Raw genomic sequence first — 72,089 nt, 5'->3', positions numbered from 1 at the left:
GTTGGGCTATCAAAATAAAGGAAAGCATAAAGGTAACATATGTGATGGGCCAAGGCAATAAAAAGATTGACAACTTCATCCCTAGCGCTCTATGCCTGTACAGGTATTGATGATATCCCTGGTGGGCTGTGGCATGAAAGGGGCTATTGATAACATCCATGAGCTATGACAGTAAAGGAAAGGTTAACAATCTCATCTGTGATGGGCCAAGGCAGTGAAAAGGTTCACAATATATTCTTGGTGGTCTCGGGTAATACAGTTGTTAATAACCTCCCTTGTGGGCTTGGGCAGGAAAGGGGTAAGTGATAAAAATCCTTGCTGGGCTAGGGGGAGGGGGGGTTAAAGATAGCATCTCTGATGGGCCAAGGCAGTAAAAAAGTTACAATGATAAAGTTGTGTTATTGTAAGGTAAGTTTTGTTCTCACCCTGTATGTTTTTTTTTTTTTATAGTATATTTCCAGCAATGGTTGTTCTCCATCCCACACAGAAATGGTGTCATCTATGAAGCGATACCAGAGGACCAGGCCCAAGGGATGGAAAATTTTTTAAAAATGCTCACCTTTAGTTGCCTCTCTTGGGCCTCCTTGCGGCGTCTGACGGCATCTGGCACTTTTCTATGACTTTATCGGCCTGGCATGTGATTGGGCCTCAGCAGTGGCCGACTATGGAAGAGAAATGTATATACTCACATATCAGTAAGAGCTAGAGCATCTCGAAATACGTAAGTGGCATGGACGCCGCCGTACTTGATTTTATACATCATTAGAATTTACATTTTATATTGGATCCAACTTTGGTGATGGATTCACTTTCAGTTTTGATAGTCTTGCAGCCTGCGCTTATCTAAAAAAAAAAACTCTGTTATTTAAGGATATTTTTGCTCACCCTGCAAGGCTGTAGTGCTAGCCACCGTGTTGCCCCCATGCTTATTTTCTGTAGCCTCAACCATGTCCTCTTATACAGATCCTATTCTCTAGTAGTCATGTGGCATCTGCTCAGAGAGATATTCCTCAATTCCTCCCTTGATGTTCCTCTTCTTGATGAGATGGAGCTGATAGACATGAGTGTTGGAGGTGGTAGAGGCAGGGGGTGTAGAATACTCTCTGGGCTCCTAGGAACCTATCTATAAAACATAGTGTAGAATACTCTTAGGGCTCCTAGGAACCTATCTATAAAACATAGTGTAGAATACTCTTAGGGCTCCTAGGAACCTATCTATAAAACATAGTGTAGAATACTCTTAGGGCTCCTAGGAACCTATCTATAAAACATAGTGTAGAATACTCTCTGGGCTCCTAGGAACCTATCTATAAAACATAGTGTAGAATACTCTTAGGGCTCCTAGGAACCTATCTATAAAACATAGTGTAGAATACTCTTAGGACTCCTAGGAACCTATCTATAAAACATAGTGTAGAATACTCTCTGGGCTCCTAGGAACCTATCTATAAAACATAGTATAGAATACTCTTAGGACTCCTAGGAACCTATCTATAAAACATAGTGTAGAATACTCTTACGGCTTCTAGGAACCTATCTATAAAACATAGTGTAGAATACTCTTAGGACTCCTAGGAACCTATCTATAAAACATAGTGTAGAATACTCTTAGGACTCCTAGGAACCTATCTATAAAACATAGTGTAGAATACTCTTACGGCTTCTAGGAACATATCTATAAAACATAGTGTAGAATACTCTTAGGACTCCTAGGAACCTATCTATAACACATAGTGTAGAACACTGTCAGGGCTCCTGGGAACCTATCTATAAAACATAGTGTAGAATACTCTTAGGACTCCTAGGAACCCATCTATAAAACATAGTGTAGAATACTGTCAGGGCTCCTAGGAACCTATCTATAAAACATAGTGTAGAATACTCTTAAGGCTTCTAGGAACCTATCTATAAAATATTGTTTTAGGTTTCATGTACACAACCAAATGCACATGCCAAGAGCTTTCTGATTTTTAGTACAAGGTATTTGGATGACATTGTAGTGCCTTCTATATTGTACTTGCTATATAATCCTCAGAATGGAGCATCAGAACCCTCCTTAGACCAAATACTGTGCATGAGGCCTTAACCTGTTATAATGCCCATTGAGCATTTTGTAAAAACGGATTGATCTATCCTGCCTCCTTTACATACAGGGTATGTGTGAATTGTGGCGGAGCTGAGCCCTCTCCATATACAGCTGTTGGTACACCACTTACATGTGGCAGTCACTTGCAACCATGACACCTAAAAGTCCATTTGCAGAAGCCTCCTTTATAACTCACACCAGAAAACTCCACACCCGGCTCATCCCACATGTGCAAAATATGACGAGCGAGGTGCAGAGAGGAGTTTCTTGTGCCAAATCTGCACCACAATATCACTCCTCTATAGCAGAATATTGGTGGGGAGGGATTAATGAATAACCCCCCGCCCCCCCATAGTGTTCAAATATTATTTGTACATATTATCTGGATTATACAAGACTTGCATAATGGTCTCCTATAGTGGTCAAATAGTGCCATACACCTGCCCACATCAAAACGCCAACATATAGCAGTGCGCTGTATGACAGCCCCAAATAAAAAAACACAACATTAATAAGTATAATCCTCTGTAACTTGTGGATTAGCAAGGTTATATTACATGTGTGTGCACAGTGTCAGTGAGTTGCTATGCATACATGTGCCATGTTACTTCCTGGCTAGGTTTGCAAGTACATAATTAATTTCAATCATATTATTGTTCTTTTTAGGCTTTGATCCAACAGCTCTGCCCAAAACCGGTTTGTTTAGCTAGAACAGAAAAGTGATACCTAAATCTTGGATCCTTTAGGTCGCCTATTACACCTGCGATAGCTAGGCTACTGCACTGAGCATTCCTTAGGAAAGACACAAAGACCTAGACTTAGGATAGCTTCTAAATATCAGAGCGGTCCGAAGCCTGGTACCCCCACCGATCAGCCTTTTTGAGACACCGCCGTGCTTCCCTTTCACTGACTTTGTTGGTCACATGGTCTTTTATTGACTCAGTTTCATTCCAATGGATGAGACTGAACTGCAGTACCAAGCATGGCCACAATGTAATGTGTGGCACTGTGCTTGGCATGTAGTAAATCTCAGCTTCAGTGCCCCCCTGGGTAATTTCTCCTCACAACCATCGTTTGTGTCCCTTTTGTACACTTTAGCAGCTTTTACATGTCTCTTTCCTTCTCTATCTAGCCCACACCACCATGACCACTTTTTCACAACATATCTGTACACACAAGCTTATCATCATTTCCATTCACTATCTGTGCCCCCCACTCAGTAACTGTGCCCCTTATGTCTCAGCTTCCCACACAGAATCCCTCTGCTAGGAACCTGATGCAACAGATAACTCAGTAAGTCCGGGGCTACTAGAATCCCCAAGCGTTGAGGCAAAAACAGTCCTGGGTGTGCTACGTTCTCCTAACCAAGCGGAACCAGGCCTGGAATTCTTCACCAGAACTCCTGATGGTGGAGTTGGACTTGGTAATAGTCCGAGGCCCGGACCCGAAACTACCAAGAGAGCGACGCACACCCAACAAACCCCAAGTAGGAGGACCCAGAAGGACCCAGACACTAACTGTAGAGTGAAGTCCAAGAAGGCAAGAAGGAATGGAGTAGTAGATGAGCAGGAGGGTTATCCAGGGAATACACACAGATACCCGAGGAGCAAATCCGTGGTCAAGCAAGCCGGGGTGGATAACTGGAGGTCACGAGGTAGTAGAAGGCAGAGGCAGAAGCGAAGTCAGGGAAGCCGGGTCATGCACAGGAGGTCAACGGAAAAGCCAAATCAAGATCCAAAAGGGAGGTCAGGTGGAAGCCAAAGGTCATACACAGGAGGTCAGGAAGGTGCCAAATCAGGATCATGGAGGAGAGTTCTGTAAAGCAAGCCGGGTCAAACAATCCAGGAATCCAAGAGCAGAGACAGCTGACAGGGAAGCAGGAGAGGCTTGTCACTAGGGAGCTGATACCGCGGGGGAAAACGAATAAGCAGAGGCGGGCCAGAGCCAGAATGAGACCTAAATAGCCTCTGGCCCACCGCTGACCCCTGAACCTGGAAGTGCCAGCCGCGGCGCTAGGGAGAAACCGGAACCTCCACACACTCAAGCAAATATTGATGTCTTATTATATTGTAGAATGACCATTGGGCCCCCTCAGCCTCCGGAGCCCAGTAGCTATAGCTACCTCCGCACCCGCTATAGCTATGCCACTAATATCAAACACTTTAACATTCATAGGTTGGCATCTGGGAGAACAGCACATGGCGTGGAGACTGGGCGAGGTCTTCAATAGGCTGGGCCGAGAACCCTTTTAATGACAAAGAGACAAAATGGGGTGGTCCCTTTTAATCTAAAAACTTCAACTACAAACTGAAAATCCCTTTAGGGTATGTTCACACAGAGTATTTTGCAGGCGGATTTTGACGCGGAATCCACCTCAAAATCTGCCTGCAAAAATGGCGCCCATTGACTTCAATGGGAGCTCCTTACTCCCCCCCCCCCTTCCCGCTAGCTAGTAGCGGAAAAAAGAAGCGACCTGACCTATCTTGCCACAGATTCGGCAGCTGAGTCAGCTGTGGTGGCCGTGGCTTGAGACACGCTCCTGTTTAGTCCCATTCATTCGAGCCTAATCAGGAGCGGGATGCCGCGATGGAATGCCGGTGCACTGAATCAGCAACCCGTCGCGGTTTGCCACGCAAAAGTACTCACGACGGAATTTGGTTTCCGCTGTGTAAATATATCCTTTAGGAGCATTATATTCTGGGTGGAGGCACTAATGTCTCCTTACTTCCCATACACAGATGAATGCGCCATAAGTGGTTTCCACATATAATACCGACGTATGTATACTTCCTTGCAATATGTTCTTTGATGCCCCCCGCGAACACACATTGTGTAGTTCCCATTAGCGCCTCCACAAACAATTCGCATTGGCAGTGGCCGATAGAAACCTTCATCTCCTGCCTGCTGTCCCCAAACCCTGACACCTTATAATGGTGGCAGCAAGGATCATCAATGGTCCCTGATGCCTGCACAAGAGCGCTTCATTTGACACAATCTGTCAAATTAATTTTCTGTTTACAGAACCAATTTTTGTGGTCACAAAAACACATTCTGTGCTTCGAGAATGAATTGTGTGCCCCCCTATATATGATATACTTACTATGTCCCCTGCTTATCCATTCTTACAAAGCTTCCGGTGACCTTAGAGTCTCCTCAGGACAAGTTCCTCCAGCAACTACTCCTGGATACAGATGGAAAGACAGTAGTATACTTTGTTGTTTCTCCTCTTTCCTTCCTCCTGCCTCCTTTGACACAGCTTCCAGATTGTGATGCCGGACTCCACCTCCCGTAGTGCTCACCCCGCAGGAGGTCCATCATTGTGTGATACTGTCACCTACAGGACAAAATTATTATATCGCCTCTAAAACAGAGAAGACATAAATATTACATGTCTCACGCTGATGGTCCCATAGACCACCACCTTTCTAGGGGCCCCTGTGCAGCTTGGGGCACAGACGGTTTATTGTGCATGTCCTGTACCTGCTACTGGTGTTCCCTCATCCAATTCTAGTGTGTTCACTTCTTATTCTCTTCGTTTATCGGCATCATCATGCTCAGGGGGTTCCTTCCAGTTTTCCCAAACATCGTCATGGAATGGGAGAACCTGGTGGTTGAGTGTATGGTGTTATTATATACCCTCATGGTCAGGCTACCGATTCCTCTTCGGTTCTTCCACCATTCTCAGTAACAGAGTCTTCCATATCTGGTAGAGCCGACACAATTCTTCAGTCATTTTTCCCTCAAAATACACTCACCGGCCACTTTATTAGGTACACCATGCTAGTAACGGGTTGGACCCCCTTTTGCCTTCAGAACTGCCTCAATTCTTCGTGGCATAGATTCAACAAGGTGCTGGAAGCATTCCTCAGAGATTTTGGTCCATATTGACATGATGGCATCACACAGTTGCCGCAGATTTGTCGGCTGCACATCCATGATGCGAATCTCCCGTTCCACCACATCCCAAAGATGCTCCTCTATTGGATTGAGATCTGGTGACTGTGGAGGCCATTGGAGTACAGTGAACTCATTGTCATGTTCAAGAAACCAGTCTGAGATGATTCCAGCTTTATGACATGGCATTGCATTATCCTGCTGAAAGTAGCCATCAGATGTTGGGTACATTGTGGTCATAAAGGGATGGACATGGTCAGCAACAATACTCAGGTAGGCTTTGGAGTTGCAACGATGCTCAATTGGTACCAAGGGGCCCAAAGAGTGCCAAGAAAATATTCCCCACACCATGACACCACCACCACCAGCCTGAACCGTTGATACAAGGCAGGATGGATCCATGCTTTCATGTTGTTGACGCCAAATTCTGACCCTACCATCCGAATGTCGCAGCAGAATTCGAGACTCATCAGACCAGGCAACGTTTTTCCAATCTTCAATTGTCCAATTTCGATGAGCTTGTGCAAATTGTAGCCTCAGTTTCCTGTTCTTAGCTGAAAGGAGTGGCACCCGGTGTGGTCTTCTGCTGCTGTAGCCCATCTGTAGCCTCAAAGTTCGACGTACTGTGCATTCAGAGATGCTCTTCTGGCTACCTTGGTTGTAACGGGTGGCTATTTGAGTCACTGTTGCCTTTCTATCAGCTCGAACCAGTCTGGCCATTCTCCTCTGACCTCTGGCATCAACAACGCATTTCCGCCCACAGAACTGCCGCTCACTGGATGTTTTTTCTTTTTCGGACCATTCTCTGTAAACCCTAGAGATGGTTGTGCGTGAAAATCCCAATAGATCAGCAGTTTCTGAAATACTCAGACCAGCCCTTCTGGCACCAACAACTATGCCACGTTCAAAGGCACTCAAATCACCTTTCTTCCCCATACTGATGCTCGGTTTGAACTGCAGGAGATTGTCTTGACCATGTCTACATGCCTAAATGCACTGAGTTGCCGCCATGTGATTGGCTGATTAGAAATTAAGTGTTAAGGAGCAGTTGGACAGGTGTACCTAATAAAGTGGCCGGTGAGTGTAGGTTCCCTGGTTGTAGTGTAGCGGTGTAGGTCACCCATGTGACAAGATCACCGTTTCCACCATCTGATCCTGAGAGTAAACCTCACTGTGAACTTGGTGAAATGATCCATTATGACCAGTAAGTACAGAGTCACTTACTCTTACAGACTCTTTTACTGTGAGATAATACATCATCCCTTTCAGTTCAGGCAACCCATGTAAATCCTAAGCACCATCTTTTGAAGGTCCTAGAGGTAGTAGAACCTTTGGACTACTTTGAGATCCCAATAAAGATCTCAGTTCCCGACAGCATTTTTAAAAGCAGATCGATCCGAATCTCTGAGGGCTATCATGGTATTCTTAGCATCATTTTAAAGATGAGATTCTCATCTTTGAAATGAATCCAAGCTCATCTTGATAGCCCTAACGGATCCAGATATAAGGGTCTCTATAATGTCCTCCACCCTACTGCCTCAGTCAGCATCCTAGGAGCTGCCAGAAGAGTAAGACCGGGTTCACACGAGGTTTGTTGGTCTGGAACCTGAGGTGGAGGCCGCTTCAGGTTCTGGACCAAAAAACGGGTAGCCGCGACTGGATGCTGGTGCAGTGCACTAGCATCCAGTCGCGCACTCCGCTCCGGATTAGGCCCTATGAATGGGCCTAATCGAGAGGAGGGAGTGTCTTCAGGCTGAATCGGCGAATCGGCCTGAAGCATGTCGCTTCTTTTTTCCGGGAGCCGGAGGAAAGAAGCTCCTGGAGCTCCCAGAAAAAAGAACTGACCGACTCCAGTTGATTTCAGTGGGAGCTGTCTTTTTGGTCAGGATTCTGTGCTTAACCTGTATGTGACTCCAAGGGGAGGGGTAGCAAGTTCTTCTGTCCATGTTATCCCCTCTCCTATCAATCCGAGAGCATACTATACTTTTACGCTCTGAATATCATAGAGAAATAATGTAATACCCCTCTGAGCCTAATCACAGGGGTATTCTTCTGTAATACCCCTCTAAACATAACCAGGAAGTTTATTGGGGCTGTGACCCAGACATTTACCATTGTCCAGGATGCAGCACCAAAAGAGTCGCACCAAACATTTACACAACACATACACAAAGTCATCAGTGAAATTTACATTTATCCCGGTCTATATTATAATAATAATAATAAATTTTATTTCTATTTCTAGTTAAAAGTTGCACACTATCTCTCTTCCATTGTTAATTTCCACTGTATTAGTATTTAATAATAAATAATAATAATAAATGTTATTTCTATAGCGCCAACATATTCCGCAGCTCTGTACAATTTGTAGGGTTCAAATACAGACAGATACATAACAAAGAAAGTCATTTCACACAATGGGACTGAGGGCCCTGCTCGCAAGAGCTTACAATCTATGAGGTAGAGGGGGTGACACAAGAGGTAGCAGGGGCGGCATTACTTATACAGAGGTCAGACACTTTTGTAATAGAGGTGACTGTCATTACACAAACATAAGACTTTATGAGCCGTCACTAGTGGTGTCCTGTAACATGTGGATGGAGCTTGGACATATAAAGTTAGCATGAGATAACATCATATCATGTGGGGAAATGTGGGAGCGGGGACAGAGGAGGGTTAAGGGTTTACGTTACAAATTGTGATCGGCCTGTCTGATAAGATGTGTCTTTAGTTTGCGTTTGAAGCTGTAGAAATTGGGAGTTAATCTGATTGTCCGGGGTAGAGCATTCCAGAGAAGTGGTGCAGCTCGGGAGAAGTCTTGTATACGAGCGTGGGAGGTTCTGATAATAGAGGATGTAAGTGTTAGGTCATTGAGTGAGCAGAGAGCACGGGTTGGGCGGTAGACAGAGATGAGGGAGGAAATGTAGGGAGGTGTGGCATTATGGAGAGCCTTGTGGGGGAGGGGGATAACTTTATATTTTATTCTATAATGAATAGGCAGCCAATGTAGCGACTGGCACAGACCCGAGGCATCGCTGTAGCGTCTAGCCTGATAGATGAGCCTGGCCGGTGCATTCAGAATAGATTGTAGAGGGGAGAGTTTAGTGAGGGGAAGACCGATTAGTAAGGAGTTACAGTAGTCAAGGCGAGAATGAATCAGAGAGACAATAAGTGTCTTTAGTGTATCTCTGGTAAGGAAAGGGCGTATTCTGGAGATGATTTTGAGGTGGAGGTGGCATGAACGTGCGAGTGATTCAATATGAGAGGTGAAGGAAAGGTCTGCGTCAAACACAACCCCGAGGCAGCGGGCATACTGCCTAGGAGTTATAGTAAGGCCTGAGACTGCAATGGATATATCAGGGACAGATCTGTTAGATGGTGGAAACAGTAGTAGTTCAGTCTTGGAGAGATTTAGTTTCAGATAGAGCGAGGACATGATATTAGAGACAGCAGAAAGACAGTCACTGGTGTTCTGTATGAGTGCAGGGGTGATGTCCCGGGAAGATGTGTATAATTGGGTGTCATCAGCATAAAGATGGTACCTGAAGCCAAATCTGGCAATGGTTTGTCCAATGGGGGCTGTGTAGAGAGAAAAGAGCAGGGGGCCTAGGACCGAGCCCTGAGGAACCCCAACAGCAAGGGAAAGAGGGGAGGAAACAGAGCCCGCAAATGATACACTGAAAGTGCGGTCTGAGAGATAAGAGGAGAACCAGGAGAGCGCAGTGTCATTGAGGCCAACTGAGCGGAGCATAGTGAGGAGGAGATGATGGTCAACAGTGTCAAAAGCTGCAGAGAGGTCCAGAAGAATAAGAAGAGAGAAGTCACCGTTGGATTTAGCCATTAGGAGATCATTGGAGACTTTTGTGAGAGCCGTTTCAGTGGAGTGCAGAGCGCGGAAACCAGATTGTAAGGGGTCAAGCAGAGAGTTAGCAGAGAGATAGCGGATTAAACGAGAATAGACCAGGCGTTCCAAGAGTTTAGAGATGAAGGGGAGGTTAGAGGTTGGTAGTTAGCAGCACAGGATGGGTCCAAGGAGGGTTTTTTCAATAGCGGAGTTATAACAGCATGCTTGAAGGAGGATGGGAAGATTCCAGAAGAGAGAGAGAGGTTAAATATTTTAGTAAGGTAAGTAGTGACAGCAGGTGACAGAGATTGGAGGTGTGAGGGGAAGGGGTCACTACTGCAGGTTGTAGGGCGAGATGAAGAAAGTAGTTGGAAGACTTCCTCTTCTGTAACAGGTTCAAAAGATGAGAATGGACAGTCTGAAGTGCGGTTGGTGAGGGGATCAATGCCACCTGGGGCTTGGGCAGTAATTTCCTGACGGATCTTATTTCCTGATGGATCTTATACCTGACGGTCTATACCTTATCTTTAGGGAATAAAAGACACCGCCCCCTCTCTAGCGATATCCGTTACACGCTAATATTATAGTAATAATGGTTACTAGAGATGAGCGAACAGTAAAATGTTTGAGATTCGATATTCGTTTCGAGTAGCCCCTCAATATTCGACTACTCGAATTGAATATCGAACCCTATTACAGTCTATGGGGGGAAAATGCTCGTTTCAGGGGTAGGCAACATTCGATCAAATTATACTTACCAAGTCCACGAGTGAGGGTCGGGCTGGATCCTCCGAGAAGTCTTCTCCTTGCAGCGTCCCCGTGGCATCTTCCGGCTCTGAATTCACTCTGCCAGGCATCGGGCCTGGGCAGAGCCGACTGCGCATGCCTGCACTACAAGCGAACATGCGCAGTCGGCTCTACCCAGGCCCGATGCCTGGCAGAGTGAATGAAGAGCTGGAAGACACCGCGGGGAAGCTGCACGGGGAAGACTTCTAAAGGCAGGAGAAGAACCAGTGTTGATTGGCCGATTGTATAGCATTCAGACAATCAATGCTGGTTCTGCATCAAACTTTTCCATTCGAATAGCAAGTGGTACTCGATCGAATACTACTCGCTCATCTCTTATGATTACTACTAGCGATGAACGTATACGTTGCCCCCAATTTTTATAGGGGGATATTATATAGATATAGATATATGTGTTTTGTTTAGTGCATATTTTCAAAAAAATATTTGTGTTTGTTACAAAGTTACATGAAGGTAAACCTGGCTATTGAAAACTCATTAGGACACATATAATCTTCACGTAGTCTATACTTTCAAGAAATATATAGGGTTTAGGGGTTCACTTGCTTTTCATGGTGTCTAATCCCTATATTTCATAGGATAATACTTTTTTAGTATTTCTAGCTTGAAAACAGATTTCTGTTCCTTCCAGTTCTGGTGATTTTCTGAAGACGTGATTGGTGATAGGAATGAACTCTGCGCATGTTGAATCCTTCAACTTTTAGCAACTAATATACATTTATTTGCATTTTTTTTTTTTATTATAAAACATTCACTTTTATCCCCTTAACCGCTTCCTGCTGCAGGCATTTTTTGATTTTGTTTTTTTGTGTTTGACTCCCACCCCCTCCCCCTTCCAAACCCCATAACTTTTTGGATTTCTCCGCTCTCTGAGCCATATGAGGTTTTAATGTTTGCGGGACAAATTTTTCTCCATGATGCCGCCGTTAATTATTCTGTACAATGTACTGGGAAGCTGGAAAAAATTCAGAATGGGGTGGATTTGAGGAAAAACAAAATGCATGTATTACAAAGGGGGATGATTTGAACATTTAATATTTAATTATTTTTTTCTTGTTAGACCCCCCAGGGGTCTGATCACTAATGCGATGCATTACGAAATACTGGGGTTTCTATTGCAGGCTACATAGAGAAGCCTGTAATAGAAGCCAATGAATGACAGGCCGGGAGCCTTCACAAGGCAGCAGCACGAAACGATCGTCGCTCCTTTCTACTCAGGCGTGCCTCCTCCCATCGTTTTACTATGCACAAAGTTTAAAATAAAGTTTGAACTGTTTTTATTCAACGCTTTATGGTGAGTGCCCAGTTCTTTCTATTATTTTTGTTGAAATGAAATATTCTCATTGAATACTTTGTTCTTTACAAAGCTGAATGTGATGACAACAAAATCACACAAAAATCATCAATGGAAATCAAATTTATTAACCTATGTAGGCCTGGATTTGGAGTCCCCCCCCCTCCCAAAAAAAAAAAAAAATTAAAGTGGAAAAACACACTACAGGCTGATCCAACTTTGAGGCTGAGTAGTGTGTGTGTCCTCCACGTGCCTGTATGACCTCCCTACAATGCCTGGACATGCTCCTGATGAGGTTGCGGATGGTCTCCTGAGGGATCTCCTCCCAGACCTGGACTAAAGCATCTGCCAACTCCTGGACAGTCTGTGGTGCAATGTGACATTGGTGGATGGAATGAGACATGATGTCCCAGATGTGCTCAATCGGATTCAGGTCTGGGGAACGGGCGGGCCAGTCCATAGCTTCAATGCCTTCATCTTGCAGGAACTGCTGACAAACTCCAGCCACATGAGGTCTGGCATTGTCCTGCATTAGGAGAAGCCCAGGGCCAACCGCACCAGCATATGGTCTCACAAGGGGTCTGAGGATCTCATCTTGGTACCTAATGGCAGTCAGGCTACCTCTGATGAGCTGTGTGGCCCTCCGGAGAAATGCCACCCCACACCATTACTGACCCAGTGCCAAACCGGTCATGCTGAAGGATGTTGCAGGCAGCAGATCGCTCTCCATGGTATCTCCAGACTCATGTGTTCAGTGTGAACCTGCTTTTATCTGTGAAGAGCAAAGAGCACCAGTGGCGAAGTTGCCAATCCTGGTGTTCTGTGGCAAATGCCAAATGTCCTGCACGGTGTTGGGCTGTGAGCACGACCCCCATCTGTGGATGTTGGACCCTCATATCATCCCCATAGAGTCGGTTTCTAACCATTTGTGCAGACACATGCACATTTGTGGTCTGCCTGAGGTCATTTTGCAGGGCTCTGGCAGTGCTTCTCCTGTTCCTCCTTGCACAAAGGCAGAGGTAGCGGTCCTACTGCTGGGTTGTTGCCCTTCTACAACCTCCACCACGTCTCCTGGTGTACTGGCCTATCTCCTGGTAGTGCCTCCAGCCTCTGGACACTACCCTGACAGCTACAACAAACCTTTTTGCCACAGCTCGCATTGATGTGCCATCCTGGATGAGCTGCACTACCTGAGCCACTTGTGTGGGTTGTAGAGTCCGTCTCATGCGACCACGAGTGTGAAAGCACAAACAACATTCAAAGTGACCAAAACATCAGCCAGAAAGCATTGGTACTGAGATGTGGTCTGTGGTCCCCACCTGCAGACCCCTCCTTTTATTGAGTGTGTCCCGGTAATTGCCAATAATTTCCATCTGTTGTCTATTCCATTTGCACAACATGTGAAATTGATCATCAATCAGTGTTGCTTGGAGTTACATTGTGTTGCTTAAGTGTTCCCTTTATTTTTTTGAGCAGTGTGTGTATATATATATATATATATATATATATATATATATATATATATAATCCATGTATCTTTGGCTTAGCTAGCCTAAACTCCCTTTGACCTTTTGTTTCACTATGGGGGTTGTAAGTCATTTGATTTGCTGTCTTTTTTCTGCTAATGTTTGATGTTTCTTTTGTCTGAGGATGTCCTCGGCCTCGGCCTCGGTGTATTTATCGTCCTTGGGCCATTGAAATGTATATTTATTAGTCCATTGAGTTTTTTTATTTACTTTCTTTGGTACAACATGAAATTCACCTTTACAATTGAAGTGTTTGTGCATCTTTCTTGGCACCAAACACCTCAAAGTCTATTGTGTTTGGTTGATGGGAGACGAATGTATCAAACTAGTTGGAATGAGACCACTGGCTTCCCCATCTAACCATGGATATAAGAGCTGCCATGAGCGTATGAGAGAGAGCTTCCATATTGGAACAGACCTATCTATGCTGTCTTCATATGGCTGATTCCATATCTGGAATGGCTAGCAGTCTCTCTTGGAAGTCTCAGGTATTGCTTATCTATCTGTGAGCCATTGGCCTGTCCATAGAGGCCTCGATAAATCTCACAATACACAGATATCATGCCTCAAAGCTGCTGACAAAATAGGTCTTCAGACCAACAGAAGTCATTCCACCAGACAAGTCTCAAAATTTGACACTTTCTTTAAAGACAACGAACTGAGAATTTGAGATTTGTTGAGATGGGAGTAACCCCTTAAACATACATTTATAACATTTGTTGTATCGTGTTATAAATTTTCATGATATTGACGCCTTGTATTCTTTAGACAACCCTACCACCCAGTATGGCCACAAATCGGTGAACCACGTATCACTTTTGTACTGATGTACTGTTGTGGGTAGCGTAGCCCAAACCAGTTAATCTAGGCCCATTATTTATCTAGTCTCAGTACTATATTACTAATATGACGTAGCAGTCGCGGGCAGTGTATTACCTAAATTCAAGCTAATCCAGTCTACAAAAGATTCCCATTCACTCAAAAGCAATCATTTTGGTTCCTTGTTCTATTTAAGATCTTCTCAGAGTCCCATCAGACTCTGCCTATGATCCCTACAGGAGTTGGTGCTACAACAGAGTCATTAGATGCCCCCAATGAAAACTGATGAGTATCAAGGAGATCTTTGTATTGGTGCTCTGGAGTTACCATTCGAGTACAACTTATCCGAACCTCGTGAAGGAGATCTTCCCGAACAACCCAGCCTAGGATCTTCTCAGTTTCGGGTTGGTAGGGTTTAAGGGCTTTCTCTTTAATTTGCTCTGCCATTACTGGTCCTGAACCCTCAAGACAAAGTTTAGCCAATTGTTGTCTTATTTCCTTCAACTTTTTGACTTCATAGTCCATTCTTGCCCTCCCAAAACGTTCTACCTTATCCCAGAACGTGTGGTTAAAGTAGGAGTAGAGGTTCCAGTCTAGTTTATTCCATTCCCTCAGTTTTTCGATGTCTTCACGGTCTAGTGTTTTTGAGGTCTCACGACTGTTCAGTTTAAAAGTCACTACATTGTTGAGGTCCCAACACAACTCCTCTTTTAGGAGAATCATGGATTCATCAAAGTATTCTGCTAGAAGAACCAAGTTAAATATGTTCTCCACGGCTCGGATTCCAGATTTTGCATAGGTTTCCGTAAACGGAGCATCAGAGTCAAATCCAAGATCAAACCATACTGGGTTGAGGGCGTGGTTATTGTTTATGTCACCTGGTTTATAGTAACGTGATGGGTGAGAAATAAAGGCTTTGAGATTCGGGGCCTTCTTGAACGCCATCGTCCAATAACGATAGTAGGAAAAAGATGACTCGGCCACGTTGGCTGGATCCCGAAGAATGGTGAAGTAGAACGTGTCTGGAGGCATCACCTTCCGAACCTGGGAAATTAATGGATAGTGTTAAATAAAATCTGAAAAATGGGGGTAACAAAAAGTTGCCGGGCATTTACGTGTTCTATGTGATAGGTTGAGTTGTTGAAAATATACAGCTATGTGTATAGGCCATTGATCATACCGAGAATAACCCCTTAACAAAAATCCAAAACTTTGCAAAAAAAAAAGAAAAAATTCTTAAAATTCTTAAAAATTCTTTTTATTCCCCTACAAGATTCACTGTTTGTAGACCGGGCGTTTTTTGGACAAGGGATACATAATGTGTACGTGCTTCATAGTAAATTTTTATTTAAAGGGTGCATTCACACGATGTAACGTGCAGCGTGATCTGGCACGTATCTGGTGTGTCATAATTTGCGCGCCGTAAAAGCTCCCATTCATTTCAATGGGAGTTAGGATCGTATACGCCGCGTTATTTTGTGGCCGTGATTCAATTTGGTTTGAAAAGGGTTAAAATTTAGAAAAACTATATAAATTCCCCATAACTGAACCAGCCCATAGACTACAGATAACAGGTTATTTCGCACAAGGAACCCTGTAAAAAACAAAGCCCACAGTTTTTCTCTAATTCTACCCCATTCTGAATATTTTCACAACTTCTCAGTACATTGTATGGAATATCAAATGGGACCATTGCAAAATACAAATTGTCTTACAAAAATTAAGCCCTTGTACACCACTGTGAATGGAAAAAAAAGTTATGAAGAAAAATGTATTTTTCCTGGAATGACAAGAGTTCTGGTAATGACGGTTCACCGCAAGACTTAGCTATTACCTCGGAATAATTGAAGCGCATATGATGGCACATGATGTCGTAGTGCGGCGGAGAGGACGCATTGTATCCCTTCACATCATGAGATTGGAAGGAATATGGATAGTTGAATTCATATTCATAAGGCAGAGCGAAAACCAAACCATTCCGTTCACCGTATCGTTGCAATAGGTTTAGTATGGTGCTCCCAGCTGTCTTGTGCGTCTTCAGAAACATGAGGTGCTGTTTAGGTTGGCATGTCCTGTAGGAAGGCAAAGGATCCTCAGTTACAAGGTGTAGTGGAAGTATCTTGGGAAACCTGACCATACAGAAAGTCTACTTTACATGGCGGTATAGCTTATTAACCAGAAGAGCTTGTAAAGGTGACACAAGTACTTGTCCAAGTATATCAGCTGTACAGTATATGTCTCTACTGTCTCTAAGGTAATCCATGTGTCCCATGTCTCCTCTGTCTTCCCTGCCACCTTTGTCTCTTATGCCTTTTATGTGCCTCATATCTTAGGGGTCTTCCTGTCTACTGTGTCTTCCCTGCTTCCTATGTCTCTCCTGTCTTCTGTGTCTCCTCTGCCTCCTGTGTCTTCTCTGCCTCCTGTGTCTTCTCTGCCTCCTGTCTCCTATGTCTTCCCTGCCTCCTGTGTCTCTTTCCTGCTTCCTATGTCCCTCCTGCCTCCTGTGTCTTCCCTGCTTCCTATGTATCCCCTGCCTCCTATGTCATTCTTGTCTCCTGTGTCTCCTCTAACTCCTGTGTCTCCCATGCTTCCTATGTCTCCCCTGCCTCCTGTATCTCTCCTGCCTACTGTCCCTTCCCTGCTTCCTATGTATCTCCTGCCTCCTGTGTCTCCTCTTGCTCCTGTGTCTCCTTTGTCTTCTGTGTCTTCCCTACATTGTATGTTTCTTAATCCTTTAATTGTCTCCCTTCCTTGTCTCATGTGTCTCTTCTGCCTTCTGTTACCCCTGCCTCCTGAGTCTTCCCTGCTTCCTATGTATCCCCTGCCTCCTATGTCATTCTTGTCTCCTGTGTCTCCTCTAACTCCTGTGTCTCCTTTAACCCCTTCCCGCCGATGGCATTTTTTGATTTTCGTTTTTCGTTTTTGACTCCCCTCCTTCTAAACCCCATAACTTTTTTATTTCTCCGCTCCCAGAGCCATATGAGGTCTTAATTTTTGCGGGACAAATTTTTCTTCATGATGCCATCATTAATTATTCTATATAATGTACTGGGAAGCAGGAAAAAAATTCAGAATGGGGTGGATTTGAAGAAAAAATGAATTTCTGCGACTTTCTTACGGGCTTTGGTTTTACGGCGTTCACTGTGCAGCCAAAATGACATGTCCCCTATATTCTGTGTTTCGGTACGGTTCCAGGGATACCAAATTTATATGGTTTTATTTACATTTTGACCCCTAAAAAAAATTCCAAAACTGTGTTAAACATTTTTTTTTCTAAAAATCGCCATATTCCGACGGCCGTAACTTTTTTATACGTAAGTGTACGGGGATGCATAGGGCGTCTTTTTTTGCGGGGCCGGGTGTACTTTGTAGTTCTACCATTTTCGGGAAATGTTATTGCTTTGATCACTTTTTATTCAAATTTTTATCAGAATCAAAACAGTGAAAAAACGGCGGTTTGGCACTTTCGACAATTTTTCCCGCTACGGCGTTTACCGAACAGGAAAAATATTTTTATAGATTTGTAGAGCGGGCGATTTTGGACACGGGGATACCTAACATGTATATGTTTCACAGTTTTTAACTACTTTTATATGTGTTCTAGGGAAAGGGGGGTGATTTGAACTTTTAATTCTTTTTATATTTTTTTATATTTTTTTTAACTTTTTTTTTTTTTTTTTGCATTTATTAGACCCCCTAGGGGTGTTGAACCCCAGGGGGTCTGATCACTAATGCAATGCATTACAATGCTAATGCATTGCAATGCATTGCAAAAAAATCATCCTTTCTTTTGCAGGCTGCATAGACCAGCCTGCAAAAGAGAGGATTTGCAGACAAGCCTGGGAGTCTGTACAAGGCTCCCGGCTGTCATGGCAATGGGACGTCAGCCCTGGAGCATGCTCCAGGAGCCGGCGATCCCGGCCAAAATGGCGGCGCCCATGCGCCGCCGGGAAAATGGCGCCTTCGGCGCCTTTGCAGTAGACACCCGGTGGCTATGGCGGCCGCCCGGCTCCCGGGCGGTTGCCATAGTTACAGACCCGACATGCGCCGTACTATTACGGCGCATGTCGGGAAGGGGTTAACTCCTATGTCTCCCCTGCTTCCTATGTCTCCACTGCCTCCTGTGTCTCTTCCCTGCTTCCTATGTCTCCCCTGCCTCCTGTGTCTCTTCTATGTCTCCTCTTCCTCCTGTGACTCTTTTGTCTCTTGTGTCTTCCCTGTATCCTGTTTCTTCCTATGTTTTATGTTTCTTCATCTTTTAATGTCTTCCTCTCTTGTCTCATGTGTCTCTTCTGCCTTCTTTTTTACCACTGCCTCCTGTGTCTCCCCTACCTCCTGTGTCTTCCCTGCCTCCTGTGTCTCCCCTACCTCCTGTGTCTTCCCTGCCTCCTGTGTCTCCCCTACCTCCTGTGTCTCCCCTACCTCCTGTGTCTTCCCTGCCTCCTGTGTCTCCCCTACCTCCTGTGTCTCCCCTACCTCCTGTGTCTCCCCTACCTCCTGTGTCTCCCCTACCTCCTGTGTCTTCCCTGCCTCCGATGTCTCCACTGCCTCCTGTGTCCTACCTGCCTCCTATGTCTCCCCTACCTCCTGTGTCTTCCCTGCTTCCTATGTCTGCCCTGCCTCCGATGTCTCCACTGCCTCCTATCTGTGAAGATCTTTCACCAACTCCTTCCCTATATCCGCCGTAATAGAAGGACTTCCCGCAAATTGCCGTAGTACTACACAGAAAATGTGTGTGTACTCTACCATGTGGGTGCAGCTGTATGTTATGGCTGACACTGTCCTGTAATGCCCACGGGCGGAACCAGGTCCGATGGCAGGTGTTAACTCCTAAGATGCTGCATCAAACATGGCCGTGGCATCTCAGGTGTTTCTGTGTGTGCTGGGGTCCCAATCGGCACCCCCCGCGATGGTATTGAGGGGTGCCGTTGTTGTTAATGGGCAGCCCGGGGTCTGATCAGTGACCTCAGGTCTGTTCTCCATCTGTCCCTCCATGTACCTGGTTGATGATGCCAAGATGGAGGTTGCAAGCCCATGCATCTGCACAGGCTGACAGCCTCCTATATGCTGCAATACAGTGGAGGAGCGCCTTGTATGCAAAGAACTAGACCTGGTGGAGGTGGTGGAAGGTACATTTTATAGAAGTTTACTAAAATTAGCCACAGGACTGGCACTGATCTGTCATTCACTCACCTCTTCGGGAAGTAGATCCCCAGAATCTGTAGAGTAAATCCAATAACCATAAGGACACCAAGGCCATAATATAGGACTTTTATCCTGCAGACTTGACTTAACCTCATTCTCCTGTAGGGAACATCAGTGAAGATCAAAACCGATATTGGAAGGTAAGGACTCAGCTCAGTACATGTATAGCAGATTGCACTAACTACTTGGTATGGTATGGCACCATATGGTATGGACCCTGATAATGTCACAGGGATTTTCTGAGAAACAATCCTGGGGCAGTTCCTTCAGTCTGTACCTTGATCTCTGCTGTTAGAGCGGGATTTCAGCTATGCATTATACCCAGTGCCCCAATTGTCATAGGCAGAGTGGCCATGCCCGGGTGACCAGCGCTATCTGTGCTTCAGTTCCTTAGCAGATCTCTACTCTGTGGTGTACTGTATATGTAGGACGTGCACTGGTCACTACCGAGCCCTGGAACTTGAGAGGTCCCAAAGGTTCCTCACATAAAATACATCACTATTCCAGGTAGGAGTAGTTATACACTCACCGGCCACTTTATTAGGTACACCATGCTAGTAACGGGTTGGACCCCCTTTTGCCTTCAGAACTGCCTCAATTCTTCGTGGCATAGATACAACAAGGTGCTGGAAGCATTCCTCAGAGATTTTGGTCCATATTGACATGATGGCATCACACAGTTGCCGCAGATTTGTCGGCTGCACATCCATGATGCGAATCTCCCGTTCCACCACATCCTAAAGATGCTCCTCTATTGGATTGAGATCTGGTGACTGTGGAGGCCATTGGAGTACAGTGAACTCATTGTCATGTTCAAGAAACCAGTCTGAGATGATTCCAGCTTTATGACATGGCATTGCATTATCCTGCTGAAAGTAGCCATCAGATGTTGGGTACATTGTGGTCATAAAGGGATGGACATGGTCAGCAACAATACTCAGGTAGGCTTTGGCGTTGCAACGATGCTCAATTGGTACCAAGGGGCCCAAAGAGTGCCAAGAAAATATTCCCCACACCATGACACCACCACCACCAGCCTGAACCGTTACCGATACAAGGCAGGATGGATCCATGCTTTCATGTTGTTGACGCCAAATTCTGACCCTACCATCCGAATGTCGCAGCAGAAATCGAGACTCATCAGACCAGGCAACGTTTTTCCAATCTTCAATTGTCCAATTTCGATGAGCTTGTGCAAATTGTAGCCTCAGTTTCCTGTTCTTAGCTGAAAGGAGTGGCACCCGGTGTGGTCTTCTGCTGCTGTAGCCCATCTGTAGCCTCAAAGTTCGTCGTACTGTGCGGCGTTCAGAGATGCTCTTCTGGCTACCTTGGTTGTAACGGGTGGCTATTTGAGTCACTGTTGCCTTTCTATCAGCTGGAACCAGTCTGGCCATTCTCCTCTGACCTCTGGCATCAACAACGCATTTCCGCCCACAGAACTGCCGCTCACTGGATGTTTTTTCTTTTTCGGACCATTCTCTGTAAACCCTAGAGATGGTTGTGCGTGAAAATCCCAGTAGATCAGCAGTTTCTGAAATACTCAGACCAGCCCTTCTGGCACCAACAACCATGCCACGTTCAAAGGCACTCAAATCACCTTTCTTCCCCATACTGATGCTCGGTTTGAACTGCAGGAGATTGTCTTGACCATGTCTACATGCCTAAATGCACTGAGTTGCCGCCATGTGATTGGCTGATTAGAAATTAAGTGTTAACGAGCAGTTGGACAGGTGTACCTAATAAAGTGGCCGGTGAGTGTATATCTATCTACAGTAGGTAGGGGCCCCAGTATAATTTCTGCGTTGCGGCCCAGGAACTTCAAGCTTCTATCTCTACTTGCTGTAACTAATGGAAACTGAAAACTCCTACAGACCAAATACTTCATATTACTGAGAATAAGCGGAGATCTGGTGGAAAACGGAAAGAAATTACCCCAATCTCTCTACATCTCCTTCCATCTATTCATCAACATCCATTCCTCTCACCTCCTCCTACTTCCAATTCACACTTACAGTGTTGGCCAAAAGTATTGGCCCCCCTGCAGTTCTGTCAGATAATCCTCGGTGTCCCCCAGATAATGATTACAAGCACAAACTCTTTGGTAATATCTTCATTTATTTTGCTTACAATGAAAAAACACAAAAGAGAATGAAAAAAAAAGTCACATCATTGATCATTTTACACAAAACTCCAGAACTGGGCCGGACAGAAGTATTGGCGCCCTCAGCCTAATACTTGGTAGCACAACCTTTAGACACAATAACTGCGCACAACCGCTTCCGCTAACCAGCAATGAGTTTCTTACAAGGCTCTGCTGGAATCTTAGACCCTTCTTCTTTGGCAAACTGCTCGCGGTCCCCCCTGAGATGTGAAGGGGCCTTCTCCAAACTGCCACCAAGAGATCTCTCCCCCTCCCCCACAGGTGTTCTATGGGATTCAGGGCTGGACTCATTGCTGCCACTTTACAAGTCTCCAGGGCTTTCTCTCACCACCATTTTCTAGTGCTGACCTGAAGTGTGTTTTGGGTCATTGTCCTGCTGGAAGAGCCCTGACCTCTGAGGGAGACCCCGCTTTCTCACACTGGGCCCTACATTATGCTGCACAATGTGTTGGTCGTCTTCAGACTTCATAATGCCATGCACACGGTCAAGCAGTCCAGTGTCAGAGGCAGCAAAGCAACCCCAAAACATCAGGGAACCTCCGCCATGTCTGACTGTAGGGGGCGTCTTCTTCTCTTTGAAGGCCTCTTTTTTTCCTGTAATCTCTATGTTGATGCCTTTTCCTACTTTTGTCTCATCTGGCCAGAGAACATTCTTCCAGAACGGTTTTGGCTTTCTCAGGTAAGTTTTGGCAAACTCCAGCCTGGCTTTTTTATGTCTCTGGGTAAGAAGTGGGGTCTTCCTGGGTCTCCTACCATACAGTCCCCTCTCATTCAGACGCTGACACTGGATAGTACGGAGTGACACTGTTGTACCCTCGGACTGCAGGGCAGCTTGGACTTGTTTGGATGTTAGTCGAGGTTCTTTATCCACCATCCGCACAATCTTGCGGTGAAATCTCTTGTCAATTTTTCTTTTCCATCCACATCTAGGGAGGTTAGCCACAGTGCCATGGGCTTTTCACTTCTTGATGACACTGCGCACGGTAGACACAGGAACATTCAGGTCTTTGGAGATGGACTTGTAGCCTTGAGATTGCTGAGGCTTCCTCACAATTTTGCTTCTCAAGTCCTCAGACAGTTCTTTGGTCTTCTTTCTTTTCTCCATGCTCAATGTGGTCACACAAGGACACAGGGCAGAGGTGGAGTCAACTTTAATCCATTTCAACTGGCTGCAAGTGTAATTTAGTTATTGCCACCACCTGTTAGGTGCCTCAGGTAAGTAACAGGTGCTGTTAATTACACAAATTAGAGAAGCATCACATGATTTTTCAAACAGTGCCAATACTTTTGTCCACCCCGTTTTATGTTTGGTGTGAAATTATATCCAATTTGGCTTTTTGACAATTCTTTTTGTGGTTTTCCATTGAAGACAAATTAAATGAAGATAATACCAAAGAATTTATGATTACAATCATTTTCTGGAAGAAACTGAGTATTATCTGACAGAATTGCAGGGGTGCAATGTTTTATCCAACACTGTAAACAACTTAAATTTGCTTACAAAGTATTGTAGAACACTCTTAGCACTCCCATCACCAATCACCTTTTAGAAGATACTGCATCGTTTCGTGGAGAAACTCCAGTGATTTTGTCTTCTGTTTTCTTAGAAGAGACATAATAAGTTATAATATGAGCGTAACGAAGGATTCACGGGCCCCAGTGTAAAGGCTCAGCTTGGGCCCCATAGCCGGTTTCTCTTCACAACATCAACTGTATCCCTTTTGTATAGTTTGTACATACAAACTTCCCATCATTCCACTCAGTAATTGTGGTGCCCCCTTTTATGCCCCCGCCTTCACCCCCCAAAATCCCTCCTTGACTTTTGTCAGTTGCTGTGCTTATTATCTGGTGAAATTGCTGTTTCAAGTATCTCCACTAGCGGCCACTGTTTTCAAGGACTTTATACTCTCACCACTATAGGCCACCATTCTCTAGCCTTGCCCACAAACAAGATGGCCAGTATAGTCTTAGATCAGTGGCCTTTTTGTTTCCTGTTTGGGGCCTATTTAAACCCAGAGCACATGCAGCCCCACACTTGAGTATTGTGTGGACTCCAGTCTCTAGCTCAGAGGTATATCTTTTCCAGATTGCTTCTCCTTACTGCTTACCCGCTTGTGCATCGACCTCGGCTCTGTCTGCTTACCTGCTTGTGCATCGACCTCGGCTCTGTCTGCTTACCTGCTTGTGCATCGACCAAGGCTCTGTCTGACTACCCTCCTTGTGCATCGACCTTGCCTCCGTCTGACTACCCTCCTTGTGTATCGACCTTGGCTCCGTCTAACTACCCTCCTTGTGTATCGACCTTGGCTCCGTCTGACTAACCTCCTTGTGTATCGACCTCGGCTCCGTCTGACTAACCTCCTTGTGCATCGACCTTGCCTCCGTTTGACTACCCTCCTTGTGTATCGACCTCGGCTCCGTCTAACTACCCTCCTTGTGTATCGACCTTGGCTCCGTCTGACTACCCTCCTTGTGTATCGACCTTGGCTCCGTCTGACTACCCTCCTTGTGTATCGACCTCGACTCCTTCTGACTAACCTCCTTGTGTATTGACCTCGTCTCCGTCTGACTAACCTCCTTGTGTATCGACCTCGGCTCCGTCTGACTAACCTCCTTGTGCATCGACCTTGCCTCCGTTTGACTACCCTCCTTGTGTATCGACCTCGGCTCCGTCTGACTACCCTCCTTGTGCATCGACCTTGGCTCCGTCTGACTACCCTCCTTGTGTATCGACCTCGACTCCATCTGACTACCCTCCTTGGGTACCGACCCCGCTATCCACTGAGCAAGCCTTCTACTGCGTTGTTTCCTGCTGCTCCTCCCGGCCCTCGGATTCCAGTTATATATCACCAGAATGGTAACAACTTTATACTGCTGACCAACTGCTACTTTTTGTACTGAAAGGGTTAATTGTCTCCTTTCTGACAGTAGAAGCCTGTGTATTATAAATTTTCTCCCTCCAGTGTGCCAGAGGACATGGGGAATACATTACTCACACGTACGGCCATTAAAGCAAATCAGAAAGGTCATCAAAGGAGCCTGGGATGGTTGTAAGGGTGACCAGTGTATCCCCACAATCTCCATCCTGCCACTGGAGAGGTCTGGGCCAAGGACCCTTTTTGCGGGAGCTTTGCTTGTCCTTCTGGGAATACAGGAGGTCACTCCTTTATTTTTTGGAAATTCCATATGTAATACTTGAAGAGATAGGGAACTGGCCTCATGGTTACAGAGGCGAACAAGAGGTAAGTGGTTTAATGGTTCTAGAAGTTATTGGAAGGTATCGAAGCTTATGGGAGAGCAGCAACAGTCCTAGAGACTGATCCGGGAAGGAAGGACAGACAGACAATTCTGTATCCCTGATTACATTGATCAGGCAGTGCTATGGCCATTACAGGTGCCATGTAAACATATTTAGGAATTTGTCATACGGAACCTTCATAAACATGGAGAGGTTCTAGAAGCTCCAAAATTCTGACTCAAATAGCATCCGATTAAAAGTATTGAGCTTCACCATGAGACAAATATTTTGGCACAAAATGTGCAGACAAAAATCTTCCCTGGCAGGTTGTAAGGAACAAATATTTGGCGCACATATCAAAAACCCTGCAATTTTTAACACGTCATCTCTCTCTAATATGAGGCGCACGATGGGAATTTATGGCACTCAAAGTTGCACAATTGTCGTAAACTTGCTCTACTTTGCACAGGAAAATCTGCAACATTTTTGTTCTTTTTTGTTTCACAACTGTGTCGTAAAATGAGATACTTATAAACCACGCCCATGATAAACCACGCCCATTTCAGGGCACAGTTTTCGAAAGCGTCGAGCCTGCCGACAGGAGATGGAAACCCGGCAGTCAGCGCATTTTCTTTTTACAGAATCAATTTTTCACCCACAAAAGTTGATTTGGTGGCACAGAATTTTATTTCGTCGCACGTAATGTTATTTTGTGAGACAGAATTTTATTTTGTTACACTGTCCACAAATTCTGCGCAACGACACAACAATTCTGTGTTAGAAATGAATAATCTGTGCTACCAAAAAAACTTGTGTGCAAAAAACATTCTGTGTTACCAAATAACATTGTGACAAAATAGGATTTTATGCTACAAAACAACACTCTCTGTGATCCTTGTATACAATGCCAAAAAATGCCAACCCTAGTTGTTGCCATTTGTTGCAAAATGTAATTTGTGTGCACAAGATATATTTTGTGATTCTGTGGTCACAAAAATTAATTCTGTGCGACAAATTAATTGTGTGCCACAAAACATATTATTGTGACCACAAAAGATATTCTTTGATCACAAGCACACATTCTGTTCACAGAGAATGAATTCTGTGCCCCCCTATACATGATATAGATACTGTGTCCCCTGCTTATCCATTCTTACAAAGCTTAATCTGACCTTAGAGTGTCCTCAGGACTGCACAGAAGTTCCTCTGGCAACTACTTCTGGATACAGGTGGAAAGACAGTAGTATACTCTGTTGTTTCTGCTCTTTCCATCCTCCTGCCTCCTTTGACACAGCTCCCAGATTGTGATGCCGGACTCCACCTCCTGTAGAGCTCACCCAGCAGGAGGTACATCATTGTGTGATACTGTCACCTACAGGGCAAATTAATTATATCGCCTCTAAAACAGAGAAGACATAATTATTACAAGTCTCATGCTGAGAGTCCTGGGAATACTTTCTACAGGCCCTTGTGCAATTGCTGGCATAGGTGGTTTGTCTGTCCCTAAGTTGACCGTGAGCATCTGGGGGTCCAATGCCATTCATGTCCAACACCGGCCACCTCAAAATAGGTTCCCTGGTTGTAGTTCAACTATGTGGGTCACCCATATGACAAGATAAAGTGCTTCCATATGACCTGGACCACTATCCCCACCGTCTAATTCTGAGTGAGGACCATCCCTGTCAACCTGGTTAAATGGTCCATTATGACTAGAGATGAGTGAATCGAAACTGCAGAAGTGGAATTTGATCCAAATTTTAGGAAATTTTCAATTTGCCAAGAATCTGGATTTCCTCACGCTTTGATGCATCAAATCGCATATTTTAAATAAAATGGCTGCTGTACATGTTAGCACAAGGGGAAGGGAACTCTGGGGATGTGGGATCACCCATAATGCCAATCGTGCATCTAATCCACAAAGCCCTATAAAAACCAGCAACCATTGTAGGTACAGTGAATTCACATCGCTCTTACTGCAGGGACAGACATCAGCAGGAGCTAGGGACAGTGTTAGAAATCGGATAGAAGTTCAGAGAAAGAGTGTAACAAGTAGGGAAAGAATAATTTGGGCGTCATTAACAGCAAGAATCTTAATACACATTGTAGTGCTCACTGCCGCTATACTGCTGCTCATTACTTATATCTGTGTGAACAAGGTGGGACACAACAAGCCTTTTACAGTGCAGTACAGCAAAAAGCAGTGAATTATCATCCACTAATATCTGCAGCTATGTTTTAATGACTTTTTCAATGCATTTTTTATTATATGGGGCTTATTCACTGTTCATTCAAAGCATAACATTACATTTTGCAGCACTACTGCAAACGGCATTCTTATCTAGTAATCTCTGCAGTCTTCTGTTTTACTAACACCTTTTTCAAGGCTTTATTAGTCGGGAAAGACATTAGGGGCATATTAGTCGTTCTCTTCAGAGTATACAATTACAGGCCATTTCTCAATACAGTCATGGCAAAAAATCAATAATTCTTAGCCACTAATCTCTACAGTTAGCGGCTATTCTAACGCTTATTTAGAGGTGTTTATTAGTGGGGAACCAAGGGCCATATTAGCCGTTCTGTTCCAAGTAGAAAATTACAGGCCATTTTGCAATACAGTACTGCCAAGAAAAGCATAATTCTTATCCAGTAACCTCGGCCTTTATCACATTTTTTTTTTTTAAGGTGTTGATTAGTGGGGAAAGAAATAAGTGGCTTATTCACTGTTCCCTTCAAAGTAGAAAATTACAAGCCTTTATGCCCTGTATTTATTTCCTTTTCGGTTATGTTTTTTCATCTAACAGTACAGTATGTCAGATAGAGAAGAGACAGGCCATGCACAAGGGAGGGCCACAGCCTAAATGTTTCCGGTGCACACATAAATCGCAGCAGAGTAAGGTGCTTTGACAGCAGGGGTCACTTACAGAGGCCTGAGCACCCAGTGTCAAGTAGTGGTCATGTCTTGACCTGCAACCCAATGGTTGTAGACTGGTTGACTCGGTCATCCACTTAATCCCAAGTCACATCAGACACCCCAAGCCAAGATTCAGTGGATTCCCAGGAGCCCTAAGAGTGTTCTACATTATGTTTTATAGATAGGTTCCTAGGAGCCCTGACGGTATTCTACACTATGTTTTATAGATAGGTTCCTAGGAGTCCTAAGAGTGTTCTACACTATGTTTTATAGATAAGTTCCTAGGAGCCCTAAGAGTATTCTACACTATGTTTTATGGATAGGTTCCTAGGAGCCCTAAGAGTATTCTACACTATGTTTTATAGATAGGTTCCTAGGAGTCCTAAGAGTATTCTACACTATGTTTTATAGATAGGTTCCTAGGAGCCCTGACAGTGTTCTACACTATGTTTTATAGATAGGTTCCTAGGAGCCCTAAGAGTATTCTACACTATGTTTTATAGATAGGTTCCTAGGAGCCCTGACAGTGTTCTACACTATGTTTTATAGATAGGTTCCTAGGAGCCCTGACAGTATTTAACACTATGTTTTATAGATAGGTTCCTAGGAGTCCTAAGAGTATGCTACACTATGTTTTATAGATAGGTTCCTAGGAGCCCTAAGAGTATTCTACACTATGTTTTATAGATAGGTTCCTAGGAGTCCTAAGAGTATGCTACACTATGTTTTATAGATAGGTTCCTAGGAGTCCTAAGAGTATTCTACACTATGTTTTATAGATAGGATCCTAGGAGCCCTGACAGTGTTCTACACTATGTTTTATAGATAGGTTCCTAGGAGCCCTGATAGTATTCTACACTATGTTTTATAGATAGGTTCCTAGGAGTCCTAAGAGTATGCTACACTATGTTTTAAGCCAATTAAAAAAAAAAAAATTGTACTTGTTTGACCCAAAATTAATCTTGGAGTTGTGCTGTGTCACGTCCCAGTGGGATTCCTGGTTCTCCTTCTTGGGGGACACTTGCTGACATTATTACCTCTTGTCTTGTAACAGTTTGCAGGGATAGTTTCTTAGTTTTTTAGTTCTTTAGCTGCTTTTTCCTTCTCTTCTCTTGTTGCTTCTGTATACTGGCATTACTCGGTACTGGATATGACTTTATTATACAAATGATATAGGGGTGCGATGTGGGGGTATGCTCTACCACTCCACTCTCTTTTCTCCCTCCTTCCCTTCTCTCTTACTCTTTTGCCCACCCCCTCCTTATTTCCCTATCTCCCCCTTCCATACACCTCCATCACCCCACCAATCCACTATGACTATTACAGGGGGAATGAGCTGCAGGACCCTCATAGGGAGCCCATTAATAATGATATCACCCTGTGATTCTTCTGTAATACCCGGCATGTCACAGCGAGGCTTATTTTTTGCTTTTATTAATAATGTACCTTGTGATGCTCAATGTTTCGTTGTGTTATTACAAGACCAATAAATATGTTATATATGATATTTAACACTGGTCAGTGTTATATACAGGAGACTGGCTCCCCCTTGTGGTGCAGGGACGCGCCTCCTGGACTGCACCTCCTAGATACGCCATATGTCTTCATTGTATTCCTGCCAGCTACAGTAGCTTATCATACTTGTGACTGAGAAACCAGTTTGTAACAAACCATATTTGACCTGAAATTCACAAAAATTTGGATTCCAACAAAACTGAAATTTTTGTGATTAGCTTTGGATGAATCTGTGTAAATGTTCACCCCCATATGAAATATGAGAGCAAACAGAGAATAAGAGAATCACATGACCGGAAATACATATAGGAGATAGAGAAGATTCAGGAGAAGAGGATAGATTAGATAGATTTAATTGACTTGGTGTTCATGCACATGACTGAGTGTACAACACAAGTGTGTACAATGCTCTATGTGGTCCTAATATTTTAGGGAGTAGAACATTGGAAGAAAAACATCAGATCACACTCGAGATGCACATTCAGCCGTGTGCATGGAGGCTTAGACAACTACAGGGAGAGATTGTGGAAATTAGTGATAGTACAGAACAGGAACTGTCCATGCAAAAGTAATGACAATTGTATGAAATTGCACAGCACCGTCTTTTCTATATTGGGTCGTGTTACTGTCACTGGTCTAGGCGTAGAGGATGTCCCCTTGTCACTGTCACCGGCCTAGATGTTGTCACCGGCCTAGATGTAGAGGACGTCCCCTTGTCGCTGTCACTGGCCTAGATGTAGAGGATGTCCCCTTGTCACTGGCCTAGGTGTAGAGGATGTCCCCTTGTCACTGTCACCGGTCTAGGTGTAGAGGATGTCCTCTTGTCACTGTCACTGGTCTAGGTGTAGAGGATGTCCCCTTGTCACTGTCACTGGCCTAGGTGTAGAGGATGTCCCCTTGTCACTGTCACTGGCCTAGGTGTAGAGGATGTCTCCTTGTCACTGTCACTGGCCTAGGTGTAGAGGATGTCTCCTTGTCACTGTCTTTGGCCTAGGTGTAGAGGATGTCTCCTTGTCACTGTCACTGGCCTAGGTGTAGAGGATGTCTCCTTGTCACTGTCACTGGCCTAGGTGTAGAGGATGTCTCCTTGTCACTGTCACTGGCCTAGGTGTAGAGGACGTCCCCTTGTCACTGTCACTGGCCTAGGTGTAGAGGATGTCCCCTTGTCACTGTCACTGGCCTAGGTGTAGAGGATGTCTCCTTGTCACTGTCACTGGCCTAGGTGTAGAGGATGTCTCCTTGTCACTGTCTTTGGCCTAGGTGTAGAGGATGTCTCCTTGTCACTGTCACTGGCCTAGGTGTAGAGGATGTCCCCTTGTCACTGTCACTGGCCTAGGTGTAGAGGATGTCCTCTTGTCACTGTCACTGGCCTAGGTGTAGAGGATGTCCCCTTGTCACTGTCACTGGCCTAGGTGTAGAGGATGTTCCCTTGTCACTGTCACTGGCCTAGGTGTAGAGGATGTCTCCTTGTCACTGTCACTGTCTAGGTGTAGAGGATGTCCTCTTGTCAATGTCACTGGCCTAGGTGTAGAGGATGTCCCCTTGTCACTGTCACTGGCCTAGGTGTAGAGGATGTCCCCTTGTCACTGTCACTGGCCTAGGTGTAGAGGATGTCCTCTTGTCACTGTCACTGGTCTAGGTGTAGAGGATGTCCCCTTGTCACTGTCACTGGCCTAGGTGTAGAGGATGTCCTCTTGTCACTGTCACTGGCCTAGGTGTAGAGGATGTCCCCTTGTCACTGGCCTAGGTGTAGAGGATGTCCCCTTGTCACTGTCACTGGCCTAGGTGTAGAGGATGTCTCCTTGTCCCCGGCCTAGGTGTAGAGGATGTCCCCTTGTCACTGTCACCAGTCTAGGTGTAGAGGACGTCCTCTTGTCACTGTCACTGGTCTAAGTGTAGAGGATGTCTCCTTGTCACTGTCACTGGCCTAGGTGTAGAGGATGTCTCCTTGTCACTGTCACTGTCTAGGTGTAGTGGATGTCCTCTTGTCACTGTCACTGGCCTAGGTGTAGAGGGTGTCCTCTTGTCACTGTCACTGGCCTAGGTGTAGAGGGTGTCCTCTTGTCACTGTCACTGGCCTAGGTGTAGAGGATGTCCCCTTGTCACTGTCACTGGCCTAGGTGTAGAGGATGTCCCCTTGTCACTGTCACTGGCCTAGGTGTAGAGGATGTCTCCTTCTCACTATCACTGGTCTAGGTGTAGAGGATGTCTCCTTGTCACTGTCACTGGTCTAGGTGTAGAGGATGTCTCCTTGTCCCCGGCCTAGGTGTAGAGGATGTCCCCTTGTCGCTGTCACTGGCCTAGATGTAGAGGATGTCCCCTTGTCACTGGCCTAGGTGTAGAGGACGTCCCCTTGTCACTGTCACCGGTCTAGGTGTAGAGGATGTCCCCTTGTCACTGTCACTGTCCTAGGTGTAGAGGATGTCTCGTTGTCACTGTCACTGTCTAGGTGTAGAGGATGTCCTCTTGTCACTGTCACTGGCCTAGGTGTAGAGGATGTCCCCTTGTCACTGTCACTGGCCTAGGTGTAGAGGATGTCCTCTTGTCACTGTCACTGGCCTAGGTGTAGAGGATATCCCCTTGTCACTGTCACTGGCCTAGGTGTAGAGGATGTCCCCTTGTCACTGTCACTGGCCTAGGTGTAGAGGATGTCCTCTTGTCACTGTCACTGGCCTAGGTGTAGAGGATATCCCCTTGTCACTGTCACTGGCCTAGGTGTAGAGGATGTCTCCTTGTCACTGTCACCAATCTAGGTGTAGAGGACATCCCCTTGTCACTGTCACTGGTCTAGGTGTAGAGGATGTCTCCTTGTCACTGTTACTGGCCTAGGTGTAGAGGATGTCTCCTTGTCACTGTCACTGTCTAGGTGTAGTGGATGTCCTCTTGTCACTGTCACTGGCCTAGGTGTAGAGGGTGTCCTCTTGTCACTGTCACTGGCCTAGGTGTAGAGGGTGTCCTCTTGTCACTGTCACTGGTCTAGGTGTAGAGGGTGTCCTCTTGTCACTGTCACTGGCCTAGGTGTAGAGGGTGTCCTCTTGTCACTGTCACTGGTGTAGGTGTAGAGGATGTCCTCTTGTCACTATCACTGGTGTAGGTGTAGAGGATGTCCCCTTGTCACTGTCACTGGCCTCGGTGTAGAGGATGTCTCCTTGTCACTGTCACTGGCCTAGGTGTAGAGGATGTCCTCTTGTCACTGTCACTGGCCTAGGTGTAAAGGATGTCCCCTTGTCACTGTCACCAGTCTAGGAGTAAAAAGATCATTAGACAGTTCTTTGTATTGTCCCTTCTTGTATGTGTACATTGTTATTAGATCTCCCCGTAGACGTCTTTTTTCTAAACTGATTAACCCCAAATTTGTTAATCTATTGTTGTCCTCCAATCCACCCATTCCCCTAATAACCTTGGGTGACCATCTCTGCACTCTCCGTAGTTCACTTATGTCTTTCTTGTATACTGGGGAACCAAAATTGTGCACAATAGTCTGTGTGGCCGTACCAGTGATTTGTATAGAGGCATAACTATGTCCTTGTCATCAGTGTCTAGAACTCTTTTCATACATCCCATAATTTTATTTGCCTTGGCAGCAGCAGCCTGAGAGGACCTAATACTGACCCCTGTGGCACCCCACTGGTGACTGTGCCCCCAATCCTGACCCCTGTGGCACCCCACTGGTGACTGTGCCCCCAATCCTGACCCCTGTGGCACCCCACTGGTGACTGTGGCCCAGTCTGAATATTTACTATTAACAAGTACCCTCTGTTTCCTATCAGTGAGCCAGTTGTCAACCCAAGAGGTGTGGTGTATGGTAGGGTGGACTTCAGTGGGATAAGGTCCCAACCTGTAACTCCAATATAATCAAGATCCCACTGGGATTGCGTAGATTGCTTGAATGTGTATTTTATTAATGAATCATATACATTGCTTAGTGAGGGAAATGAACATTTTCGGCCAATCTAGGCCTTCATCAGACTCTACAGTACATAAAACAGAAAAAGACTAAAAACATAAGTGAGTAATCCCCCCATGCAAACATAACTAGATTATATTATACAAGACATAATATACAACAATGATCACGTTTTGAATATGCAAAGTACAGATCAACGCATCACCTGGACAACACCAGGGTGAACTAATCCTGGGGCACATGTGTCGGCTTTATCAAAGTCGCGGTATAGTCAAGATAAGTGAAATTTCATCGTGTAGGTCCTTGGTCACAGAATGTGGTTGTCAGAATAGTTTTAGAAAATTCAGGCAATGAGTCTACTTGTGGTGCTTTAAATCTCTATCCACCTATATAAAGTAGCAGTGAACAAGACAGTGGAAGAAAGAAAGAGTCATTAGACAGACCAGTTAAGTATATGTAGTAAATACATCAAAATAAATGTAGAACAAGCAGGGATAGGAATCCTGAGTGAAAAAAATGAGGAATATTTTAAAACTACCTTATTTTGCGTCATACCAATTCTGTATTACATTTCCTTTAATTTAGCAGCATTACAAGGCTTAATCAGATTCTATTTGCAGGTAAAATCTGCTACGTGTGAAAGCGCCTATAGAGAGCCAACACCATTTATAAGAGGCCTCTTAATAAATCCTCAGGGCTTATTCACATTGTGTTTTTGGCCTCCCTTGCCGGGATACGTTGGTAACCAGTCAGAATCAGCTGTCAACTTATCCCTGCACGAAGAACTGGCCATTAAAAAAAAGTTCTCCGTGCAGGGATAAGTGGGGAGCTGATTGTGACTGGTTACCAACGTAACCCGGCAATGTGAACACTCCTTTAAAGTGAAAGTCCCACCCCCAAACAGGCTGCTATGCTTGTACCATAGCAGCCTACATCATTATTAATACAAAGCACACATACCTTTGGAGGTATTGTGTGCTTTGTAGTTCTCCAGCTAAAAACTTATATATTATATATTATTGCCCCAGTTCCCTCTCCGCAGTGCCGCACACCCGATGCCCCAGCAATCCCATTCCCCCCCCCCGTCCACCTTCTAACATCTTTCCATTGCCCCCTGTACCCATCTCCCAACTTTTGAAGAACCGAAAGAGGGACAAATTGTGCGGCGCGCCGCGGCAAATTTAGCCCTGCCCACTTTTATGTTTACTCCGCCCATTCTCATTAATTTTTCATGTGCCCGCACACTGTATAATCCTCCTACAGTCACCCGTAAATTATATGTCCCCCCTCTGTCTCTCCCCCAGATTCATATACACCCTTCATCTGCCCCAGTTTCATGTCCCCCCCTCCATCTCTACCCCCAGATTCATGTCCCCACATCTCTGCCCCCAGTGTCATGCCATCCTCTCCTTCAATTGCCGTCCTCTCCTTCACCTCAGTGTACACATTAAACTTACCTTTTCCTCGTTCCCCCGCTGCTGTCTGCGTGCCTCTCTCTCACTTGCGCACAGTTGTAGACGCGATGTGACGTCATCACATCGCGTCTACACAGCCGGCGTGCAGTGGCGGCAGCAGTAGCCGGCGTGCAGCGGCGAAGCAAGGAGCTGAACCGTGTCAGCTCCTTGCTGTAGCCGCGTATGTGTTCAACCAAGATCTGCATCCTCTGGACGCAGATCTGAGTTGAAATCGGACATACAATGACTGCTGCGGGCACCAGGGGGCCGGCACACGGTGGCGGGCCAAACCGGGCCCCCCTATTTTTCAATTTGGCCGGGCCCCTGATGCCAGTAGCAGTAATACTGGCCTATCGGTGGCCCTGGAACTTTACCTGCATGAGGATCCTTGTCTCTGACCGTGCTGGCATGAAAAGTAAGCATATGCATATGCAATTCTAGGGACAAAGAGGTGGATGGTCGAGTCAGTGGTGTGACAAATAGGAAAAGAGGGAGGCATCTATATGTGCCCAATTCTGTGTCCTACCTGGATGTACTCTGTCCTGTGCGTCCTATCACATTGGTGGTGTGGCAGGGGTCGAGTCCGTCCTATCGCATTGGTGGTGTGGCAGGGATTGGGTCCGTCCTATCACATTGGTGGTGTGGCAGGGGTCGGGTCCGTCCTATCGCATTGGTGGTGTGGCAGGGGTCGGGTCCGTCCTATCGCATTGGTGGTGTGGCAGGGACTGAGTATAAGGCTGCTTTATGTGTAAGCCGGCAGGGCGTCCATTTGTGATGTCGTCACCAAGCCCACGGACATCACGTGACCAAGTGCCGGCCAGGAATAAACGCCCACTCATAGTAAATGACCGTGTGTGAGTGAGAGGAGCTGATGTGATCATGTATTTATTTGTGAAAAGCACTGATAGAAACAGCCTTTTACACTTCTCAAGCTTCCATCCATCGACAATCAAAAAATCTCTTCCCAAATCCCAGTACGTGAGAGTCAACAGGATAGTGGAGGACCCCACTACACGAGCTTGTAGAATCCGCGAGATGAGCGACAAATTCAGGGATAGGGGATATCCAGAATCCTTATTAAAGGAGTCCCCACCTACAACTACCAACCAGACAGCTAACAAGATCAGGCCAAAACGGCTACCCTTCATTCACACATGCGACCCCTGCCACACCACCAATGCGATAGGACGGACCTGACCCCTGCCACACCACCAATGCGATAGGACGGACCCGACCCCTGCCACACCACCAATGCGATAGGACGGACCCGACCCAGCCACACCACCAATGCGATAGGACGGACCCGACCCCTGCCACACCACCAATGCGATAGGACGGACCCGACCCCTGGCACACCACCAATGCGATAGGACGGACCCGACCCCAGCCACACCACCAATGCGATAGGACGGACCCGACCCCTGCCACACCACCAATGCGATAGGACGGACCCGACCCCAGCCACACCACCAATGCGATAGGACGGACCCGACCCCTGCCTCACCACCAATGCGATAGGACGGACCCGACCCCTGCCACACCACCAATGCGATAGGACGGACCCGACCCCTGCCACACACCAATGCGATAGAACGGACCCGACCCCTGCCACACCACCAATGCGATAGGACGGACCCGACCCCTGCCACACCACCAATGCGATAGGACGGACCCGACCCCTGCCACACCACCAATGCGATAGGACGGACCCGACCCCTGCCACACCACCAATGCGATAGGACGGACCCGACCCCTACCACACCACCAATGCGATAGGACGGACCCGACCCCAGCCACACCACCAATGCGATAGGACGGACCCGACCCCTGCCACACACCAATGCGATAGAACGGACCCGACCCCTGCCACACCACCAATGCAATAGGACGGACCCGACCCCTGCCACGCCACCAATGTGATAGGATGCACAGGACAGAGTACATCCAGGTAGGACACAGAATTGGGCACATATAGATGCCTCCCTCTTTTCCTATTTGTCACACCACTGACTCGACCATCCACCTCTTTGTCCCTAGAATTGCATATGCTTACTTTTCATGCCAGCACGGTCAGAGACAAGGATCCTCATTCAGGTAAAGCTCAGATTACCATCAGTTCTATTGGACAGGTTTCTATGAGGGGTCCCACACCATTGTACTTATATTTACACAGGACAATAGCTCCGTCTGCTCCTTCCAAACTGCATCGTATAATCAAGGGAAGAATATGCAAATCTGTCTTCCATGATGTAATTAGGAAGTCAGATGCTGCCTCTGTATTGGAAACCAATAGAGGGCGCTCACTGGAATGTGCAAGCCTATCTCCCTGATGTAGTTGGGAAGACAGAATTCCAGTGAAATAACCCAATAAAGCCGGCTCCCTTTTGCGTCATGCCCGACCTTCCAAGAGGCCTTTGTTTTGCAATGACGCTGGGATTAATACCCGGTATAGTCTCTCAATCGAGGACGGCTGTTTCGATGTACTTGCATCTCTTCAGCTCGATATAGAGAGGACTATAACCTGGTAGAGGTGAGAGGCTTAGACAGGGTTAAAGGTGGTCTCTCCCTAAGGAGTGACAATATCCCTTTAATATGATGGAAATGTTTCCGTAAACCCTCGCTGGCGGCAGAGAGGAGATTTCCTCCAAGAGGCTAACAACTGCCATCAGGTCCACAACCACCAGGGGAACACTGTACAAGGTCTGGGACACGTTAATTCCTCCCCCCCCCCCTCCCTCCTGGCCAAACTCCCGCCACTGAGGGGCCTAGTGTCGTCAGGAGGGAAAAGTATAGGCACATGTTGTGTGAGTACCTGGCCAACCACAGCCCTGTCCTCTCCGATTCCTCTGCGCCTTACACGTATTGGACCTGTGGCCCTTGGGGTGAGTGGAGGCCTCCCTCAGCTGAGGTTTGGGTGAGTTTAGCGAGGGGATGCAAGTACGCCCCGCAGTTATCCTTTTTGATGGCATAGAGTGTACACAATGAACCCCGACGGTCACTTGCAGAGCCACTCTTCTACTTGTAACTGCATGATAGAGCCTGCGTGTCTTATGCTCTCTTGAGTTAGAGATAGATTGGGGTCCCTGCATTTTAAGTTTATGCCCCATTCAGCTTCAGCCCATAAACAGAGATGTTATTTTATATTTAGCTGTATACCACTTTTATTTGGGAGTGAATACAACCAGGAAAGCTGGATTCAGTGTATATATACTATACACAGATTTGCTGTATACCTCTTAGGTTTTTTTGGGGGTATACACCGAGGAAAGCTGGATTGAGCGTATATGGCCTAACAGATTTGCTGTATACTACTTAGGTTTTTTGGGGGTATACGACGAGGAAAGCTGGATTGAGCGTATATTGGATCCTATATACCCTATGTGAGTATACTGGTTTCTGCTTACCCCCATAGGACCGGTATATACTGTATACCAATGGTTGGGAAAAAAAGGGCTTTTGGGATATTTTAGCAGGTTGAATCGATATACCGGAGGTGTATATCTCCTCTCCCTGCAGTATAGCCCCCAAAATCTCAAGAATTTGAACAAAGTTCTTAATCTTCTACTTCAGTATTTCTGGGTGATATACGGCTGGATACATACGCACTTTTTAGAAGACATTGAGAGCAAGTACAGTCAACAAACTCCACACTATAAGTATTTTTATTGGTTCTGTCAACATAGGGGGCAATGTAGATTTCAAAAAATGACAACCATTTTCATAAATTAGAAACATGCAGATTAGGGTTGTCACGTCACATGGCAGCTCACACAAAGGAGGTTCTTCAACAGCGGACGGCAAGGAGATAAGGAGATACCTCGGCTTTCCTACAGGCTACTGCTCCTTGGTCACGATTTAGTACCACTCTGCTCTCCTGTTATCGACCCCTCTCTTGGATTACACCTCTGTACTGCGCTGACCTCATGTTGACAACTTGGATTGGACGACTAGTTTATTGGTGTTCTGCTACCATCTTCTGGCCACCATCATCTGCTGCCTTCTGCTTTTTAAGACTTTCATCTTATCTCTGGAATTCTTCCAGTAAGTGATTTCATTTTCTGGGTCTGCTGACCACCTAGACCACCCTGCGCAATGGTAGCTTCCAAGTGCATCCTCACTTTCAGGGACTCTGGTGAACATCTCTGGAGGGTCGTGGTTGATGCGGCTAGGAGTTTGCTGGACAGTCAGTACAGTTTTGTGCCATTTGATTAGTGTGTCTGGTACTAGGACTAACTATTTTGCCGCATCTGTTTCTTAGCACCTATGATCCTTGCATGAGTGGATGCTCGGATAGAACCATTAGATACCTCCATTGAAAACTGGTGAGTATCAAGGAAATCTTTGTATCGGTGCTCTGGAGTTACCATTCGAATACAATATGTCCGAACCTCGTGAGGGAGATCTTTCCGAACTGCCCAACCTAGGATCTTCTCATTTTTGGGTTGGTAGGGTTTAAGGACTTTCTCTTTAATTTTTTCTGCCATTACTGGTCCTGAACCCTCAAGGCAAAGTTTAGCCAATTCTTGTCTTTTTTCCTTCAACTTTTTGACTTCATAGTCCATTCTTGCCCTCCCAAAACCTTCTACCTTATCCCAGAACGTGCGGTTAAAGTAGGAGTAGAGGTTCCAGTCTAGTTTATTCCATTCCCTCAGTTTCTCGATGTCCTCATTGTCTAATGTTTTTGAGGTCTCACGACTGTTCAGTTTAAAAGTCACTACATCGTTGAGGTCCCAACACAACTCCTCTTTTAGGAGAATCATTGATTCATCAAAGTATTCTGCTAGAAGAACCAATTTAAATATGTTCTCCACGGCTCGGATTCCAGATTTTGCATAGGTTTCCGTAAATGGAGCATCAGAGTCATATCCAAGATCAAACCAGACTGTGTTACGGGCATACTGGTTGGAACTCTCACCCGGTTTATAGTAAAGTGTTGGGTGAGAAATAAAGGCTTTGAGACTAGGTGCCTTTGTGAATGCCAACGAAGAAGTACGATAGTAGGAAAAAGATGACTCGGCCACGTAGGCTGGGTCCCGAAGAATGGTGAAGTAGAACGTGTCTGGAGGCATCACCTTCTGGACCTGTGAAATTAATGGATAGTGTTAAACAAAATCTACAAAATTGGGGGCAGCAAAAAATTGCCGGGCATTTACGTGTTCTATGTGATAGGTTGATTTGTTGTAAGAATATATGGCATTGATCATGACTAGAGATGAGCGAACAGTAAAATGTTCGAGGCTCGAGATTCGTTTCGAGTAGCCCCTCAATATTACGACTACTCGAATCGAATATTGAACCCTATTATAGTCTATGGGGGGGAAATGCTCGTTTCAGGGGTAGGCAATGTTCGATCAAATTATACTTACCAAGTCCACGAGTGAGGGTCGGGCTGGATCCTCCGAGAAGTCTTCTCCTTGCAGCGTCCCCGCGTCATCTTCCGGCTCTGAATTCACTCTGCCAGGCATCGGGCCTGGGCAGAGCCGACTGCGCATGCCCGCACTACAAGCGGACATGCGCAGTCGGCTCTGCCCAGGCCCGATGCCTGGCAGAGTGAATGAAGAGCTGGAAGACGCTGCGGGGAAGCTGCACGGAGAAGACTTCTAAAGGTAGGAGAAGAACCAGCGTTGATTGGCCGACTGTATAGCATTCGGCCAATCAAAGCTGGTTCTGTATCAAAATTTTCCATTCGAACAGCGAGTGGTACTCGATCGAGTACGAGTATTTAGAATACCGTAGTATTCGATCGAATACCTACTCGATCGAGTACTACTCGCTCATCTCTAATCATCACAAGACTTGTTGCATCAAAGAGATATACTGTACCACAGTATGACCTCGAGGCATATTGTAGTGCTGAAGATATGCTGTGTTGCCCCATGTGTGACCAATATGGTTTGCAGACAGAACTCCAAAATGAATCCAGATTTACTCACACCCCATTCCAAACCTCTAAATAAATGAAGACCTCAGACTAGACCCATCAATAAATTCAGTCCCCAGACAAGACTCCAAAATTAATCAACACCATGATCCAATCTCCAAAATTAATCTGGACCTCAAAATTCATGAAACTCCCAAATTGAGACTCTGGATATGATCCATAAAAATAAATTCAGACCCTCTAACCAGATCCATGCATTTACAGTTCACTTCCTGGCACTGCCAAACATACTTGACACTGCACTGGATAAAGACGATGGGGGAACTTTGGTTCAAATCGAGAAAATTGGGGTTATTTTTGGCACAAGGTTCTCTTGATGGCCACTGTCAGGACCTTGTGTTCAGCAATGGTCAGAGTTTAGGCGGACGCAAAAACGAGGAGAGGTAAGTGATACTGGTTCGGTTGGACTGACCCATCAGAGTACCACAATGAATATTCTGTACAATATGCTGGAAGTCTGAAAAAATTTTAATGGGCTGGAATTAGAGAAAAAACCTGTATTTGCACCATTTTCTTATAGGTTCTGTGTTTACAAGGTTCACTGTGCAGCCAAATTGACATTTCCTGTATTCTCTGAGTGGTACAATCAAAATGTTAGCAGATTTACATAGTTCTATTATGTTTCAATACTTTCACAAAATTCCTTTGAAAAATAAAAATTTTTATTGAGTCGTTTTATTCTGATGTTTTTTTTTAAAGGGATAAAACTTAACAAAAAAAAAAACCTATACAAATTTGGTATCCCTGTCATTGAGCCAACCCATAGAATACAGATAACATGTCACTTTGGCTACGCAATGAACCTTGTAAAAACAAATCTCGTAAGAACGTCGCACAGCCACAGTTTTTCTCTAATTCCACCCCATTCTGTCTATTTTTACAGACTCCCAGTACATCGTATTGAATATTAAATGGGACCCTTACAAAATACAATTTGTCTTGCAAAGATTAGGCCCTTATGGAAAAAAAAGTTATGGGTTTTGGAAGGAGGGGGGTGAAAAACATAAATCGGAAAATGGCTGTGGTGCAAATGGATTAAAGACCCAACATCTGCCATGTAGTACATGGGGGAGCTGCGTTACAGTATATGAGAATATATCATAGGTGAACATGTCAGGGACAAGAGGAGATTGTATAAGTGATATACACACGCTTAGATATACGTGGTCTTTCATTCAGAACCTTTTTGCAAAAAGATATTAAGTACATTTCAGAAATAGTTATCACTAATAATACAATGAACACATATATAAGGGTAGATGAAGATCAAAGACTTAGCAATAGGCTTGAGCAATTGGGATGGGAAAAGATTGGATTCCGATCGGCGATCAATCCTTCTCCACTTACATCCATGTTCAGCCTTATATACAGAAGTCTATGGAGAGGGGAGGATGAGGAGGCTGGTGGCTAGTAATCGGTTTATTACTAAGTTTAGCAGAGCTTAACAGCTGCAGTATCTGTGTTTCTTCTCCAGCGGTCCCCTCCTTCCCCTCCCCACTATATAGACTTTTATGTTAAAGTAACTTATCCTGATAAATAGAGATAAAGCATTTTGTCAGGAATCTACTTCTCCGCCGAGAGTCGCCATTCTCTTCTGTGCAGCGCTGGTGGGAGGAGATTCTATATGACATCTGTATTTGCCACATGGCTATTTCTTTAAGGATGCTATGCCAACCAGCCAAACTTTGGCAGGGTCTACTCAGTCAATTAGAGGTTTAAGATGCAAAATCTATCAGGTCTGTACTTCGACATCCATAAAGGATTTCTTTATTCAACTGCCTGTGATTACATTAGTATTCTAGGCTCTGTGTTCTCCCTCTACCCTACCCTGTTTCCTGCACTTCCCCTGGATTACTGGTTTTGGTTTGCTTTCCTGGTTATTTCATTTCTTCCTGATTTGGCCATTTACATGATCTACTCAATTGGATTGTGGCCTGGTCTTTTCTGATTTTTCCGCTGCTTCCAATTCTCCTGGTTTTTGACCCTGGCTTGTCTTTTTCTCTCTCTGCCCTCTATAAGGTTTCTGGTTTGTCCTTAGACTGCAAGTGCAGCTGTTTTCTAGCACCTTGTCCTGAGATTACAATATGGGTTGTAAGTAGCTAAGTCCATCGTGCCTTGCGGTACCTTGGGGTGACCTTAGACTCTGCAAACCAGAGAAGGGTACAATAAGTAGGGAGAAAAATATCATTTGCCTGGAATTGCAAGAGTTCTGGTAATGACAGTTCACCACAGGACTGAGCTATTACCTCGGAATAATTGAAACGCATATGATGGCACATGATGTCGTAGTGCTGCCCAGACAATGCATTGTATCCCTTCACATCATGAGATTGGAAGGAACTTGGATAGTTGAATTGATAACCGTTAGGCAGAGCAAAAAATAATCCATTGTGTTCACCGTATCGATTCAGAAGATTCACTATGGTGCTCCCCGCTGTCTTGTGCGTCTTCAGAAACATGAGGTCATGTTTAGGTTGGCATGTCCGGTGGGAAGGCAAAGGATCCTCAGTTACAAGGAGTAGTGGTGGAGGAATATGTGGAATGCTGAGGATACAGAAAGTCTACGTTACATGGCGGTATAGCTTATCAACCAGAACTTGTAAAGTTTAAAAAGGGTGACCTGGCGCCCGTCTGGTGGAAATAGTAGACTCCAGTCAGGAGCCCTCCGGGCCAATTGCCCAACAGGCCAATTGCAGCTCTAACCCGGACACCGTCCCACAAAGTGGGTGGTGAAAAAATGGAAAAGATATATAGAAAAACCGGGAACTGGCAGAGCGCTAAAGGCAGCAAAATCCGTAATAGACTTGAAAAATAAAAATGACGATATGCAAGATTGAGATGAATTGGTTCTGTTTTATTGCTCCAAGGACATGAACAACAGCTTAAAACGGCTATGCATTTCGACACCGGGCGGGTGTCTTCTTCAGGCCACTAAAATATACAGTAACAGACAAATACTAGAATTAAAATCAATAATCAAAACATGATAAAACGTAATCATAAATAAATGAATAAATACATAGATAAATAGATAGAAAAAAACAGTGGTAGTAATCATAATAAAAAGTAACATAGTACATATAAAATATCCGCTATAGGAGATATGATTGTCTCAGCAGCTCTAAGCAAAAGTTTTTAGAAAAAGAAACAGAGAACCATGGTAAGATTTGGTTGACAGATAACTAGATACATACTGTACGTGAGTAACCAGATAGATGGAAAGGTGGTAATGGTCATAATAAAAAGTCATATGATAGATATCAAATATCAAGCATGCTCCCCTATACTTGATATTTGATATCTATCATATGACTTTTTATTATGACCATTACCACCTTTCCATCTATCTGGTTACTCACGTACAGTATGTATCTAGTTATCTGTCAACCAAATCTTACCATGGTTCTCTGTTTCTTTTTCTAAAAACTTTTGCTTAGAGCTGCTGAGACAATCATATCTCCTATAGCGGATATTTTATATGTACTATGTTACTTTTTATTATGATTACTACCACTGTTTTTTTCTATCTATTTATCTATGTATTTATTCATTTATTTATGATTACGTTTTATCATGTTTTGATTATTGATTTTAATTCTAGTATTTGTCTGTTACTGTATATTTTAGTGGCCTGAAGAAGACACCCGCCCGGTGTCGAAATGCATAGCCGTTTTAAGCTGTTGTTCATGTCCTTGGAGCAATAAAACAGAACCAATTCATCTCAATCTTGCATATCGTCATTTTTATTTTTCAAGTCTATTACGGATTTTGCTGCCTTTAGCGCTCTGCCAGTTCCCGGTTTTTCTATAGAACTTGTAAAGGTGATACAAATACTTGTCCATGTATATTAACCGTGTATTTCTTTACTGTCTCCTGTGTCTTCTGTATGTCTCATATCTCCTGTTTCTGCCTGTCTCCTATGTCTCCTGTCTTCTATGTGTCTCATGTCTCCAAAGTCTTTTATGTCTTCTATATCTACAATGGCTCCGATGTCTCCTATAACTTCTGTGTCTTCCTTGTCTCTGATTTCTCTTCTTATCTCCTCTATGTGACTTACATCTCCTATGTGTCCCCTTCCTCATGTGTCTTCCATAACTTCTATTTTTCTTATGCCTTTAATGTCTACCATGACTCCACTGTCTCCCTTGCCTTCTGTGTCTCTTCTGCCTCCTATGCAATTCATTTTTACTATCTTCTCCTCCGGTGAGCTACAACTGATAAAATATCCTCATTGATTCCTATACAGTTGCATTTTTTTCTCTAGCCCCCACCATTCCAGAGCAGTCAGTGCTGTTAGTTTTTGTGCCTGGTATGCTAACTAGACTCCCTAATATCACGTGGGTGTTGTCAGGCAGGAGCGGGCAAGAGGGTGTGACTCTGAACACCAATCACAGACAGTGTACGAGCTCTGATTCACGCCCCTTTGCCTGCTCCTGTCTGACAACACCCACTTGACATTAGGGAGTCTAATTAGAATATCGGCCACAAAACTATCTGCACTGATTATTTAGTAAAGCAGTTCACTAACATTAGCCACAGGCCTGACTCTGATCTGTCATTCACTCACCTGTTCGGGAAGTAGATCCCCAGAATCTGAAGAATAAATCCAATAACCATAAGGACACTGAGGCCATAACATAATTGTATCCTGCAGACTTGGCTTAACTTCATTCTCCTGTAAAGAACGTAATGGGGGATAATATCAGATATCGGAGGGCGAGGACTCAGCTCAGTAAACACACAGCAGATTGTACTGACCACTTGTCATAGTATGGCACCATAGTGTAGAATACTCTTAGGGCTCCTAGGAACCTATCTATAAAACATAGTGTAGAATACTGTCAGGGCTCCTAGGAACCTATCTATAAAACATAGTGTAGAACACTCTTAGGTCTCATAGGAACCTATCTATAATACATAGTGTAGAATACTGTCAGGTCTCCTAGGAACCTATCTATAAAACATAGTGTAGAATACTGTCAGGGCTCCTAGGAACCTATCTATAAAACATAGTGTAGAATACTCTTAGGGGTCCTAGGAACCTATCTATAAAACATAGTGTAGAATACTCTTAGGGCTCCTAGGAACCTATCTATAAAACATTGTGTAGGACACTGTCAGGGCTCCTAGGAACCTATCTATAAAACATAGTGTAGAATACTGTCAGGACTCCTAGGAACCTATCTATAAAACATAGTGTAGAACACTCTTAGGACTCCTAGGAACCTATCTATAAAACATAGTGTAGAATACTCTCAGGGCTCCTAGGAACCTATCTATAAAACATTGTGTAGGACATTCTTAGGACTCCTAGGAACCTATCTATAAAACAGTGTAGAATACTCTTAGGACTCCTAGGAACCTATCTATAACACATAGTGTAGAATACTCTTAGGACTCCTAGGAACCTATCTATAACACATAGTGTAGAATACTCTTAGGACTCCTAGGAACCTATCTATAAAACAGTGTAGAATACTGTCGGGACTCCTAGGAACCTATCTATAAAATATAGGTTAGAATACTCTTAGGACTCATGGGCTCATCTTCCTTGAGATGACCTGAGGCGATGACCTCAGGTGGTGCCTTATAGAATAAGTCGGGGAGGAAGGCAGCATTCTTATTTCAATCAGTCACTACTTATTGTATTATTGCAAAAGGTAGCAGCTTATAATTTTTACTTACCCATCCAGGCTCCTGTACAAGCTGGTCTCCTCTATGTGGTTCTGCATGTACGTTACATTGCTGAAAAATTATTGTCTCAATGTTCTTCAGAATTAACTACAGCGCCCCCCGGAGGCTGCAGAGGAGTACGGCTGTGACAGGAACATGGATAGGTGAGTAAAATTGTGATAATACAATAAGTAGGTGCCGATTACAAAAGAATGCCACTGCTTGTTTATTTGCTAAGATATCACTGTGTGGGGCAAATAAAGGGGGCCATATACCTTGGGGGGGGGCAAAAAAAGGGTTCAAATACTCTGGGAAGGGGGGGGGGGGCAAAAAGGGAGCCTTATACTGTGTAAGACCAAAGAAGGGGGTCATATGAAGAGACCCCAGAGTATAATGCAGCAGCCATTTTTGTTCATCTGAAGTGAATCAGCACTTGTTCAGATTGTTAAAAACCATACAATTTGGAATATTCAGGTCTGGTTCAAGATCAAAGGGTTTGCCCATCTCTAATCAATATCAGATTGGTGAAGGTCGATTTTCTGGCATCCCCCCACCGATCACCCTTTTGGAAATGTTGCAGAGTTTCATTGACTTCATGTCCATTGGTCACGTGGCGTTTGCCAGTGAGTAAAGTTCCATCCTGACATTGGAGGGGCCTTCACAGGGGCATATTCTCCATGGAGAAGGGTCTGTGGGATGCATTACATGTGTCAGATGTGGTGAGCACTTATGTGACATCTGACCACGCTAGTTTTGGAGAACATGTGACTAGCATCTTACTCAAAAGGACCTCTCCTTGTATTGCATCTGAGGGAAAAATGTCTGGTACTTATAGGGTGCATATCTCAAGCAAAGGCGTACCTTGATGTTTCTGGGCCCTAATGCAAAATCTGGGCCTGTACTTACAATTTGCTATGTATAATACGTATGTCATACTGTAGAATGGCCATTGGGCCCCCACAGCCTTCAGGGCCCAGTAGGGATTGCTACCTACGCACCACCCTTTAGCCACTAATCTCAAACACTTTGACAGGCATACTTGCCCACATTCATAGGCCATCATCTGGTTGAACAGCACATAGCATGGTAACTGGGCGAGGTCACGCACCCAATATGTGGATTCATTAGGGCTGAGCCATCGGGATCGGAAAAGATCGGATTCCGATCGGTGATTGAGTAAATTTCACGATAGCAATCGGAATGCCGATCCCGATCTTTTCCGGCAGGATCGAGGTCAGAGTTTCTCTCAATATCGGCTCAACCCTAGTCATGTATATATCAGTAATAGGGTTGAGCGATCGGGAAAGATCAGATCCCGATCGGCGATCGAGTAAATTTCATGATTGGGATCGGCTGGAAAATGATCAGAAATTGGATTTTAAAATCGATCCTGAAATCTCAAGATTGGCTCCACCCTAAGATTCATGTCTTCAATAGACTTGGCCTTGGCTTGACCCTTTTGAGGTGCGATACGTTCCCTTTTTTTTCGACGTGGTCCCTTTTCGGTACATGACTGGCACAAATGTCTATTTCACATACAAACTAACCGCTAGCCTGATGGATGTGGGAGCTTTGCTCGCTCTTCTGGGAATACAGGAGGTCACCCCTTTATTTTTTGGACATTCCATATGTGATAGTTGAAGAGATAGAGAACTGGCAACACGTTTTGGGGTGTGAACCCCTTTCTCAAGTGTACATGGATAAAAGTAACGCATAAGAAACACACACACTCACCATCTTAAATAGAAAATTGGTTTGGGAACGATCCAGCCACAAAGGCGTTGAGGGGGAAGGCCAACGCATTGCAAAAAAACCACCTGAATAGGTTGTACAGTAAAACTGAACCTCTAAGGGCTCGTTCACATCTGCGCCCGGGAATCCGTTCTGCAGGTTTCTGTTTCCTGCACAAAACAGAGGCAGGAGACGGAAACCTGCCGGCATGTTTCAATCCCATTCATTTGAATGGGCTTGAAAAGTTTCCGGCCGCCCGTGAGCGCGGGTGAGCGTTTTATGCACTCCGCGGTGAAACCGTTTTTTTTAAACCGGACACAGAGTCGGACATGCAGTACTCTGTGTCTGGTTTAAAAAAAAAACGGTTTCGCCGCGGAGCGCATAAAACGCTCACCCGCGCTCACGGACGCACACAGCCGGAGACTTTTCGGCAAGCAGAAGACAGAAACCTGAAAACGGAGATCGAACGCTGGTGTGACCCCAGCGTAAGCCGCCCATGTTTATATAAGAGATAGTACAAAAGGCCCCATTAACACGAAATAAAACTCATTGCCCGTATCGCTTATAATATGTAGGCCGCTCCATAAGAACATTGAGGGAGCGGCTTAATAAACACCGTTCTAATGTCAACAAGAAATTCTTGAAACCCAGTGTTTCGCGACACGCAGCAGCGATTCATAATGATTCATTGGATGGCTTTATTGTTATTCCCTTGGATCATATTCCTGCTGCTTCTGCCAACAAGTTGAATCTGTTGCACAGAAAAGAAATGATTTGGATTTATAAACTCGATACTCTTGCTCCGGCTGGTCTTAGTGCGGCTTTAGTGTGCGTTCATCCATTTACGTGACAGTATCTCATCTAAACAGGCGAAGTATCTACTGACATACCTCTACAATATGAGGAACTCTTACCTTACTAAAATATGTAACCTCTCTCTCTTCTGGAATCTTCCTATCCTCCTTCAAGCATGCTGTTATAACCCCGCTATTAACCCCTTCCCGCCGATGGCATTTTTTGATTTTCATTTTTCGTTTTTGACTCCCCTCCTTCTAAACCCCATAACTTTTTTATTTCTCCGCTCCCAGAGCCATGTCAGGTCTTAATTTTTGCGGGACAAATTTTTCTTCATGATGCCGCCATTAATTATTCTTTATAATGTACTGGGAAGCAGGGAAAAAATTCAGAATGGGGTGGATTTGAAGAAAAAATGCATTTGTGCAACTTTCTTACGAGCTTCATTTTTACGGCGTTCACTGTGCAACCAAAATGACATGTCCCCTGTATTCTGTGTTTCGTTATGATTCCAGGGATACCAAATTTATATGGTTTTATTTACATTTCGACCCCTTAACAAAAATCCAAAACTGTGTTAAAAAATTTTTTTTCTAAAAGTCGCCATATTCCAACAGCCGTAACTTTGTTATATAAAGCTATTGCTTTGATCACTTTTTACTCAAATTTTTATCAGGATCAAAACAGTGAAAAAACGGTGGTTTGGCACTTTTGACTATTTTTCCCGCTACGGCGTTTACCGAACAGGAAAAATATTTGTATAGCTTTGTAGAGCGGGCGATTTCGGACGCGGGGATACCTAACATGTATGTGTTTCACAGTTTTTAACTACTTTTATATGTGTTCTAGGGAAAGGGGGGTGATTTGAATTTTTAATACTTTTTATATTTTTTTATATTCTTTCTTAACTTTTTTATTTTATTTTTTTGCATTTATTAGACCCCCCTAGGGGTGTTGAACCCCAGGGGGTCTGATCACTAATGCAATGCATTACAATGCTAAAACAATTCATTGCAAAAAATAATTTCTTTTGCAGGCTGCATAGACCAGCCTGCAAAAGAAAGAATTTGCAGACAAGCCTGGGAGCCTTGTAAAGGCACCCGGCTGTCATGGCAACATGACATCGTGGGCCTCGAGCATGCTCCAGGAGCCGGCGGTCACTGGCAAAATGGCGCCCATGCGTCGCCGGGAAAATGGCGCCTCCGGCGCCTTTGACCGTGGCGCCGGAGGGGTTAATGCCTCCGATCGGTCCGGGGACTGAGAGTCAACATAAAAGTGGTTGGAGCTAAATTTGCTTTTTTTTTATTTAAATTTTGTCCCTCTTTCAGCTCTTCAAAAGTTGGGAGTTATGTAAGTGCCCCCATAAAGTGACTCTAGACTGCTAACCCAGCAGATCCCTACTCCTGCCTCCTCAGCTTCCTTCTTCAGGGTGTGGGGAACCTCTCAGGTAGCAGTGCAGGAAACAGGCACACAGAGATTGGATCGCACTCAAGTTTGCTATTTATTCACTTGCGGTGCATAGTCAGTTATAAAGCCACAAACAAAACAAAACCTTCTCAGCTGAGAAGTAACTACAACAGAAATGTTCCCTCTCTATACAGGGGCCTGGCTGCCAGACTCCCGCTCTGGTTATTCAAATGAGTGGCCCAATTACCTGTTTTGCAGGTACAGTTCACACAGGACAGTTTTCTCACAGCTCCTAGCCCTGACACAACCTATATCAGGCGTTAATTAGTTATTAGTTCCCCCCACACAGTATAATGCCCCATTAGAGGTCTCCATATGAAACAATGAAGTATGTGTGCCTCCTCAAAGTATGCTCCTTAGCGCCCCCCACCCCACACACAGTATAATTCCTATTATAATTTCCATTTACAGTCGCCAGAAGAAACCTTCATCCCCTGCCTGCTGTTCCCTATAACTTACACTAGTGTTAGCAGAGATCGGCAATCGTCCCTGCTGCCTGCACAAGAGCACTCTCCTATAAAGGCATCAGAGACGATTACCTATCCCTGCTGCTGCTGCTGTTATTGTGAGATATCAAGGCTTATGGAGACGATGGCTTCTCCCGGCCACTATCATAAGGAATGCTCCAGGAGGCAGGGGACAGCCACTTGAGTACCCCTGACCACAGTGACCACGGAGTGCTGTGGCCATCACAGGTGTCACATAAAACAATATACTGGCAGGGGTCCAGACTTTTACCTTTTCTTTTTAATTCAATTCATTGCCTCCCGACAAAAGCCATTGTACACAACCCCTGCACCTGCACAGGACATCATTTGTTCCAGGTGCTTGTAAAAAAAATGTCATACTCACAAAATGCATAAAGCGATATTGACATGAGGGAGTAATGGCCATGTGACATTTTGTCAGCGGACTTCACACGGCAGCATTAAATTCAATGGGCACATTTATCAATTCTGTGGAGCCTTGCCAAATCCTGTTCATATTTACAAACCTGTTGTACGCACCTTCACAAATCTGGAGCTCCAAGGTTCTGACTGAAGTATCATCTGACTATAAGTATCGAGTTCACCATGAGACAAATATCTGGCACAAAATCTATAGACGGATCTACCCAATATTCATTCCTTTCTGTTTCATAAATGTGTCTTACAGTTAGTCCCTTCTAAACCCTTCTAAATACATTGTGTACAGACAAAAATACTCTCACAATTTTTGTGCTCATACAACTTATTTTGTGCTTATACAGTTCTCTTCACAGAATAAATTTTTCAGTCACAAAAGTTTATTTGGTGGCACAGAATTTTTTTTAATTTTTTTTTAATGTAGATTGTGAGCCCCCATATACAGTGTTGGCCAAAAGTATTGGCACCCCTGCAATTCTGTCAGATAATACTCAGTTTCTACCAGAAAATTATTGCAATCACAAACTCTTTGGTATTATTATCTTCATTTATTTTGTCTTCAATGGAAAACCACAAAAAGAATTGTCAAAAAGCCAAATTGGATATAATTCCACACCAAACATAAAAAAGGGGGTGGACAAAGGTATTGGCACTGTTTGAAAAATCATGTGATGCTTCTCTAATTTGTGTAATTAACAGCACCTGTTACTTACCTGAGGCACCTAACAGGTGGTGGCAATAACTAAATCACACTTGCAGCCAGTTGAAATGGATTAAAGTTGACTCCACCTCTGTCCTGTGTCCTTGTGTGACCACATTGAGCATGGAGAAAAGAAAGAAGACCAACGAACTGTCTGAGGACTTGAGAAGCAAAATTGTGAGGAAGCATGAGCAATCTCAAGGCTACAAGTCCATCTCCAAAGACCTGAATGTTCCTGTTTCTACCGTGCGCAGTGTCATCAAGAAGTGTAAAGCCCATGGCCCTGTGGCTAACCTCCCTAGATGTGGACGGAAAAGAAACATTGACGAGAGATTTCAACGCAAGATTGTGCGGATGGTGGATAAAGAACCTCGACTAACATCCAAACAAGTTCCAGCTGCCCTGCAGTCCGAGGGTACAACAGTGTCACTCCGTACTATCCAGTGTCAGCGTCTGAATGAGAAGGGACTGTATGGTAGGAGACCCAGGAAGACCCCACTTCTTACCCAGAGACATAAGCCAGGCTGGAGTTTGCCAAAACTTACCTGAGAAAGCCAAAAACGTTCTGGAAGAATGTTCTCTGGTCAGAGGAGACAAAAGTAGGAAAAGGCCTCAACATAGAGTTTACAGGAAAAAAAAGAGGCCTTCAAAGAAAAGAAGACGCCCCCTACAGTCAGACATGGCGGAGGTTCCCTGATGTTTTGGGGTTGCTTTGCTGCCTCTGGCACTGGACTGCTTGACCGCGTGCATGGCATTATGAAGTCTGAAGACGACCAACACATTGTGCAGCATAATGTAGGGCCCAGTGTGAGAAAGCTGGGTCTCCCTCAGAGGTCAGGGGTCTTCCAGCAGGACAATGACCCAAAACACACTTCAGGTCAGCACTATACAATGGTGGTGAGAGAAAGCCCTGGAGACTTGTAAAGTGGCAGCAATGAGTCCAGCCCTGAATCCCATAGAACACCTGTGGGGGAGGGGGAGAGATCTCTTGGTGGCAGTTTGGAGAAGGCCCCCTTCACATCTCAGGGGGGATCTGGAGCAGGAGCCAAAGAAGAATGGTCTAAGATTCCAGCAGAGCCTTGTAAGAAACTCATTGCTGGTTAGCGGAAGCGGTTGTGCGCAGTTATTGTGTCTAAAGGTTGTGCTACCAAGTATTAGGCTGAGGGCGCCAATACTTCTGTCCGCACCAGTTCTGGAGTTTTGTGTAAAATGATCAATGATTTGACTTTTTTTTTCATTCTCTTTTGTGTTTTTTCATTGCAAGCAAAATAAATGAAGATATTACCAAAGAGTTTGTGCTTGCAATCATTGTCTGGAAGAACACGAGTATTATCTGACAGAATTGCAGGGGGGGGCGATACATGTTTCCTATCAGTATGTCTTTGGAGAATGGGAGGAAATCTACACAAAACCAGGGAGAACACACAAACCCCTTACAGATGTTGTTCCTGGCAGGATTCAAACCTAAGACTCCAGCACTTCAAAGCTTCAGTGCTAACCACTAAACCACCACATTGCCCCGGTGGCACAGAATTTTATTTTGTCACATGTAATGTTATTTTGTGACGCAGAATTCTATTTTGTTCAACACCGTCCGGAAATTCTGCGCAACAATATAACATTCTGATTTAGAAATGAATACTCTGTGCTATCAAAAAACCTTGTGTGCAAGAAAAACATTCTGTGTGAGGATTTTATGCTACAATATAAGACTCTGTGTGATCCTTGTATACAATGCGAGAAAACGCTCACTCTAGTTGCTGCCATTTGTTACAAAATGTAATTTGTGTGCACAAGATATATTTTCTGATTCTGTGGTCACAAAAGTGAATTCTGTGCGACAAACTACATTTTTGTGATATAAATAGCATTTTGTGTAACAAAATATGAATTCTATGAGCACCAAAATAATTGTGTGGCACAAAATATATCCTGTGATCGCCCCCCTATACATGATATACATACTGTGTCCCCTGCTTATCCATTCTTACAAAGCTTCAGCTGACCTTAGAGTCTCCTCAGGACTGCACAGAAGTTCCTCCGGCAACTACTCCTGGATACAGGTGGAAAGTCGGCTTTTATTTGTCCTCTTTCCATCCTCCTGCCTCCTTTGTACAGTAACCAGTTCTTGATGCCGGGCGCCACCTCCAGAAGTTCTTACCCAGCTGGAGGTGCATCATTGTGTGATACTGTCACCTACAGGACAAAATAATTATATCTCCTGTATAATAGAGAAGACATAAATATTACATGTCTCATGCTGACCGTCCCATGGACCACCTACTTTCTAGTGGCCCCTGTGGAGCTCGTGGCTCAGGTGGTTTTGTCTGTTCCTGAGTTGAACGTGAGTATGTGGGGGGGGGGGGGTCCAATCATTCATGTCCTATACCTGCCACTGGCGCTCCTTCATCCAATTCTGGGGTGTTCACTTCTTATTCTCTTCATTTACCGGCATCATCGTGCTCTGGGGGTTCCTTCCATTTCTCCCAAACATCATCATGAAGTGGGAGAACCTGGTGGCTGAGTGTACAGTGTTATTATATCCCCACATATGTTCCTCCACAGGCTACTGATCCCTCTTAGGTTCTTCTACCGTTCTCAGTAACAGTCTTCCATATCTGGTACAGCCAACAAATTTCTTTAGTAACTTTTCCCTCAAAATAGGTTCTCTGGTTGTAGTGTACCCGTGTAGGTCACCCATTGTTCTCATTGTCTAATCCTGAGTGAGGACCACCACTGTGAACCTGGTTAAATGGACCATTATGATCAGTAAGTACTTGTATCCTTACATAGACTCTTCTACTGTTAGATAATCCATCATTACTAGCTGTAAGGTATAGTTGTTCAGGATACTGCCATTGGTAGCTTGTTGGTCTCTGGCTTTGGCCAGGTTGCATTTCTGGTAGCCCATATACACCGTGAACACCATCTTTTGAAGGTCCTGAAGGAAGTAGAAAGTAGAACCTATGGAGACTTGCAAACATCTCGGCTGGCCCAAAGCATATAATGTATCCTATTGTATTGTAGAGTACACTATGTATTATAGATGGGTTCCTAGGAGTCCTAAGAGTATTCTACACTATGCTTTATAGATAGGTTCCTAGGAGCCCTAAGAGTATTCTACACTATGTTTTATAGATAGGTTCCTAGGAGCCCTAAGAGTATTCTACACTATGTTTTATAGATAGTTTCCTAGGAGCCCTAAGAGTATTCTACACTATGTTTTATAGATAGGTTCCTAGGAGCCCTAAGAGTATTCTTCACTATGTATTATAGATAGGTTCCTAGGAGCCCTAAGAGTATTCTACACTATGTATTATAGATAGGTTCCTAGGAGCCCTAAGAGTATTCTACACTATGTATTATAGATAGGTTCCTAGGAGCCCTGACAGTATTCTACACTATGTTTTATAGATAGGTTCCTAGGAGTCCTAAGAGTATTGTACACTATGCTTTATAGATAGGTTCCTAGGGGCCCTAAGAGTATTCTACACTATGTTTTATAGATAGGTTCCTAGGAGCCCTAAGAGTATGCTACACTATGTTTTATAGATAGGTTCCTAGGAGCCCTAAGAGTATTCTACACTATGTATTATAGATAGGTTCCTAGGAGCCCTGACAGTATTCTACACTATGTTTTATAGATAGGTTCCTAGGAGTCCTAAGAGTATTGTACACTATGCTTTATAGATAGGTTCCTAGGGGCCCTAAGAGTATTCTACACTATGTTTTATAGATAGGTTCCTAGGAGCCCTGACAGTATTCTATACTATGTTTTATAGATAGGTTCCTAGGAGCCCTGACAGTGTCATACACTATGTTTTATAGATAGGTTCCTAGGAGTCCTAAGAGTATTCTACACTATGTTTTATAGATAGGTTCCTAGGAGCCCTAAGAGTATTCTACACTATGTTTTATAGATAGGTTCCTAGGAGCCCTAAGAGTATTCTACACTATGTTTTATAGATAGGTTCCTAGGAGCCCTAAGAGTATTCTTCACTATGTATTATAGATAGGTTCCTAGGAGCCCTAAGAGTATTCTACACTATGTATTATAGATAGGTTCCTAGGAGCCCTAAGAGTATTCTACACTATGTATTATAGATAGGTTCCTAGGAGCCCTGACAGTATTCTACACTATGTTTTATAGATAGGTTCCTAGGAGTCCTAAGAGTATTGTACACTATGCTTTATAGATAGGTTCCTAGGGGCCCTAAGAGTATTCTACACTATGTTTTATAGATAGGTTCCTAGGAGCCCTGACAGTATTCTACACTATGTTTTATAGATAGGTTCCTAGGAGCCCTGACAGTATTCTATACTATGTTTTATAGATAGGTTCCTAGGAGTCCTAAGAGTATTCTACACTATGTTTTATAGATAGGTTCCTAGGAGCCCTAAGAGTATTCTACACTATGTTTTATAGATAGGTTCCTAGGAGCCCTAAGAGTATTCTACACTATGTTTTATAGATAGGTTCCTAGGAGCCCTAAGAGTATTCTTCACTATGTATTATAGATAGGTTCCTAGGAGCCCTAAGAGTATTCTACACTATGTATTATAGATAGGTTCCTAGGAGCCCTAAGAGTATTCTACACTATGTATTATAGATAGGTTCCTAGGAGCCCTGACAGTATTCTACACTATGTTTTATAGATAGGTTCCTAGGAGTCCTAAGAGTATTGTACACTATGCTTTATAGATAGGTTCCTAGGGGCCCTAAGAGTATTCTACACTATGTTTTATAGATAGGTTCCTAGGAGCCCTGACAGTATTCTATACTATGTTTTATAGATAGGTTCCTAGGAGCCCTGACAGTGTCATACACTATGTTTTATAGATAGGTTCCTAGGAGTCCTAAGAGTATTCTACACTATGTTTTATAGATAGGTTCCTAGGAGCCCTGACAGCGTTCTACACTATGTTTTATAGATAGGTTCCTAGGAGCCCTAAGAGTATTCTACACCATGTTTTATAGATAGAGTCATAAGAGTCCCGAGAATGTTTTACACTGTTATATAGTGGGGTTTCCAGGCACCTCATAATATCCTCCAAAAGGGATTAACCCTTCTAATACATCAATGAGTACACATATATGTGTAGCCCAGTATTCTGATGACAGATGCACTATGTGAAGATTAAATACCCTTAATAAAAAATTTAGGACATGCTCAAAGGAGAAATTCTTCCAAATACTAAAGTGGAATCCTTACCCCAAAGTTCAATTCAATTCCCCCTTTCAAAATAAATTCAAGTAATGTTCATCGGGAGCAATTTCTAAATGAGCCAGGTAGTGCCAAAGAGAATAGAAGATGCTACAACTGCAGTAACTGGAGCGCTAATGGTGAGTTCTGGCACTAAATAGCCGACACCGGAGACTAGATGGGTTTAGGTATATATACCTGACCAGGTTAGAGAGGATATGAAATCTATGGCATGATGGGAAGGACATTCAGATAAAACAAAGAAGTACAGATCCATCACAGGACTCCTTTCTTGTTCAAACATGAACATTTATTTGTTGACTTTCTCCACCAAACCCTATACAATAATACTTTCCTGTTTTTATAAGAAACACATAAAACATACAAAATATCTGCATTGGCTACAAATACTGGAGCTATAAATACTTCTTTAATTATAGGGAAAAACAAATTCAAAAAAATCTGGAAAACATGAAGAAAAGCCCCCATGTATGGGTCAGGTTGGTTGGAGGACGCTCACTTGCTCTCGATACCGGTCTTACCCATTGAAGCGTATTGGTCTTCAGTCTTGTGTATTGAGTGACTAGCAGTATAGTTGTAAGATCCTTGCCCGTTCAGACTCTTGCGCCATCCTCTGGCCGCATGGTATGGCTCAGGAGGCATGTCCACTTATGATCCTCTGCTCCTGGGCCTCTTGTAGTCTGTTTTAGCACAGCTAGGACTTGTTTCATTGTATCAGTCCAGCCAGTACTCTGAGTTCCCTTTGTTTAGAGTTAACCTTAGTTGCTCTATGATTGACATCTTACTTTCCAATCACGTCTAGAGCTGATTCCGGGTTTCCTTTATACGGCCCATCACTCCACACATGGGTGCTTGCCTCCTAAGAGCGTGCAACTTTATTACTTTCCCTCTGATATTCTGTATTCTGACTTGCTTTGACCTCTTGACTATTCTTCTGGATTCTGATTTTGTACCTAGATGCCGTCTGGTTCTGACCCCTTCGCTAGTCTGAACTCTTCTTCTCATTGTTTGTCTTGTATGTGTTCTGTGTTTCACTTATCATAGGAAGGGACTGTCGTCAAGTTGTCCACTGCTGCTAGGGTAGTTGTGGCTAGCAGGCAGGGACATGGGGTGGCCTAGTATCAAAGGTCACTGTCTCCATCTCCCCCCTCCTCCCAGGTTCCAGCATCAGGTACTGGGGAATTGCTTAACAATAGTTGTGTGTATACAGCTCCCATGCAGACCTATTTTTCTCCATAGTTACAGACTACAAACACATCGCTTCAGACATGGGAATAACCCCTCCCCATCTTGATCACTGTTCCAGAAATTTCGGGGACAGCAGAGCTAGATGTACCTATAAGTCCCACTATGGGGTAGATTTGCTGCAATGGGAATACAATTATAATCCTGTTATAGAGTTTCATGATTCCTTATGTTCCATAGACGACTCTCTCATCTAGTATGGCCACATATGATCCCTACAGGAGTTGGTGCTCAGACAGAGCCATTAGATGCCCCCAAGGAAAACTGGTGAGCATCAAGGAGATCTTTGTATTGGTGCTCTGGAGTTACCATTCGAATACAATATGTCCGAACCTCGTGAGGGAGATCTTCCCGAACAACCCAACCTAGGATCTTCTCATTTTTGGGTTGGAAGGGTATAAGGGCTTTCTCTTTAATTTGTTCTGGCATTACTGGTCCTGAACCCTCAAAACAAAGCTTAGCCAACTGTTGCCTTCTTTCCTTCAACTTTTTGACTTCATAGTCCATTCTTGCCCTCCCAAAACGTTCTACCTTATCCCAGAACGTGCAGTTAAAGTAGGAGTAGAGGTTCCAGTCTAGTTTATTCCATTCCCTCAATTTTTTTATGTCTTCATGGTCTAGTGTTTTTGAGGTCTCACGACTGTTCAGTTTAAAAGTCACTACATCGTTGAGGTCCCAACACAACTCCTCTTTTAGGAGAATCATGGATTCATCAAAGTATTCTGCTAGAAGAACCAAGTTAAATATGTTCTCCACGGCTCGGATTCCAGATTTTGCATAGGTTTCCGTAAATGGAACATCAGAGTCAAATCCAAGGTCAAACCATACTGGGTTACGAGCATAGTTATTGTATCTGTCACCTGTTCGATAGTAACGTGATGGGTGAGAAATAAAGGCTTTGAGATTCGGGGCCTTCTTGAATGCCATCGAATAAGCATGATAGTAGGAAAAAGATGACTCGGCCACGTTGGCTGGGTCCCGAAGAATGGTGAAGTAGAACGTGTCTGGAGGCATCACCTTCCGAACCTGTGAAATTAATGGATAGTGTTAAACAAATTCTTAAAATTTGGTGGCAACAAAAAATTGCTGTTCATTTATGTATACTACCTGTATGGACCATTGATCATCATGAGACTTGTTGTGTCAAAGAGATACACAGTATTACCTCAAGGCATATTGTACTACTGAAGATATATTGTGTTGCCCCATGTTACACCATGGGAGGTCCTATGGGTCAGAATTGAAAACCAAGGCCAGTCAGGGACTGACATAGATTTCAGGTATAGCTCATGGTAATTTACTCAAAATTGGAGAGCAGACCAAAAAAAAGTGGGGCTATTTTTGGCACAGGGTTCTCTCGATGGCCACTGTCAAGACCTTATGTGTAGTAGTGGATGGAGTTTAGGAGAACCCAGCAGCAAGGAGAGTTAAGTGATACTGGTTCTTATCTTGTGGATCAAAGGCAGGGTCGGACTGAGGGCCCTGCTCACAAGAGCTTACAATCTATGAGGTGGGGGGGTGACACAAGAGGTAGCAGGGGTGACATTGGAGGTAGCATTGCTTATAGTGGTCAGACAATTTTGTAATAGAGGTTACTGTCATTACACAAGCATAAATCTGTATGAGCCATCACCAGTTGTGTCCTTTATCGTGCAGATGGTGCCTAGACATAAAGATGGCACCGGAAGCCAAATCTGGTGATGGTTTCTCCAATGGGGGCTGTGTAGAGAGAGAAGAGCAGAGGGTCTAGGACCGAGCCCTGAGGAACCCCAACAGCAAGGGAAAGAGGGGAGGAAACAGAGCCCGCAAATGATACGCTGAAAGTGCGGTCTGAGAGATAAGAGGAGAACCAGGAGAGCGCAGTGTCCATGAGGCCGACTGAGGAGGAGATGATGGTCAGCAGTGTCAAATGCTGCTGAGAGAGGGGAGGTTAGAGACGGGTCGATAGCAGCACAGGACAGGTCAAGGGAGGATTAATTTAATAGCATGGTTATGACAGCATGTTTTAAAGAGGATGGAAAAATTCCAGAAGAGAGAGAGGTTAAATATTTTAGTAAGGTAAGTTGTGATAGCAGGCAACAGACTGGAGAAGGTGTGAGGGGAAGGGGTCACTACTGCAGGTTGTAGGGCGAGATGAAGAAAGTAGTTGGGATGCTTCCTCTTCTGTAACAGGTTCAAAAGATGAGAATGGACAGTCTGAAGTGTGGTTGGTGAGGGGATAAGTACTAAGGTAGGTGAGGGGATCAGTGCTATGGTAGGTGAGGGGATCAGTACTATGGTAGGGGAGAGGGATCAGTGCTATGGTAGGTGAGGGGATCAGTACTATGGTAGGGGAGGAGATCAGTACTATGGTAGGTGAGGGGGATCAGTACTATGATAGGTGAGGGGATCAGTACTATGGTAGGTGAGGGGGATCAGTACTATGGTAGGTGAGGGGATCAGTACTATGGTAGGTGAGGGGATCAGTACTATAGTAGGTGAGGGGATCAGTACTATGGTAGGTGAGGGGATCAGTACTATGGTAGGTGATGGGATCAGTACTATGGTAGGTGAGGGGATCAGTACTATAGTAGGTGAGGGGATCAGTACTATGGTAGGTGAGGGGATCAGTACTATGGTAGGTGAGGGGATCAGTGCTATGGTAGGTGAGGTGGATCAGTACTATGGTAGGTGAGGTGGATCAGTACTGTGGTAGGTGAGAGGATCAGTGCTATGGTAGGTGAGGGGATCAGTACTATGGTAGGTGAGGGGATCAGTACTATGGTAGGTGACGGGATCAGTACTATGGTAGGTGAGGGGATCAGTACTATGGTAGGTGAGGGGGATCAGTACTATGGTAGGTGAGGTGGATCAGTACTGTGGTAGGTGAGAGGATCAGTACTATGGTAGGTGAGGGGGATCAGTACTATGGTAGGTGAGAGGATCAGTACTATGGTAGGTGAGGGGGATCAGTACTATGGTAGGTGAGAGGATCAGTACTATGGTAGGTGAGGTGGATCAGTACTGTGGTAGGTGAGAGGATCAGTACTATGGTAGGTGAGGGGGATCAGTACTATGGTAGGTGAGAGGATCAGTACTATGGTAGGTGAGGGGGATCAGTACTATGGTAGGTGAGGGGATCAGTACTATGGTAGGTAAGGAGAGCAGTACTATGGTAGGGGAGGAGATCAGTACTATGGTAGGGGAGGAGATCAGTACTATGGTAGGTGAGGGGGATCAGTACTATGGTAGGTGAGAGGATCAGTACTATGGTAGGTGAGGGGATCAGTACTATGGTAGGTGAGGGGATCAGTACTATGGTAGGGGAGGAGATCAGTACTATGGTAGGTGAGGGGGATCAGTACTATGATAGGTGAGGGGATCAGTACTATGGTAGGTGAGGGGGATCAGTACTATGGTAGGTGAGGGGATCAGTACTATGGTAGGTGAGGGGATCAGTACTATAGTAGGTGAGGGGATCAGTACTATGGTAGGTGAGGGGATCAGTACTATGGTAGGTGATGGGATCAGTACTATTGTAGGTGAGGGTATCAGTACTATAGTAGGTGAGGGGATCAGTACTATGGTAGGTGAGGGGATCAGTACTATGGTAGGTGAGGGGGATCAGTACTATGGTAGGTGAGGTGGATCAGTACTATGGTAGGTGAGGGGATCAGTACTATGGTAGGTGAGGGGGATCAGTACTATGGTAGGTGAGAGGATCAGTGCTATGGTAGGTGACGGGATCAGTACTATGGTAGGTGAGGGGATCAGTACTATGGTAGGTGAGGGGATCAGTACTATGGTAGGTGAGGTGGATCAGTACTGTGGTAGGTGAGAGGATCAGTGCTATGGTAGGTGAGGGGATCAGTACTATGGTAGGTGAGGGGATCAGTACTATGGTAGGTGACGGGATCAGTACTATGGTAGGTGAGGGGATCAGTACTGTGGTAGGTGAGAGGATCAGTACTATGGTAGGTGAGGGGGATCAGTACTATGGTAGGTGAGGGGATCAGTACTATGGTAGGTGAGGGGATCAGTACTATGGTAGGTGAGGGGATCAGTACTATGGTAGGTGAGGGGATCAGTACTATGGTAGGTGAGGGGATCAGTACTATGGTAGGTGAGGGGATCAGTACTATGGTAGGTGAGGGGATCAGTACTATGGTAAGGTGAGGGGATCAGTACTATGGTAGGTGAGGGGGATTAGTACTATGGTAGGTGACGGGATCAATACTATGGTAGGTGATGGGATCAGTACTATGGTAGGTGACGGGATCAATGGTAGGTGACGGGATCAATACCTGAGGTTTGGGCAGTTATTTCCTGACGGATCTTATCAATTTTGTCTATTACTCCTTCTGTCCTCTATAAGGTTTCTGGTTTGTCCTTACACTACAGGTGCAACTGTTTTCTGGCACCTTGTCCTGACATTACTTCATGGTTACTAAGCAGCTAAGTCCATCCTGCCTTGTGCCAAGCTTCGGTGGTTACCTCGGGATGACCTTAGACTCTGCGAACCAGAACGGTATAGAATTATAAGTAGTTTGTTTGCTGTTGCTGTCAGTTTCCTGCTGTATATTAATACATTATCTAAGTAACACATCTATTACCTTCTGGGACTTGCTTAAGTGGCAAATCCACAACATGTTTTACCTTACAAAGATATATCACAAGTCTCTGTTGCTATTAAATTTCGACAAATTGTTTTATAGTCAGAGGTACAATTTTTGGACCTTAACTAACAAAACGTGAGAATATCTCATTGGAAGAAGGTGGGAGAAAAATATAATTTGTTGCAATTACAAGAATTCTAGTAATGACGGTTCACCCCAAGACTTAGCTATTACCTCCTGATAATTGAAGCGCATATGATGGCACATGATGTCGTAAGGCTGCCCAGAGGACACATTGTATCCCTTCACATCATGAGATTGGAAGGAATATGGATAGTTGAATTGATATCTGTAAGGCAGAGCGAAAACCAAACCATTCCGTTCACCGTATCGATGCAGAAGGTTCAGTATGGTGCTCCCGGCTGTCTTGTGCGTCTTCAGAAACATGATATGCTGTTTGGGTTGGCATGTCCGGTAGGAAGGCGAAGGCTTCTTAGTTACAAGGTGTAGTGGAGGAATCTGGGGAGAACTGAGGATACAGAAAGTCTACGTTACATGGTGGATTAACTTACCAACCGAAGATGCAATACCAGACAGTGGCCATGGGCAAGAGTGGCGGTGAAAAATAAAAAAAACCAGAACCTTCCTTCTAATCTGTCCTTGTCATCCCTCCACTGATTCTAGTTGGAATTTACTTTGTAGCCCCCACCATTCCAGAGCAGTCAGTGCTGTTAGTGTTGGTGCCTGATATGATAACTAGACTCCCTAATATCAAGTGTCAGGCAGGAACAGGCCAAGGGGGTGTGACTCAGAATACCAATCACAGGCAAGGGCCTGATTCATGTCCCCTTTGCCTGTTACTGTATCATACCATGTACTTGTCATCAGGCACCAGAACGAGCTGCAGTAATTATTTAGGAATGGTGAGGGCTCGAGAAAAACTTCCAATTGTGCCAGAATCAGTGGAGGAGCACCTTGTATGCAAAGAGCTAGACCTGGTGGAGGTGGTGGAAGGTACATTTTAAAGTAGTTCACTCACCTCTTTGGGAAGTAGATCTCCAGAATCTGAAGAGCAAATCCAATAGTCATAAGGACTAGGAGGCCATAACCCAGGACTTGTATCCTGCAGACTTGACTTAACCTCATTCTCCTGTAGGAAACATCAGTGAGGGTGATATCAGATATTCGAGGGCTCAGTACACACACAGCAGATTGCACTAACCACTTGGCATGGTATGGCACCTTATGGTATGGACTCTGATAGCACCACAGGAATTCTCTGGAAAAATCATGGGGCCGCCCTCCACAGTCTCCACTGTGATCTTTATTATTAGAAGGAGACCTGAGCTATGCATTATACCTAGTGACCCTATTCTCATAGGCATAGTGACCGTGACAGTATCACTTGCCTCAAGGACGCGAATGTACTGCCATTGAGAGAAATGGTGCTGGAGCGTGCGCAGTAGCACTCCGGAGGGAGCAATACTACGCATGCGCCGGATTTGAACCAATCCTGCCCAAAGAAGAGGACGATGAAGCCAGGGACGAGCCAGGACCGGAGAGCGTCGCTGAAAGAAGAGGAAGGCATGCCAGAAGATAACGTCGGTCCGTGCATGATCACCCACCGTACACGATAAGTATAATTTGCATATATGTTTTATGGTTTTATTTTAAAATTGGGGTGGGGGTTAAAATAACATTAGCAGTGCCTGAATAGCCTTTTTAAAGGCTATTCACGCATATGTGGGGCTCATACAGCAAATTTTTGCTGATAGGGCCCCTTTAAATGAATGGCTGACCCTGCAATGTATGGTAGGTCTGGTCTGCCAGAGTGAAAGGTGCTTTTATGGAGAAATCGTTTATTCTGGTACACACAGTGGTACCCTCCTCTCTGTGGCACCTAACGGCAGGATTTGTGGAAGGGAATTGCAATAGGAGCAATTCCCCAGTAGCTGCTGGTGATCTCTGGGGTAGGGGCAGAATAGACAGTGAGCCCTAAGCTGAATTCCCCCTACTGGACCCCCAACTGGACGATGGGCCCTTCCTATATAAGTGACAACACAGAACAAAGACAAGACAAACAACAAAGGGAGGTCAGCTAACCAAGGGTCTTGTAACAGTTAAGCAATGCAGTACAGAATCAAAATCCAAGAGAGTAGTCAAAGGGTAAGTCAGAGGCCAGAGGTCAGTAATACAATTGTAGCAGAAGAGGAGCTTAGCAGTGACAAAGTCACAATAACCAGCAGGCCTGTGAGGGCCGATCTACTGTACATAGAAAGCCCAAGACCCTCCCTAGGCTTGACTGGAAGACAGACTGTCAAACAGACAGGAAAGGATAACATTAACCATTAGAGGGGCAGAGGGAATCAAGGTGCAGGAGATGGGTGTGGTGGAAATTACTGAGATAGAGCAGTGTTCACACAGTGCAATGAAAAATACTGAGCAAGGAATCAAACTGAACTCACCTCTTGTGCCTCAACGTGCGAACGGAGGGCCACACAGAGACGCGAACAGGCAGAGACATTGCAATTTGATTATACAAGAATATTAATGACCTGCCCCCAATTCTATACCCTGCGGTCTTACCTCCTGAGAGCTTCTGGCAGAAGATTGCCTTCCATGTGATTTGATGGTTTCAGTGGAATCCCCATTGTGAAAAAACGACCTACAAAGAGATATAGATTGTACAATAAGCAATTTGCACGATTCTCCCCAATATTGTCACAATTTTTGTTACAAAGTCATGGGCTATGGAAGAGTACTGTCAGGGGGGAGGATGTTCCTCACAGTGCAGCAATGATGCTAGGCTGTAGAGTCTCCCTTTCTGACAGTGGAGGGATATCGATGCCAAAACTAACGGCAAGATATCTCCAGCAATAAGGCGCATATGGGCAATTTGCTTATGATCGGAGGTGAGTAATTACATTGGAGTGGTCAGTGGATGCCCCTACAGTGATATGTACAGTGGGGAAAAAAAGTATTTAGTCGGCCACCAATTGTGCAAGTTTTCCTACTTAAAAAGATGAGGTCGGCCTGTAAGTGACATCATAGGTGACCTCAACTATGAGAGACACAATGAGAAAACAAATCCAGAAAATCACATTGTCTGATCTGGAAAGAATTAACATCTCTAGTAGCTACTTACTTGCAGAGATGGCTGGTCCGGTGCCCGGTGTTCTCGTTCTTCTTCGCCTCGCTGCCCCCGCCTCCCAGGTTAGTGTTAAAGCGCTAGGAAGAAGGAGGGGCTTGTGGCTTAGGAGAGTGTGGGTGGGTACAGGGTGCCCACACTCTCCTAACCTGGTAGGCGGGGGCAGCGAGGCAAAGAAAAACGAGAACACCGGGCACCGGACCAGCCATCTCTGCAGGTAAGTGGACACCAGGGGGGACTAAGTAGCCAGAGGATTAATAAAAAATCCTCTGGCTACTTAGTGATTAAAAAAAATCACTACACAGCGTAGATTCTAACAATTAAAGCGTTCCATTGTTAGATTCCATGCTGTATAGTGAATAGGATTGTTTTTAAAATCTGATCTCCGATTAGTAAAAAAATCCCATTGACTTACATTGGGATCGGAATTGGGATCGAGATCGGGTTCGAATGAAAAATGATCGGAAATCGGATTTTAAAATCGATCCTGAAAAGTCAAGATCGGCTCCACCCTAGTCACACTCCAAACATATCCAACGTAACAAAGGCTCCCATCAGTAACACACTAAACCGCCAGGGACTCAGATCCTGCAGTGCCAGACGTGTCACCTGCTTAAGCCAGCACATGTCCGGGCCCGTCTGAAGTTTGCTAGATAGTATTTGGATGATCCAGAAGAGTATTGGGAGAATTTCATATGGTCAGATGAAACCAAAGTAGAACTGTTTGGTAGTATTAGGGCTCATTCACACTACGTATACGGCAGCTTATTCTGAACGTAAAAGACGTTCAGAATCAGCGGCGTATAAAGCAGTTCCATTCCTTTCTATGGGAGCCAGCATACGAGCGCTCCCCATAGAAATGAATGGGCTGCTTTTTTCACTACAAGCACTCCCATTGAAGTGAATGGGAAGCGCTCACGTGTACGGCTTGGCATGAGCCATATACGCCGGCACTTCCCATTCACTTCAATGGGAATGCTTGTAGTGAAAAAAGCAGCCCATTCATTTCTATGGGGAGCGCTCGTATGCTGGCTCCCATAGAAATGAATGGAACTGCTTTATACGCCACTTATTCTGAACGTGTTTTACGTTCAGAATAAGCTGCCGTATACGTAGTGTGAATGAGCCCTTATAGTAGTTATATACTTGTACATAGGAGCAGTATTATAATAGTGATAGTAGTACTATAGTAGTAATAATAGTAGTATAACAGTTTTATTCTTTTATATAACAATGCTTTTTCACTGTATTTTTCCTTCTGTATTTTTAGCTGCAATTTACTATGTGTCTTACATTGAAATCAACAAATCCAGAGTTGTAATGAAATTAATGAGCAGTGGTGTAAAAATTAGAGGTGATGAATGTTCAGAATTGACATTGGTTATAGATATATTGCGTATTCTGTCTCTATGGGCAGGTGGTGACGCCTAGTGGTGGATATGCAGCACGTCTGCCGTAAAAAAAATCCCTGTTCCATATATTCTGCCTTTAAAAAATCAGAATGCAGAGGATTTAGAAAAAACTGCCTTTGCACCATTTTTTCATTGATTTTATATTTACAGCGTCTATTGTGCGCCACGATGCCTAATTTGTATATGTTTGGTTTTATTAACTTTACGGAATTGGGAAAGTGGATGGTTCAAATTTCTATTTTATAATGGATCCTATAAATCAAAGTCAACGTTGGAAAGTATCAAGAAGTAAAATCCACATACCCATTATAACATGCCATATAGTCTGGACTCCGCCCACTGACACTGCCCAACGTGTATTAACCATTCGGAATATGAAAGAAGAGAATATTAACTATTTCCCGCCATCACGCCGCCTTATTACATCCGAAATTCCGAGTTAATGTGGATGTGGATGTAAAAAGTGGGGTTGAGCCGATCTTGGGATTTCAGGATCGGTTTTAAAATCCAATTTTCGATCATTTTCCAGCCGATCCCGATCGTGAAATTTGCTTGATCGACGATCGGGATCCGATCAGTGTCCCCGGGTCTTCTAGTGCCCACATACCTGGTTGATCCTGCCCATAAACGTGAGGAAGTCAGTGTGTGTCCGCACCGTCCTAGGCATGAGTGAAATAAGAGAGCTGGAATCGTCTGTCTATCTCACGGACACTTGAATTACCGCTGTGTGTCTACGGGGTCAGTGTGATATACTAGAACAGCGTGATATACTGACACTAGAATTCTCTTCACATGTCTCTCTTTGTACTGGTGCTTATATTTTGAGAATAGGTAGCTATATCCATTAGAGGATAGTATATAAGTGAACAAACTAATCTATGTTAAGCACATGATAGGTAGTCATGTCTGATGAATTATCACGTGGCCCACAGTTGGGAGCCCCATGGGTATCCAAATCTTTATCTGTATATACACCTAAGTTTCCACCAATTCATATGGTATTAGTTCATTGAAAATCTCATCCAGTAACTTAGTCCATATATTTATGCATTGCGCATGCGCGTATTGCTAACACATGCGTTCTATCATGCTTACACCTGATCGGAGACTGACCGCCTGGGCTATGTCAGTACATATGCCTGGTGATTCTGTGCATGCATACTTTGCTAATTCCAATGATCGTAGACTGTTGTCTCTTAAGAATACGGCGCATGCGCAGGATTGCTGGGCATGCTCACTGGCGTTTTTGTACTGGACAATGACTAAGTGATATAGAGGAAGGAGTGCACTTGCACTTAAGAAGTTTTCTGACTGGATGTTGGTAGTATACGCCCTAAAAAGGGTGTGGCTAGTATTAGGTTTGTGTTAGGATGGGCCCAACCTGATCCCTGTCCAGTGCTGGAGTCACTGCTGGTTCCAGGGCTGGGGTAGGCTGAAGGCCTCCGTTTGAGTTTCTGCCTAGTGTCGAGACTGCCACTTCTGGGGTCAGGAGGGTCCACACTATCAAGAGAAAACTCTGTAGCATTGACATCACTGGAATTGCTGCTCATCATAGACAGGGACTTAGAAAAGTTGGTTACTAATGAACACAGACATGAGTGAAATAAGAGACCTGGAATCGTCTGTCTATCTTGAGGACACTTAAATTACCGCTGTGTCTACTGTGTCAGTGTGATAGACCAGAACAGCGTGATATACTGACACTAGAATTCTCTTTGCACTGGCAATTTCCGTTACGTTCTAGATTTGTTTTTCATAATTGGGAAACCTTTAGATTGTAGATGGAATTTTTGTGACACACTCTTATACTTTGGTACATCATGTGTCTTGTATATCCGGCTTTACAAAATGCTTTAGGTGTTGCAAAATAAAATTCCGTGCAACAACAAAAAAAAAACATTCTGTGCGAGATTCGCTGCAACAAAATAGTAATTCTATGATACAAGTAACAATCTGTGCTGTAAGTCGGTCGATGGTCCTTGTTCACAATGCAAAAATATACCAACCCTAGTGGCTGCCATTTGTTACAAAGTGTAATTTTCTGTACAGAAGGATTATTATGAGGCTCGTTGGGCACAAAAATGAATTCTGTGATGGATTTTTATGCGACATATTTTGGTTTTCTGACACAAAAAAGAATTCTATGATCACAAAATGAATTGTGTACACACAGAGCAAATTTTTGTGACCGCAAAAATATTCTGTGATCACAAACAAAAATTCTGTGCCCCCCCTATATATGATATACTTACTATGTCCCCTGCTTATCCATTCTTACAAAGCTTCAGCTGACCTTAGAGTCTCTGCAGGACAAGTTCCTCCGGCAACTACTCCTGGATACAGGTGGTAAGACAGTAGTATACTTTGTTGTTTCTCCACTTTCCATCCTCCTGCTTCCTTTGACACAGCTCCCAGATTGTGATGCCGGACTCCACCTCCCGTAGTGCTCACCCCACAGGAGGTCCATCATTGTGTGATACTGTCACCTACAGGACAAAATAATTATATCTCCTCTAAAACAGACAAGACATAAATATTACATGTCTCATGCTGATGGTCCCATCGGCCACCGACTTTCTACAGACCCCTGTGCAGCTCATGGCACAGTTGGTTTGTCTGTCCCTGAGTTGACCATGAGCATGTGGAGTTCCAAGTCACACAAGTCCTATATCATCCAATTCTGGGATGTTCACTAATTCTTTTCGTCCACCGGCATCATCACGCTCAAGAGGTTCCTTCCATTTCTCCCAAACATCATCATGAAATGGAAGTATCTGGTGGCTGAGTGTACAGTGTTATTATATACCCACATAGGTTCCTCATCATGGTCAGGCGACCAATCCCTCTTCCATTTCTCCAGCATTCTTGGTAAGAGAGTCTTCCATATCTTGTAGAGGCGACTCAGTTCTTCAGTCAATTTTAACAGCAAAATAGGTTCCATGGTGGTAGTGTAGATGAGCGGGTCACTCATATGGCAAGATAAAGTGTTTCCGTTTGACCCGGACCACTGTTTCCACCATCTAACTTTAACTGAGGACCACTACTGTGAGCCTGATTAAATGGTCTACTATGACCAGCAAGTACTTGTATCACTACAGAGACTCTTCTACTGTTAGATAATCCATCATCACTGGCTGGAAGGTATAGCTGGTCTGGATACTGCCAATGGTAGCTTATTGCCCCTTGGCTTTGGTCTGTTTACAGTTCTGGCACCGAATGTACACCGTGAGCACCATCTTTTAAGGTCTTAGCGGTAGTAGAATCTCTGGTGCTTTGAAAACATCTTGGCTGGCCTAAAGTGTTCTTTTCTTTTATTTATCCTCTTTCACCTTATCAGTGGATATCACTACCTGCCAAATAGGCCTTATCTCAGTAGAGCGCAGACCTTGGCAAAGGGCTTCCATCCGAATGGCCAAATGACCTCTCTGCTGTCAATTTCATTCCAACAATAACCATTTTTTTTACACCAAGCCTGAGCTTCCACCTTTTACACTCTGGGGTATGAAGAAACCCTAGAGCATAATAATGTCACTTTCACATCACTTCAGGAGCCAAATAGTATTTTATAGATATGTTTTATAAATAGGTTCCTAGGAGTCCTAAGAGTATTCTACACTATGTTTTATAGATGGGTTCCTAGGAGCTCCGTATATTATCTCCTATCTCTCTCTAGTCCTAACACTACACTAATCCCCAGAACCCCGTACACTGTATTATCTGTGTATTATCTCCTATCTCTCTCTAGTATAACACTACACTAATGCCCAGAACCCTCCACACTGTATTATCTGTGTATTATCTCCTATCTCTCTCTAGTATAACACTACACTAATCCCCAGAACCCCGTACACTGTATTATCTGTGTATTATCTCCTATCTCTCTCTAGTCCTAACACTACACTAATCCTCAGAGGCCCCCCACACTGTATTATCTGTGTATTATCTCCTATCTCTCTCTAAATATAACACTACACTAATCCCCAGAACCCCCCACACTGTATTATCTGTGTATTATCTCCTATCTCTCTCTAGTATAACACTACACTAATCCTCAGAACCCCCCACACTGTATTATCTGTGTATTATCTCCTATCTCTCTCTAGTATAACACTACACTAATCCCCAGAACCCCCCCCCCACTGTATTATCTGTGTATTATCGCCTATCTCTCTCTAGTATAACACTACACTAATCCCCAGAACCCCCCCCCCCACTGTATTATCTGTGTATTATCTCCTATCTCTCTCTAGTATAACACTACACTAATCCCCAGAACCCCTCCCCCACTGTATTATCTGTGTATTATCTCCTATCTCTCTCTAAATATAACACTACACTAATCCCCAGAACCCCCCCCCACTGTATTATCTGTGTATTATCGCCTATCTCTCTCTAGTATAACACTACACTAATCCCCAGAACCCCCCACACTGTATTATGTGTATTATCTCCTATCTCTCTCTAGTATAACACTACATTAATCCTCAGAACCCCCTACACTGTATTATCTGTGTATTATCGCCTATCTCTCTCTAGTCCTAACACTACACTAATCCCCAGAACCCCCCACACTGTATTATGTGTATTATCT

At 44.4% G+C, this 72,089-nt stretch overlaps 3 protein-coding genes across 3 annotated transcripts; all 3 read right to left on the bottom strand.

Annotated features, from left to right (window-relative positions):
* Window positions 1-14,483: 14,483 nt before the first annotated feature.
* LOC142202599 (galactose-3-O-sulfotransferase 4-like) lies at window positions 14,484-19,570 on the bottom strand. Its single transcript, XM_075272798.1, has 3 exons — window positions 19,464-19,570; window positions 16,105-16,399; window positions 14,484-15,314 (listed from the first exon to the last, which is right to left on the bottom strand). The coding sequence occupies exons 1-3, from the start codon at window positions 19,568-19,570 to the stop codon at window positions 14,484-14,486; spliced, it is 1,233 nt and encodes a 410-aa protein (XP_075128899.1).
* Window positions 19,571-38,890: 19,320 nt separating this feature from the next.
* On the bottom strand, window positions 38,891-45,273 carry LOC142202597 (galactose-3-O-sulfotransferase 4-like). Its single transcript, XM_075272794.1, has 3 exons — window positions 45,170-45,273; window positions 42,849-43,146; window positions 38,891-39,742 (listed from the first exon to the last, which is right to left on the bottom strand). Exons 1-3 carry the CDS (start codon window positions 45,271-45,273, stop codon window positions 38,891-38,893), a joined length of 1,254 nt encoding a protein of 417 aa, XP_075128895.1.
* A 13,301-nt stretch (window positions 45,274-58,574) lies between these two features.
* LOC142204704 (galactose-3-O-sulfotransferase 4-like) lies at window positions 58,575-64,086 on the bottom strand. The gene is made up of 3 exons (XM_075276011.1): window positions 63,978-64,086; window positions 63,173-63,467; window positions 58,575-59,369 (listed from the first exon to the last, which is right to left on the bottom strand). Exons 1-3 carry the CDS (start codon window positions 64,082-64,084, stop codon window positions 58,575-58,577), a joined length of 1,197 nt encoding a protein of 398 aa, XP_075132112.1. The 5' UTR covers window positions 64,085-64,086.
* Window positions 64,087-72,089: the final 8,003 nt, after the last annotated feature.

The sequence above is a fragment of the Leptodactylus fuscus genome, chromosome 5, assembly GCF_031893055.1.
Source record: "Leptodactylus fuscus isolate aLepFus1 chromosome 5, aLepFus1.hap2, whole genome shotgun sequence".
Classification (NCBI taxonomy): domain Eukaryota; kingdom Metazoa; phylum Chordata; class Amphibia; order Anura; family Leptodactylidae; genus Leptodactylus; species Leptodactylus fuscus.
This window is presented reverse-complemented; position numbering and strand designations above follow the sequence as displayed.

Coding starts and splice junctions, on each gene's coding strand:
- LOC142202599 (XM_075272798.1), bottom strand. CDS start 19,570: ATGAGGTTAAGTCAAGTCTGCAGGATAAAAGTCCTATATTATGGCCTT. Junction 16,400..19,463: donor GGGATCTACTTCCCGAAGAG/GTGAGTGAATGA, acceptor CTGTATGGTCAG/GTTTCCCAAGATACTTCCAC. Junction 15,315..16,104: donor TGCGCTTCAATTATTCCGAG/GTAATAGCTAAG, acceptor TTAATTTCCCAG/GTTCGGAAGGTGATGCCTCC.
- LOC142202597 (XM_075272794.1), bottom strand. CDS start 45,273: ATGAAGTTAAGCCAAGTCTGCAGGATACAATTATGTTATGGCCTCAGT. Junction 43,147..45,169: donor GGGATCTACTTCCCGAACAG/GTGAGTGAATGA, acceptor CTGTATCCTCAG/CATTCCACATATTCCTCCAC. Junction 39,743..42,848: donor TGCGTTTCAATTATTCCGAG/GTAATAGCTCAG, acceptor TTAATTTCACAG/GTCCAGAAGGTGATGCCTCC.
- LOC142204704 (XM_075276011.1), bottom strand. CDS start 64,084: ATGAGGTTAAGTCAAGTCTGCAGGATACAAGTCCTGGGTTATGGCCTC. Junction 63,468..63,977: donor GAGATCTACTTCCCAAAGAG/GTGAGTGAACTA, acceptor CTGTATCCTCAG/TTCTCCCCAGATTCCTCCAC. Junction 59,370..63,172: donor TGCGCTTCAATTATCAGGAG/GTAATAGCTAAG, acceptor TTAATTTCACAG/GTTCGGAAGGTGATGCCTCC.